The 72,089-nt window shown below is 46.8% G+C and overlaps 1 long non-coding RNA gene across 1 annotated transcript; it reads right to left on the bottom strand.

The window, feature by feature from the left end:
• Positions 1-25,589: 25,589 nt before the first annotated feature.
• Positions 25,590-38,983, bottom strand: LOC124109211 (uncharacterized). Its single transcript, XR_006856889.2, has 3 exons — positions 38,773-38,983; positions 36,119-36,212; positions 25,590-25,712 (listed from the first exon to the last, which is right to left on the bottom strand). It is a non-coding gene; the product is annotated as an uncharacterized LOC124109211 (long non-coding RNA).
• Between the last annotated feature and the right edge of the window lie 33,106 nt (positions 38,984-72,089).

Here is a 72,089-nt window from a genome sequence, read left to right as displayed (position 1 = left end):
GGCATTCCCTCTCGCTAAGAGATAGTAGCCCAGTTCCTACTTTAGAAGAGAGGGAAAGGAGGGCCACACCTAAGACACTGCAGAGGCTGAAGAACTGTCATCAGACATCCCATGGAAGTGTGCTGCTGTACCCCACCCTGTGGCAACCTCCTGTGGTAACAGAAATGCTGGCTGAAGTCCAAGGCTCAGGATGGCAGTGGGAGTAACTCTCCAGCCTGTCCACTACTGACACTCACCCATGTCCAGGGCCACTCGAATGCCTGGCCACACCTGCTCCAATCCACCCACAGGGACACAGAGTGGAGGCTGGATCAGTCCTGGTTCCCAACTCAGTGCATGTTGACCTGGAGAGACCCCCACACGCTGGCTTTAACAGGCAGCTCCTGAGGACCTAGCAAATGGCCTTCTAAAATAGCTGCTGCGTGACTTCTAGGTAAATAGCACCCCTCCAAAGCAGCAGAAGGATGCTACGAGTAAACGCAATGGTGGGAGGCAGTGGGTTAAGGAAGGCCTCAGGAAAACCAGTAAGTTCGGGCAGGTTGCTCTCAGTGGGTGGAAGCCGGCAGCCTCCTTCACCCTCCGCCTCACGGCAGGAACGCATGGTGGAGTTTCAGCACCAGCTATTTATCACCTTCTGCACATGTCGGCTTGTAACATGTAACAATTAATTTGATGATCCCAAACTGGGCCTGACAGGACGCCTTGATGGTTCCCTGGGCCTAGATTTAGCAGAGATACACACCCTCGCTGATTTCTCCCGCAGAGGATGCTGGCATCAGCCCAGGACAGCTTTCCCTCATCGCCAGTCCTCTCGCCTGGGGACCGCCTCCTATCGACCTGCTCCCTGTTCCTAATCGCATGGCCAGTGTCAGGACACATGGGCTGTCACGGGCATCTACTGACCACTTAACAGTTTAGAGGCAAAGAGGACATGAGGGGAAGAAACAGAAATTGAGTGCTGTCAATGGAGAATCAGAGGGAAACAGGCTCAAACTGTGGTTTGCAAGGAGCAAAGCAAACCTTCTCTGAGATCTAGATACCCGTAGGCAGCAAGAAAAAATGATATTATCCAGCCCTTCTCCCCAAACTAACTCTAAACTGTTGACAGCTGCATGGTGGCTGGCCATTGTCTGCCATACCTCACCTGGACCCAGATGCCATGGGAATGCCACCCTAATGAAAACCACTGGGGTTGGTCCTCAGTTCCTTCCTCGCGAATCCTTTAAGACCATCCTGGGGAGGATGACACAGCAGCCACCATCAGCAATGCCCTCCCCAAACCCGCCACCCAGTGACTGATGGCGCATGCCAATTTTTTCCTGAAATTACTATTCCCCAGCATGCTTTAGGGAGTGCAGTTAGGAAGGAGCACACAGAAATGGGTATCAATCACAGGAGCCACTGAACCAGGCGCTCAGTGCTCCATGTACCGAGAAATCCTCTTTACACGTCTTTATGCTTCTGGCCATTGCGGCCGCAAATTCCCAGGCATTAGAAGGGACAGCCATCTTTCAGAGCCGTGTTCCCTGGTGAAATGAAATGTCAAAGCCAAGGAAATCCAGACAGACACGCCTTGCTTATTTGCTCTCTCTCTTCCCTCTTGCCATCATGTTCTCCTCCAAGAGAGTAAAGTTATTAAAGATAAAAAGCCAAATATTTAGTTCCTCTAAAACAGCATTTGTGACAGACTTATGCTGACAGAGGGGGACAGATATGGTATTAATAGTCCACCAGATTAAAAAAAAAAACTAGGAGAATGATAATAATCAGAGAAACTAATTCAACTCTCTCTCTACATATTTCTTTTTCTATCCTATAAATATAGTTTGATTCATGCAAGGTCACTGGCCAGTGGTGGGACTGCCCACCTCAGGTCTTTCATCAGGAGTTTTATGGGGGTCTTGCACTTCATTCACCCCATGCCTCATAAGAAAAATGCAGCCTACAGAACTTTGCAAATAATGCCGGCTGCTCTGGTCAGTAAGTAGAGACCAGGACTCTGTTTACTGTGAGTGAGCACCTGGGGGAAGGCATGGCAGAGAGGTGGAGAAACAAGCAGTAAGAGGACCAGGCAGGAGATCAAACAAAAGAGTCCTGAGCATTTTTAGTAAAGAAAAAGACAGCAGGCTCTAGTCACTAATTAACACATAGCACTCTCCAAGGAGAGGCTCCAGCCCAGGCTGCAGGCCAGAAAGCAAGAGAATAAAAGTGTGAAATCCAGATCCCCTCTCATTAAACGCCCTCCGTCTGCCTTGGCTATACATTTCATTATGGTCCTTATCTCCGCCCTCAGCAGTTCCCACAGACAGCCCCGAGTTGGCAGAGCTCCCCAGGCTTCTGAGAACAGGCTGGTCCATCTCGCTGTGCATCACGGGGCTGTTTGTCATCCCTTACATTTGCCAGGTGTCTATTTGGATGGTTATGGAAGCAAAGGTCAAAACACAAATGACGCATTGTTTGGGTGCGGAAGAGAAAGAAAACATACAGCACAAAAGTGAACCGTGAGGCTGGTTCAGTGCTTCCTGTGCTGCCCTACAATTGTTTCACAATCATCTCTGGTAAAAACCTTAAATTAAAAACATTTAAAGCACAGCACCTCTAATCCTGCATGACTGAAATAATTTTTGAACACCTACCCAGGACCTACCCTCCCACCAAAGCCGCGCAGGACCAGCCAATCTCAGTGAGGACTAGCCAGCTCTGGGGGTTTCTTGCAGACTAACTTCTCTTTTCTTATCTCCTTCAGCGTCTAGTGAGGTTCACCCTCATTAACAGAAAACACACAAGAATGAGGCTGTTATTGATTCATGCTGTGCTTTTAATTCTTTTCATAACTTTCAGATTCTCATTTTTATCTCATCTTGTTTTTATCATAAAAGTCCTCAAAGAGGAGCAGACACATGCATAAATCGGCTACAGCCATGAAAACAGGTGCCACAGCCAGTGATTTACCTGAGCCCCCCCCCCCCCCAACTGCCTCCAGGCTTGTCCCAGGACCCTGGGGAGCCCAGGGCTCCTCCCCTAAGCTCAGGATGCTCCCAGACAAAAAGTGTGAAATGCACATTTCAGGAGGATAAGCAGGCTGACTTTTAGGGACTGTGTGCACCTAATTTGCTTAATTCAGGGTCATTACCAAGGTCTCTGATTAAAAAAAGAAGTTAGAAAGACCAACAGAGGAAAGGGCAGGGCTGTCTGGGTTGCTTCAAGGTCATGCCCCTGGTAAACACTTTCCTTTTCTGGTTCCATTCCCTCAGGGATGTGGGGAGCTCAGGGACTCTAAGGAGGCAGGGCCCTTCTGCTCCCTGGGACCTGGGTTTCAGTGCCTGTCACCCAGGAAGTGGGCACAGCCAAGCTCTGTAGGGCTGGTTTCCTCCCTCTTCCAGGAGAAGAAGGGTCCCACAGAGCTCGTAGGACCTGCCTTTCTCCTGTCCCAAGGGGGGTCCCTCCACCCAGCACCTGGCTCTGCCTTGCCACAGCTGGTCTGGTTCCTTTCTATCCACCCCCACATTTGGACCCCTGCAAAAGGAAAGACACTCTTCTAATTCCTTAGCAGCTCTTGTCGGGGCCCAAAGGTGCTACCCTTTCCATTTAAGGGTAGGGCCCCGCCCCCCACTAAATGTCATCTTGAATTCAGTAGCAGGGACTCATCAGGTTTTACTGACTCCAATTTCCTTTTTGTGCTTTCCCCTCCGGATCTCCTTTCTTGGAAGCTTCCTTGGGGAACCCCACTTTCTGGCCTTGAAATCGAGGTGGGGGTGTCACTGTGCCCTCAGGCAGGGCCAGGCGTTCCCCTGGGATGGTCCTTTTGCTGGTTCTGGGACTCCTGGTGTGGCGGGTGCTGGGGAGGAGGCAGTTCCACAGAAGCAATGCTCCTGCACAGCATCCTGCACTGTCCTGGTACCTTGTAAAACCACAAGCCCAAGCTGATGATCAGAGATGGAAAATAACAGAAACTCCTGCATCTTAACTGAGCTTGGGTGGAAGCCGGTGCCTAGTAGTGTACTCTACTAGCAAAAAGACCTCTGAATTTAAAATAGCAGGTAGAATTGCAGGTGTTCTTCTTAACAACCACACCCCCCAGTGCTTTAGAAAAGGACCACCAGCTGCTAGAAGAGAGATGGTGGGCAGGGGAGTGGCCAGAGCCTCTGCAGTCCACACATTCAGACTTAAATATTATTTCTGACAGTTTGCTGGATGACAATGGGCACTTCCTCAGCTTTCCACAGCAGATCTCCTTGACCATCCAGTGGGGTTGCGTCCACACCCCTATAGGATGTGAAGACAAAGGAAGGCTAAGGATGAAAGCATTTGCCATTATTTGGCTTCTAGACTTTCAGAATAATGCTGAATTGCTTGTTTAACACCCAGGACAATATTCTAACCTTCTCATTCCCCAAGGTGACACGAAGATGAGACCTAAGCATAAATTCAACAGGCTGAATGTCACACATTTCCAAAATACAAAAAGTCCCATGGGGAAAAAAAAATCCAGTTCTGCTCTACGAGCAGCTCTCACTCACACTGTCTCCCAGTTCCCTTCCAGAGCACCTGTAAACTCGGTGGCCGATCAGAAGTGTAATTTCTCAGCCACAACTAACAGGTAAGTTATTCACAAAGCATTTCTTCCTTCTACAGAGACTGGGGTGCAGGCCTTAAAGCTTTGCTGCTAGTGTGGGTGGGGGGAGGCCCAGGCAACACCACCATGGCCAGGCTGGAGAGAAGTAGCCCCAGGCCCTGCCCAGACCTGCTAGTGCAGAGCCTGAGTTTTGACCTGGTTCCCAAGTGATTTGCAATGAGAAGCTCTGCTCACTCCTCAGTCACACAGAGGAGGCAGGTCATGCAGAGGTCAAGGTGCTGGCCAGGGACTCAGGAGACCAGGATTCTGATTGTTCAGCCTCTGAACTTGCCACAGTGTGTGTGTATGTGTGTGTGTGTGAGAGAGAGGTGGGGGGGGGGAGTCAGAGAAAAGGAACATTTATCACTCACAGCAAAAACAGACAAACCAAACCGCTGGATACGAGTGGTGGACTAGCATTTGTTCCTGGAGCATTGGTTCCTACAGTGACAGAGACAGGGGGTCACCTGTGCATACAGGACACCCTCACAGGAGAGGGATCTGAAATTAGGGAACCCTCATCTTACCCAGGGCTCTGCTGGAGAGACAGGGATGAGACGGGGCAGAAAATATGCAGTTGTCCTGGGAGGTGGCGGTGGGAGGGTTACTGCTCTGGGTCATCTCTGGGGAGGGAAGGCTCTCTGAGCTTCCCTGATCTGAAATGTCCCCTTACAGGAACACTATTAACCGGCTGCGTCTCTCTTTGCTCAGAGAATCCGAAGTGCAGGAACAAGAGATGTCTGTGGAGAACTGACACCTGGTGTGTCTGTGTCCAGATGACAGGCGGCTGGAACACAGCAGGGGACAACGGCAGCTCTGCCCCAGGAGCTAGTAGCAGAGGGTGCCACAATCAAGTGGTCCTGCTGGGAGAGGGGAAGTCCCAGGTGTCCTTGGGAACACCAGGCCACCAAAGCCTGCCTCCCCACCCTCAGCCCAGGGAGGTGGGGGAGATGCTGTTTGGGAAGGGTCCCCAGGGCTGCTGACTCCCAGCTGAGCTCAGTGTTCAGAATGGCAGGACAGACGGGTGTGAGAGGCCCATGGGAGGGGGCTGCAGCCTCGTTCTTGATGCCCAAGGACCTGGTTTATTCTGAGGTTCTGGTCATGGGGGACTGGAGAGAAGGAGAAATAAACACCAATTTCCTGATCCTGGTGTAGTTAACTAAGAAATGAGAGCCCAACAAGGGTCTGAAAAGCCAGGAGGAGAGAGAAGGGAGAGGGAGAAATGGCAGGGCTTATAGACTGAGAGCAGATCCGACTATGATTAGTAGGAATGAGATACAACATCAAGGAGGTAAGCTCTTTTTCTAGATGCCAGGGAGAGTGAAGTTTTATTTATTTTTTGTTTATTCACTAATAGTATTTATTTACAAATATTTACTCTTGTGAATCGTTTGTGTTCTTTTTAATCTGTTGGGAGTTTGATGTATTTATTATTCATTTATATGAACTTCCCATTCATTCGGACAGTCTGTACTGGGTTTTAATTATCATGCTTACTTTTAAGAAGATAAGTATGGAGCTATTTAAAACCCTGGGGGAAGACTTAGACTTACCCAGGTACAGTGGGGACCCTGGTGGCCCACAACCACAGTCTTCTGCCCTACTCTTCAGAGCTTCAGGGAAAGGAGATACAGATAGATGTACAGAGCCGCAGATCCTGGGGTTAAGGAGGTAAAGCAGTGATACAGATTTATGATCTTACCCATTCTGAGTGTTCTTTAGAAACTTGGCCTGCCAGTAAGTCTAGGTGTGGAGAGTCACCAAACTCCTACGTTCCAATTCATGGCAAACCAGGAAAACCTATCTTGTCCCAAAATGCAAGTTTGATTGTGGCCCACACAGCACTTGGGCCAGGGGCCCCTATCAGACACTGAAGCCTTGGGGAGAAATATGCCCCCATGATACCCTTATGAGAGAGGGGGAGGGAGAGAGAGGGAGGGGGAGAAATAGAGGAGGGAGGGAGGGAGAGAGGGAGGAAGGGAGGGAGGGAGAAAGAGAGGAGGGAGAGAGAGAGGGAGAAAGGGAGGGAAGGAGGAAGAGGGAGAAAAGGAGTGAGGGAGAGAGGGAGGGAGGGGGAGGGAGAAAAAGAGAGAAAGAGAGAGAGGGAAGGAGAGAGAAAGAGGGAGGAGAAAGGGAGGAGAGAGAAAGAGAAAGAGAGGAGGGAGGGAGGGAGAGAGAGGTAGGGGCAGAGAGGGAGAAAGAGAGGGAGAGAGAGAGGGAGGAGGAAGAGAGGGAGGGGAGGAGAGAGGGAGAAAGGGAGGGAAGGAGGGAGGGGAGAGAGAGAAAGAGATGAGAGGGGAAGGGAAGGAGGCAGCCCGGTCCTCTCTCCAGCATCAGCACCAAAGATTCTGCCTTTTTCAAAAAGTCCATGGATGCGCTGCCTCCTGACTAGCACAGACTGCCTGTGTAGCAACTTATCAAAATTCTACGTGTGCTTCTAGGTTCAGAGAGAATAACTTTTAACATATAAGTTAAACCGCTTATTAGTTAGTGACTAATGTTAATTGTCTGAGTTTTTCTCTCATCACACAGAACTTACTTAATATTCCAGGTGCTGTGGTTGCAAATGGTTGGCGTGTGTCTCCAAGGGGTCACGTGTTGAACTTTAGTTGCCACCTTGAGGTTTTAGAGGGTCAAGACTTCATCACACCACGGTGGTGCCTCTGGGAGCTTAGAGTTAGATAAGGTCAGTGGGGTGGGGGTCCCATGACTGAATGAATCCTGGTGGCTTTATAAAGAGAGGGGCAGAGACCAGAAGAGGCACACACACGAGCACACTCCTTGTTCTTGCCATGTGATTCCACGCACAGCCTTGGAATTCTGCTTGCAGGAAGGATAACACCGGATATGGCCCCTTGGCCTTGGATCTTTGGAACCAAGAGACAGAATAAACCTTTTTTCTTGATAAATTTATCCAACCCCAGGTAATTAGTGAAAGTCATGCAAAACGGCTTAATACAGCAGGATTTCAACAGTGCTTTTCCCACAAAGAATATAGATTTCAAAACTGTCAAAACAATCCCCTCATGTCTGCTTTCTGCTGAATCCCTGTGTAGCTGCAAGTTAATCTTCCCTACAGAGGTCATGCTGTTGCTAATCCATAGGTGGAATGCTAGATGAAAAGAATGAGTTAGTGCTTGTAAGTGAAATAAACTTTATCCTGGACCATCATCTTTCAAAATAGGCCCCTGCCTCAGAATGTGTGATTTCTGCCGCATCGTCTTGGCATTTCTTCCTCTCCCTTCTCTCCCCTTCCTCTCCTTTCTTGCTGTCCTGACTCTCAATGAGTGAGCAGCATTACTTTTCTCAGTTAGTCAGGCTGCCTGAAGTTGCCTGAATGCCTTCATCATCGCTCTGGGAGGAACAGCTACAAAGGAACACCTAGCGGATGTCACTCACAATCTTCTTATTCTCAGCATAAATAAATTCCAAGTTATCTAGTTAGTGGTGGGAGTCCAGGTTTTTTGACAAATTCTTGGCACTCTGAAGATGGTGCTCTTTCTCTGGTGCTCTGTGGTTTTCCACTTGGGGATCTGTTTTGTAGAATATCAGGGAGGCAGCAGCCAACCAAACTCGGACCAGAGCACCAAACAACTCTGATGTGACTGTGTGTTATTGGCAAAATCCTTAGCCTCCGACCTGCCATCGGTCTGGCCACACCCATAAGATTGAATTCTGGCTTTATCAGCAGAAAACTCGTCGTTGTGGTGTGCAAGTCAACAGCAGGGTGGAAGCGTGCTGTCATCCTGGCACGCAGCAAGAGCATGGCTCAGAGCTCCCGCCGGCTCCTGGGCCCACAGACACTGCCTGCCGGGCCACATCTGGGACATCTGCTCAGCATCCGTCTTCATTCTCTCTTCCCACATGCGTTCTGCACAGGCCTTGGCTGTCATCATGTGGTTAAGAGCACTCCATCAGGCCATCTTCCCGTGCAGATTTCTTAGGAGTTGAAGCACCCAGTGCCCTCTGCCTGCTCTGGTTTCTTTGCAGCACCAATAACTTAACTTGCCATGGCACAAATTCGATCATCTGTGTGCGTATCACCCCCACTGGACTGTAAGGTCTGGGAAAAGAGGGATGGGTTTTGTTTTGTCTACAAACATGTCCCCACTGTGTAGAAGAGTGCCTAGTGGATAGCAGGTGTGTGCAGGGGCCGGGGGATAAGCGAATGGTCAAGGACCGCAGAGTGGGCCACATGGATGTGTGCACCCTTGGAAATAGGTAACGGCTGCTGCTGAGAAATTAGTGACCTGACCTCTCTGTCCCATGCCTGTCTACTGGACAGTGGGGGACAGAGGATTCTAGGAACGCACCCAGGCATCTCTAGTCTGTGCCGATGGTGCAGGCAGGGACTGAACTTTAAAATGATTTGGCTTTCCTCAGAAGCCCCGGTTTTCCACTCTGTGTGCCTGGGCACTGCTGTGTCGACCTCTGGGTTCAAGTGTGTGCATTCTGGGGACAGGTCTGACTTTCTTTGGGGCTCTACTGGGGGCACTGGGAGGGGAATCTTTCTGCAGTTTTTGCTGGAAGCCAGTTGTTCCCAGGGCCTGGGCTGGGATGCTGTCCTCCTGCTGCCAGCCACACAGGGTGGGATCCTGAGCCCTGGTCTGGAACCCTGTTCCCACGTTCTTGTTCTAGGCTCTGATGCACGGCTCAGCTGCCCTCCCTGGACTTCACTCCTTGTCTGCTTATCTGGAGCACCTGCTCATCCCACAGGTCCACGTGACGTTCCTGGCCTGGCCTCTGCCTGATGCCTGGCCGGTGGGACTGGTCTTTGTGTCTAAATTCCTCCCATGCTCTCCACTGCACACCGTGGGCCTAAGCCTGTCAGCCACGTTGGACTTAGGGAGTCACGTGACCCAATCGTGGCCGATGGCTTTGCCAGGGGGCTTCCAGCAAAACTTGTCTTGCTCCTAAACAGAGATGCAAGAGATGCCTGTTTTGTCTTTTGGATCCCACTTGTCTGGGTGTGAGCCTGGACTGGCTGTGGCAAGCCCCCTGTAGCTGGGAAGCAACTCGAGGAGGAGCCCAGGGACCCCACCTCTGCTGCAGCCAAGGCCAGGCTGGCCCTTCTTCACAGAACCCGGCATGCCCGCACTACCTGAGCATCCGCCCTTGCTTCCCACCTCCCCCAGGAGCGCCCTGGTGTCCTGGGGACTGTGGCCATGGCCCCCAGAAAGCCATGTCCCCCAGAAGTGAGCTTCCACTTTCCCAGCTAAAAAACTTGGGCTAGACCAAAGACTCTTTATACATAAAGCCTTTTGTTTTGGGAGGAAACATTCATAGGACATGGAATTCACCATTTTAACCATCTTAAATTTTGCATTCACTATTAGATAGTGACTGGTCATCACTATCTGATCCTGGACACTTTCTCTACTCTCAGAAGGAGCTATATACAGGCACTGCCCAGCCACTGGCAACTACTGATCTGCTTTCTGTTTTTATAGATTTGCTTCTTCTGGACATTTAACATAAGTGGAATCAAATAACCTGTGAGCAGTTGGGTCTACCTTCTTTTACTTAGCCTAATGTTTTTCAAGGTCCATCTGGTGCTGTGACAGCAGTCAGCACTTCATTCCTTTTTATGGCTGAATAATATTCCACTACATGGATAGACCTTTTGTTTACCCATTCATCAGTTGATGGATGTGTGGCTTGTTTCCATTTTCTGGCTATTGTCAATAGTAAGATGATAAACATTCAAGAATACATTTGTTTTGAACACTTATTTTCAATCCTCTTGGGTAAACACCTAGAGGTAGAATTGTTGCTCATATGTGAATGCTCTTTAGCTCTTTTAGGAGCCATTTACAATAGCAGCCAGTGCTTTTTGTTGTCTTTTAAAATTACTTTTTAAATAATTTAAAATTATTTTTAAAGTGGTAAAAATACATAATAAAACTTATCATCTTAAACACTTTTAAAGTGTACACTTCTGTAGTGCCAGGTCTATTGACATGGTTATGAAACCAAGCACCAAAACTTCTCTGTCTTGTGAATCTGGAACTCCAGATATATGAAATGCTAACTCCCCACCCCTCGCCCAGCCCTCGGTAGCCACTGCCCTCCTTCCTAATCTATGATGTGGCCACTTTAGATGTCTCATAAGGGGAATTATACAGTATTTGTCCCTTGGTGACTGGCTTCTCTCAATCAACTCCACATCCTCGTGGCTCACCCATGCCACAGCCTGTGGCAGGATTTCCTTTGTTTACCCCCATCTGTCAATGGACATCGGGCTGCTCCCTGCTCTTGGCTATGCACACAGTGCATCTGTGAATGTAGGAGACCCTGCATTAGGATACCTACTCAGAAGTGGGTGGGGGTTTGCTTTTAGCATGAAAGAACTCTGTGGGTCCTTACTGTTATGGCTTAGATGTGGTGTCCCCCAAAAACATATGTGTGAGACAATGCAAGGTTTAGAGGAGAAACAATTGGATTATAAGAACCTTAATCCAATCAGTGGATTAATCTCCTGATGGGGATTGACTGAGTGGTAGCTGAAGGCAGGTGTGGCTGGAGGAAGCGGGTCCCTAGAGGTGTGATTTATTTTTTATCTGTTGAATGGAGTGTCTCTGCTTACTGATCATTATCTGAGCTGCTTTCCTCTGTCACACTCTGCTGCCATGATGTCCTGCCTCATCTTGAGCCCCGAGGAATGGAGTCTGCTGTCTATGGACTGAGACCTCTGAAATTGTGAACCCCCAAAGAAACTTTTCCTCTTCCACAATTGTGCTGGTTGGGTCTTTTAGTTGCAGCCATGAAGAAAGCTGATAAGACACTTATCTGGCACATGTTTTACTTTTGGTGTCTGAATCCTTCTGGATCTTCAGCAAAGTCTTGGATTTTGCCCCTTGGGGGTCCCCTTTGAGAGTGCTAGGTCTGGGGATCCCTCAGGTGGGTCCAGCTTTGAATCTGACGAATCTACGAGCAGTCTCTGGGTACAGCTCCACCTGCAGCCCTCCACATTACCGCCTTCAGTCCACATCATTTCTATATTCATGACTGTAGCCCAGTCTGATGTACACAACCAAAAATCAAGTAAACACACTGCCTAGAGATAGCGGAGAGCCTGCAAAATGTGGCTACAAAGACTAAGAATTTTCTTCCCCAACATTGACACTGCCCCATTCACCCATTTTCATCAGCTGGAAAGTAAGAAGTAATTATGCTACTAAGTTACATAACTGTCAAAGAATCAAAGCCTAAGCTAATTTCAGTGATGTGCCAAGCATTTTCAGAGTGCTGTGTGTTCCTACACAGTTGAAGTCAATGGGGTTTGCTTAGATGCTTAAGTTTCAGGCAAAGTAATTTGATGTAATAAGTTCAATAGAGGGCTCTTGTTTCTATGTAGTTATTATGTATTCATCCCATAAAATCCAGTTGCTAGACCGATGATTTGAATCTGGCTCACACATTTACATAGAACACTCCAATAGCCGCCACACAACAGAAGCACAGAGCATCACTTGTTGGGCGAGGCCGACTCCAGCACAGATGTGCAGAGCAGGGTCTGGGAGGGAAAGCCCCGGCTGCACCTCCTAACTGTCTCTTCCCATCTGACAAGAAGGGCTCTCCTGGTGTGAGGCGGCTCAGAAGCTAGTAAATCACACCTGGTTTCCACACCTGTCACGCAACCAGATGTTGTACAAACACTGCCACGAAGCCTCTCGCCAGCACCAGGGTGGGAAAGAAGCCAGCCTGCTGGGCTTTCCTTCCCCCAGACGCGAGGAGTCCAGCCCAGATCCTGGGACATATGGGCGCCCATATGCTCCACGGCTGCAGAGCACTGGAACCTGCCAGACCTGGGCCTTCCTCTGCTGCCCATCCAGAGAGAGGAGGAATCAGAGACGGAGATCCTGCCAGCACAGAAGCCGTGACTTCTACTACATGGTGACATGTTAGAGGAGAAATAAGTGTCTGCATCCCGCACATCCTGATCTGCACTCACAGGCGACACTGGGCAAAGCTTCTTAAAACACACATATCACACTCCTGTTGATTGTGCTAAAACACACGTGCCTGCAGGTTTTGGAATGAAATGTTTAATTTCTACCATGCACAACAATGAAACTGTTTTGGGATCACCAGGAGGCAAGCAATGGCTAAGGCAATTCCTTCTGCTTAAGAAGGCTATGATTAGATGGGAAACTGAGATCAACATGAAAATCTGTTCTGTTCACATTTTTTTTTAATCCAAAGAAACAAAACAAATTGTGTTTTGTCACTGTTTACTATGTGCACTGTAAAAATTGTCCACAGGCAAACTGTCCCTCAGCTGGCCCCATGGTCCTAAGGGCTCCTGAGGAAGGTCTGGGGTCACCACCCTCAGGCTCTGTGTCCCAACACTTGCTCTCAGTGTCTTAAAACTCACACGGGACCGTGTCTGAGGGACAGGGTGATTGAATTCTCTGGTTCTATCTTCAATGTATCCCAAGTATGAGAATTATGCCCAAATGTTACATTATGAATGAATTTAAACTAACTTTTACAAAATGGACAAGTGGATTAAGAAAATAAAGCCAGGTGTGGTGGCACACGCTGGTGATCCCAGCAGCTTCAGAGGCTGAGGCAGGAGGATTGCGAGTTCCAAGCCAGCCTCAGCAACTTAGTGAGGACCTAAGCCACTTAGTGAACCCTGCCTCTAAATAAAATATACAAAAGAACTGGGGATGTTGCTCAGTGGTTAAGCACCCTTGGGTTCATTCCCTGGTAAAAAAAAAAAAGAAAAGAAAAGAAAAGAAAAAAGAAAAAAAGAAAGGAAAATTCCTGCAAAAAGACACTCTGGATGCTGGATGCTGACGTTGATCTGTATACAGCACAGCGAACAATACCAGAGGAATGAGCTCACACCTCCCCTCATCAACAGCAGCACAGATATCAGGGATCTAATCAGACCTGACAAGGAGCACCCTCCCCCACAAAACCCCGGAATTACCTGAAGGTCGTTAGAAATTCAGATTCACATCCTGAATCATTAATGAGAAACTTCACCTCAAGGCTATTTGGACTTTGTGATATTAGCTAACGAGAGTATGAAGTCACAGTGCTTAGCAACACATTTAAAATACTGCTTATTTCTCCTCTAACATGTCACCATCCATTTTTGTATACATGTTACAACCTACACATGTGTAATTTACATATGCATGTATGTTGGAGATGAATGCGGAGCACATTCCTTTTAACTTGACAGGCAGGCTAATGGATCGGCAGAGTGTCCGCCTGATTTGGAAGGCAGGCTGCCGCAGTGCTCAACCGGAAGTGCTGGCCCAGGAGGAAGAGGGACTCGTTTGCCATGTAGACCTCAGTTAAAAAATTATTGTGCAGCCATTCATTCATCCCCCGGATGTCAAAGGACCGGGGGAGCGGGGCACTGCCAACCAATGCCTACAGCAGGATTGTGCCCTAAAGAAAAAAAAGTAAGTCAGAAGTCCTAACCCCCAGAACCTCAAAATGTGACCGTATTTGGAAATAAGGTTGTTGCAGATGTAGTTAGGAGGAGAGGATTCTGAAGTAGGGTATGTGCCATAGGCCAGTTCTCCTTCTAAGAAGGGGCATTTGAACAGACATGTGCACAGGGAGAAATGGAAGACTAGAGTTCTGTGGCCACATTCAAGGAACTAAGGAGGCTAAGAGAGGGCCCCAGGGCAGACCCTTCCCAGCACCTCCAGGGGAGCGCAGTCCTGCTGTTACCTTCAAACATCAGGCCTCCGGAACTGCGAATCAACAAATTTCAGTTAAACCACCCAGTTTGTGGCACGTTACTAGGGTAGCCCCAGGAAGCCAATAGTCTGTGCCAGAGGAAAGGCAGCCTGCTAGGCAGTTCTGCCCGCTGCGGCCTGCTGGCAATGAGAGCGAGTCAGCCTGAGCCTCTGCAGGGCAATGGACAGATGTGGCCTTTAGGGCAGACTGTAGGGATAAGGCAGGCATCACCAAACCTCCCTCGATGGCCTCTGGTGATGCCACCTCAGAGGTACGTAGTGTGCAGTTGATGCTCCCAGCGGACCTGGCTCTGGCGAGGGATGCGGGGCCTGAGCTGGCTCTGCCCACCTTTCACTGCCCAGGTTACCACAGGCAAATGATGACCTGCACTGCTCCCTGGCTGGTATGAAAACTGCTCACTTCAGCAATGCCCCCTTTGCCTACAGAGTTAGAGCATTAATTCTGAGGCTCATGTGGACAGCCCCAATGGAAGAGCCACCTAATAGCCACTACTCTTCCCATTTTTCTTACCAGGGCAGACTGGATATTTATTACCATTTTGTGCTGCCATAAAATTTACCTTTCAAGTGCTTTGGATCTGAGCATCTCGCTGTGCCTTCTGAGAGCTTCATTACTGAGGCATGTCAGTCCACAATCAGGGGACAACCAATTAGCTACCTCATAAGGACATGGTATGTCACACAAGGCACTGAATACATGGAAAGGCTGCCTTTGGCAGGACAGGGCTCTGTGGCCCCTACACACCACACCTGGGCTGGCTGTTGCTGCCTTGTTGTAGGGGATCCAAAGCAACACTGGACTTGGTGCTGGCTGGTGCTCAGTATCTTTGCTCAACTGGCATCTCTGCAGATACCACGGGGAGAAGGAGGTACTCTTTTAAAAGGCAGCCGACAACCAGCCTGTATACAAAATACGACATTGGGACTTGTGGGGGGTATGGACATTGGTTCGCCACAAGGAGCCATTAAAGTCACACCTGAAGACCACAGCTCTCAGCTCAAAGACAGACATTCTCAGGCAGGTAGGTCATGAGATCCCAGCTGGCTCACAGCTGTGCCACTTTTCAGTTTCAGAGATCTTAATATTTTATTTCTTAACAATGAATTTTATCGAGAGAACCTTTAAAAACAGCCATGGATCACAATATGGCATCTGTTTGGGTTCACTTATATCTTCCAAAAAGAATGTGTTGAAGTCCTAAACCTCCAGGCCATCAAAATATGACCTTACTTGGAAATAGGGACTTCTCGGATGTAATCAGTTAAAATGAAGTCATCAGAGTGGCCCTGATCCAATAAAACGGGGAAATTTGGACACAGAGACAGACACATAGAGGGAAAATGCTGAGAAAGACCGAGGGAGAGCACCAGGTACAGGCAGAGGATCCTAGAGATGCATCTGCAGGCCAAGCAATGCCGGACAGCCAGTAAGTCCCCAGAAGCCAGGGAGAGGCCGGGAATGGGTTCCCTCAAGCCTTCAGATGATACCTGGATTTCAGACTTCCAGCCCGAAGAACCTTCCACTGCATGTCAGCATCACACAAGGGGCCTGCTGATGTCTGAGACCTGGACACTATCTGGTTTAAGGTACTTTGTTAAGGCAGCCCCAAAAATCTAAAAAGCATACCCTGATAATAATAATTGTCAGGCAAAAATCATCAGTAAATGCTAACACAGCAGGTCAAAGTTTGATGAGAATCAGAACATTTAGATAGCCTCAAAGTTATTTCCCCACAAGACAAATACTGATAACCAAGGGAAAAATAGAAAGTTTACAGAGGAGAATCTTGGCAGAGACCATCTTACTCAGGTTGATGAAGTGGACACTGCCAGGAGAGGGACATGAAGACATCATGTGCCTTCTGATTTGATGCATCCTATAGGTGTGGTATCCCTGCCCAACACGACCTGGACACCATCATGGAGAAACATCAGAGAAGTCAAGTTAAGGGACATTCTACAAAATAAATGACTTGTACTCTTTAAACACAATGAGGCTATGGAAGGTTGAAAAAAGGCTGGAGGACCACTCTAGATTAGAAAAGACTAAACAGACATAAGTAAATGAAGTTTTTATCCTGGATAGAAATCTGAGCCGGGGACACTGATCAAATCTTAAAAAGTCTGCAGATTAGATAATTACTGTTTTGATGCTAATTTCCTGATTTTAATGCTCATGGGATACTTGTTTTAAGTAAGGCAGCTGAAGCATTCAAAAGTAAAAGGCTTTATATCTGGAACTCATTCTGAAATGATTCAGGAGAGAGTTCATGTAGACAGATGAAGATTTGATGTATACAATAGTAAGAAACAGAAGCAAACAAGGTAAAAATCTTATCATGCAGGAAGTGTGGTGAGGGGTAGATGAGATTTTTTTGATACTTTTTTTTTGCAACTTTTCTGTAGGTCTAAAATTATTTCAAAATACAGTTTTAAAAAATAATGATTATCCTTTGTTGAATACCTGAAATGGTTTGAGGCATTAATATATATTTCAAATATAATTCCTGCCAGCACTCCAAACCTCACCCAGAGTACCATGGAGAGGCCTGGCAAGGTAGGAGAGGCAGGGGAGCAGAGAACCTTCCACTGCATGTCAGCATCACACAAGGGGCCTGCTGATGTCTGAGACCAGGACAGGAAAACAGAGACAAATCTCAGCACTCAAAATCTAGACCATAAGTAGTGGGAAGGTTATGATCCCACCTTCAAATCTTAACTTGAAATTTGTGGCCACTTGAATCCAAATAGAGGAATGACACAGCCCTGGCCCAGTAGAGACACTAGATTGGCTCAGTGCGCGCGCGCGCACACACACACACACAAATGAGCTTGATCAGAAAGGCATACTATTTTCTGGACTAGAGTAAAAATCATTTATATCAGTCTCCAGTGTTCTTACTTCTGCCACTGCCATTCTTTCACATATGAGTTATTACTTCAACTAAAAGTTATTGGACACATTAAAAGATGATGTGATCCACTGAAAAGAAATAAACAGTAAGTAGAACTAGAAAAACAGACCTGAAAACAGAACCAGAAAACATGGCCCAGATGTTGGATTCATCAGGTATAAATCTAAAAATAACTATGATAAAAGTTTGAAAAGATAGGAAATTTCAGCAGAGAAATGGAAATGATATAATTTTAAAATTAAATTTTTAAATTTTAATTTTAAGATTTTTTTAAAATTTAGTATACAACCAGAGATATGAAAAATTGTGCTCTATATGTGTAATAAGAATTGTAATGCATTCTGCTGTCATATATAAATAAAAAAAGAATAATGAAAAAGGAAAAAAATTAAGTTAACTCTGAATTTTTAACTCTGAATTTTTTTTAAAATTTTTTTTAAAATTTAAATGTTAGAAATGAAAAAACAGGATATCAGAAATGAAGAATCTTTTTGAGGGACTTAGAATGAGACTGGGTACAACAGAGGAGGGAATTGGTGGTCATGAATACAGGCTAATGGAAATTAATCAGAAATACAAATATGAAAAAGAGTCGGGGCACAGGAGAAGGACAGAGTATCTGAGACCTGAGGGCACACCATTGGTTTAATGAAGCAACTGGAGTCTTAGAAAAGGAGAGTGAAGCAGAAGCAATTTTTACAAAGTTAATGGCTAACAATTTTTCTAAATGGATAATATTAAACCATAAACCCAAGAAGCTCAGAGAACCTTAAATAAGACAAATACAAAGAAAATCATGCTTCTTGTATCACAAACTATTGAAAAACAAAAACAAAGAGAAAATCTTGAAAGGTACCAAAGGTAAGCAGAATTATTACACAAAGGAACAATGATAAGAAATACCACTGATTTCTCACTGTATACAATGGGGACCAGAAGACAATGGAAAGTCACATTTAAAGTATTAGAAGAAAAAACATAATTAGGAATTCAATAGTGAAAACATCTTTTCAAAGTTAAAGCAAAACAAATTCATTTTCAGACAGAGACAAGCAGAAAGAATTCATCCCTATCAGATGAGTACCTTCTTACTGTATTGGTACATTTTCTGTTACTATAATGCAATCTAAGGCAGAATAACTTTAACAGAAAGAGGTTTCATTTTGGCTCATGGTTCTATCCAAGGTCCTGGGTCTGCATCCAATAAAGACGTTCCTGCTGGCAGAGTTCCAAGGTGGTGCAGGCATCAAATGGCAAGAACAGAGTGCAGATGTATGGGGGTCTCCTCTGGTCTCCCTCCCCCTTCTTAAAAAACCACCAGAATCAATCATGGAGGCTCCACCCTCATGACCTTATCTACTCCTAATTGCCTCCTAGAAGCCTCACCTCTAAACACCATAGTCATATTAACTTTTCACCCTCCTAAGACCTCACACTGGAAATTAAATCTCAACACCTGAACCCTTGGGAGACACACTCAAGCCACAGCCAAATCAGAGTTCTACACTATGAGATGTTTTTGTGGAAATACATAATGGACCTTTATAAATACCTCACATCTTTCTTTAAATCTCTTTAAAAGATAATTGATCTTTAAAACAAAAAATAATAACTGGTTGTAGCCACTAGTGTGCCAGAGTTGACTGGAAGCATGTCTTCACAAGTTCATGTTTAGTAACGTCATGTTGCTCACTTAAAACTGGCCATGGTGGGAGGTTTTACACCATAAAGATAGTAACTGCCACAGATCAGGGCTTTTGTGCTGCTATAGAGTGAGTGGTGAAGTAGTTATCTGCATTTATTCCTTGGAGTATAGATAGAAGTAAAGAATCTGACAACAGCACAAAGTGGGGAAGAGGAAATTAGAAGTATACAGTTGTAAGGTTCTTAATTGTTTATGAAGTAGAACATTTTTTGAAGGTAGACTAAATTAAAATAGGGGCTGGCAAACTTTTCTAAAAGGGACACATAGTAAGTGAGTAGTCCATCTTCTCTGCTCACAGACCCCTGTTGCTATGCACTTGCCTACTTGCAAACCCTGGAGGTGTTCACAGGGTCACTCACAGATGTTCACACAAGCAGCAGAAACTCAGTCATCAATACGCACTTCCCCAGCTGGGGTCCCGCAGGTAACCCTTGCCTTCTTCATCCCATAAACACATGTCCTTTTCATGGTTTCTACTGTAAAGACACTCTCTCTGTGTTATCTTATAACTAATAAATATATTGAAGAAAATACTTTGAGACTATGCAAATATTCTGGTTATTCTCAAATTTACACCCACAAACCTAATTTCTACTGGTGAATTTTGCTTATAAAAATTACTATACTGGGCTGGGGTTGTGGCTCAGTGGTAGAGCACTTGCTTAGCATGTGTGAGGCACTGGGTTCGATCCTTGGCACCATATAAAAATAAATAAATAAAATAAAAATACTGTGTCCATCTACAACTACAAAATTATTTTTAAAAATTACTGTAATTTTTGCCTACTGGTGATATTCTACTTCCCTCCTTCTTTTTATTTATTAATTGGAATTATTCAGTAAAGAAGAGCTGTATTATCCCTTCCTTCTTTGTTCATGTCAGTGTGGACTTGTGGATATCAATTTTGCTGTGGCGGCTGTATATTTTGTGGCAGACTGTTTCAACTTTGGCATTAAGAGACCCTGTGAGTGGGCCTCTGTGTGTTCTGCCATGCCTGGGCCTTTCTGAAGCACTTCCTTATGTTCTGGCATTACAAATGTTCCGGGCTAATCTAGTCCTTTCCTTGCTGTGGTCCTGGAATCCACAACTTCTTCAAGGGACCTGTTCCCATGACTGGGAATACTGTGTAGAAACCAAGATGTCAGCCCTAGGTGCTTATGGCTGCATGGGTGTTAGTTTTTAGGTCCCCTCAGTGAAGAGAGGCAGGGCATAGAAGCAGGAAATACTCGTATGTGTACTAACCCCTCATCTTCATTTATATTGGCGCCTATGTATGTATATAATGCATCTTCCATCCACCCACCCATCTAAAACCATCAGTTCTGACAGTTATCTCCTCCCCCATCCATCAGCACAAAGTCCATTTCAGTCCTCTCTCTGTTTGTGACCTCTTGTTCTGGCAGTGAGAAACTTGATCTACAACATATTTACCAACTTGTTCAATTCTAGTATATACTTAGAGCTACCCCAACCCCCTGTGGGAAAACAGTTTACTAACTGTAGTACGACATTGGGGTGTGATGCTTTTTTATCTTCAGCCTTACAGTATCCAACCAAAATGTTGTTTTACAAAGTTACTTAGGCAACCTCTTACTCCCTTCCATGTGGTCATATTAATCAATTGTAGTGCAGTCAGCCTCATCTGTTACTGTTTGTATGCAGGTTGGATCCCCCACTCCTGCATTTGGTTGATGTCAATGGTTTGCTTATTTCTTGGATGTGTGGAACAATACCATGGTTCTAGCTGAGAGGGACACAAAAATCCAAGCTCAGTGAGGAGCTGCTTGCTCCCTCCCGATCCTGACTGCTCATTCCATCCAATCATTCTTACTACTCTTTATCCTCCCAATCCTGGTGGCAACAAAATGCATTCATTTGCTGCACATGGTGGCCCACACCTATAATCCCAGTGACTGGGAGGATCACAAGTTTAAAGCCAAACTCAGCAACTTAGAGAGGCCCTAAGCAACTTAGTGAGAAAAAATAAAAAAGGGCTGGGGATGTGGCTCAGTGGTAAAGTGGTCCTGGGTTCAGTCTCTGAACCCAAACCCAAAACAACAACAAATTAAACAGCTCATTCATTTCTGGTTTACTCTTTCTGACACTCATTGCTTTTTAATGTCTTGTATTAAGCCTGGTTCATGGCAGGTCCTCCATAATACTCAACATTAATCATTTCCTTCAGTGAAGCCTGACTCTTGGAGCCCATCCCACACCTGCAGTTTCTCCTGTTCACAGTGAAGCTGGGCACATCATTTTATTATGCCCAACAAAAGGCTCTGAGGACAACCTCTGCTTTTCTCAATTGGGTCACTTATGAGATGGAATCTAGCAGCCACTAAGGAGAGCACAAGGAACCTTGTACTCTCCTTGGATGTCAAGACTCATAGATGACTAGAACGCAGCCTGATGGGAATTCTTGGGCAACATTTTCACATTCCGGCCACTTTCTTCTCCTTTTTTTAAAAAGGTACCATCTCAAAACAACTTAGCAGCATGAGATTATTTTTAAATTCCTGGAAAATTACAAGATTAAAGGGAGCAAGAATTACACAAATATTTGCAAAACAAAAGTAATCACTAGTAAAGGTTTTGGGATTTCTATTGGTCACATAATAACCTTTTCAATGATCCAAGTTTTCATTTTCTCTGTAATCAGTGTATGATTTCTCAATGAGTGGGGAAGGAAGCCACCAGAAATGAGTTGGTAAATTAAGAACAGTTGTAAATATTTGGGAAATAAAAACAAAGAGTTTGTAAATGTAGATCTATGTTGAAAGAGGAAACTGGCATCCAACACAATGCACTTATCATCATATCTGAAGAACTTTGCATCAAAACACAAAACTTTAGGATTGGGATATGATGAGTCATAGGCCATATGACATTTCCAAGAGGATCATTTCATGTTTTACAAATTCTGCAAATAAAAAGATCTTCCCATATGTAAAATAAAACCAGCCCCCTGAAACCTTGTTGTAAGCTGACAATTAGACCATCTCTGGATGGGGAGGCTGAAGATGGGTAGGATTATGGGTGTGAGAAGCACAGACAATGTCCTAGGCAACCCCAGAATGATGAGGTTGAGAAAGGATCCAGACTGCAGGCTACGTTGATCAGGGGCTTCCGTAACAACTTGAGATTTGGGCTTCTGTTACAGTTTAGTTCTGGAGCCCAAAGGCTCATGTGTTAAAGGCTGGGTCCCTAGTGCAGCAGTGTTCAGAGCAGGGCCTTTGGGAAGTGATTAATCTATGTGCTCGTAATTTAATGGCATTGGGGGGTGGTTGATGGGGTGGGAGGTGGGGCCCTCTTGACCTGGCCCCTTCCTCACAATGCCCCCCACCCTCCGCCTGCTTCCTGGCTGTCATGAGGTGAGCATCTTCCTTCTGCGGTGCTCTTCTGCCACGGTGTTCTGCCTCACCTTAGGCCCAGAGCAACGGAACCAGCTGCCCATGTATTAAAACCTCGGAAATTATGAGCCAAATAAGTCTTTCCTCCTTTGAGTTGTCTCTCTCAGGTATTTTTTCACAGTGAAAAGTTGACTAACAAAGCTTCTAAGTCAAGACCGACTCAGGGATCAATCCTGGCCAGGCCACTGACTGGCTACCTATCATGGGGTTGGATAACCACCCTAAGCCTTCTTTCTTCATCTCTACAGGGGGCACATTAACACCAAGGTGTAAGTGGCATTAAACCTGATGTGAAATGGGAATCGGCAGGCGCAGTTTCATGGCTAAGAGTGAAGAATCTGGACCCAGCTGCCAGCACTCTGCCACTTACTTGCTGTGTGACCTTAGAAAACTCACCTAACTCTGAGCCACCAAAAAGAGATTAGAATCTGAAATGAAGATAATAATCACTAGTCAACTTTGAAATAGTGAAAATAACAGAGCAGTTATGAGAATTCAATGAATTAAGGGGGACAGAGCACTTAGAACAGGCAGATTCCCTGCTCTCCGTAAGAGCTAGCAATGATTACCAATTATTCAACTACCAACAGGAAAATGGGGTGGGCATTGTGGTACAAGTAAACGGTTATACAGGTCCACGGCCTGATGCGAGGTTTTAGAGCTGTGTTGGCGACACAGGTCAGAAGCTGAAGAGCACAGCTCCCTGCACTCCACGTGTTCTGTCACTGGTTTAACCCATGCTGAACAGGAGCCAGCCAGGGTGAAGAGGACAAGAGTGACACACTGCAGCTCAGCTGCAGAGACTGACAAGCAAAGCCCCTGACTGTGTCTGCAGACCCCACACAGCTGCTAAGTCAAGACAGACCCGGGGAGCGGTCCTGGCCAGGACACTGACGGGCCACCTGTCACTGGGTTGGATAACCAGCAGTCAGCTGTGGCCTGTACTCTGTAGTCAGCTTGCTTTAAAACCTCAGGTCTACACAGAGAGAGAGAGAGTGATCTTTCTGGTGAAGGAGGGATCTGAAGCGCTGGGGAGAGCCACCTTTTCCGTTTCCACTGTTCATCCTCTGGCACGGTTATTTAAACTGCTCATCTTCCATAAATGCTGTATTTGATTTCAGGGACAAATCAGTAGAAAGAAAACTGACAAACTGTTCTGCCCTTATTTCTAAGCATGCGACTTAGGCTTCTCAGCACTTGACTGGGCAGGGGACAAGCCATGGGTCCCTGCCCCAGTGACATTCAGAAAGGCACCTTCCCTACCCATGCAGGACCTCACTCCAGCAGCGCCTTCCCTCTCTTATCCTCTTCCTGCATCTTGAGGAAGGACGGCGGCAGCAGGTGTCCTGGAGGAGGACACCCCTGTAGGCCAGATCCTCTTGCCCTCTATTCTTGAATGTTCTGAAATTATGAGTTTCCCTATGTCCCCTATGGAGGCAAAACTTCACCTGCACTATTTACAGGTCCCTACAGGTGAGCATTCAGCCCACCTGGCTGGAGGGCAGTGAGCAGCTTGTGACAGGTGCCTGTGCCCTGGCAGCTGGATGGTGTCTGCATGACTGCATCACATGTGCATCACTCTCTAAAATCCCAACCTTTATGAAGCCTGAGACAACCTGGGCCCCAGGGTGTGGACCTGGAGGAGTTACTGCTGCCCTTGCAACCCATATGCAGCTCTGGAAAACAGTCAGTGAGAAATAATCGTGGAATTTTCTTTAAACTGCTTTCTTCTTTTAAAACCAGAATTTGAGTATATGCTTATCATGTGCAGGGCTCAGAGTTCAACCCCAGCATCAAACAAATGGACAAAAAAAGAGTTTAAAAAAAAATAAAATCATGACTTAGGCTGAACTTTCTTTGACACTGCTGACTCAATTCAAAATGGGAAATGATTGCACAGAAACTTCATGCAGATGTCTTCCCCTTAAGTAGTGCTTGACTGGGTCTGTACTCTGTGATCAGCTTGCTTCAAAACCTTGGGTCTATACAGAGAGAGAGCAATCTTTTGGGTGAAGGAGAGGCTAGAAACTGAAGCACCCATACAAGGCTTATGGAAAATGCCCAGTGGGGGATACCTGCCACCAGACACATGGTACCAAGTACACCTGCCTTCCTGTTGGTGTGCACTCCCAGGAGTTCCCTTTTGGAAACCTGGCCTTCTCTGAACCCCACTAGACTGCATTTAAATGACTGCTCTATTAACTGGGAAGGAGCGTGATGTGGGATCCCATTTCCTTGTTTGTAATTTGGGGAGAATACTACCTGCTGCTCAACACTACAGGAGTGAAATGAAGTCAGATCATGTTCCTGGCCCACAGGAGCAAGAGCTCACTGCTGTCCACACCCTCCTTCCATCCCATCCTTTGTTTCCTCCTCTGCTGTCTGGAGACAAGTTATAAGCAGAAAACTGGATGTTCACATTCTTCCTCGTGGACACCTAGAAAGGTGCATGTGTCTGTGGTGCCTGCTTATACATAGCAAGGTCAAGCACAGCAAAGGACGAGGCCCTTGAGCCAAGCTTGAACTCAGAACCTCCAAGGAGAAGAGGTGCCCAACAGAAGGGTAAGCAGAGAGGTTCCAAGACCCAAAGGGAGCAGAAATGTCACATAAGGTTTTCCCATAAACATTTCTTAAACCAGAAGTTCTCCATCCCACTGCACAGATGGCCAAGATTCAACTAGTGTAGTATCTCAGGGTTCCCAGGGGTTTCAGAACGTAGCCCCAGTGGAGAACTGCAGTCCACAGACTGTTAGTGCACACTTCTCTGGAATAGTAAACGGAAACCTAGAGTGTACAGGACCTGCAGTCCCAAGAATTAACCTATTTCCTCCACTCGGGCCTGGAGGGAAATGATGGTGGCTTTGTGTCCCCCCGGAGACCCAGGGGCCAGTAAGCTTCTCCAGGGTCTCCTGCTCCTGCTGGCACAGCCCCTCAGCTTGCAGGAAGAGAGGGGCCCTGACCTACCCAGGGCACAGAGAGGCTGCCTGTGCCTGCCAACACCAGTGCAGTCCCTGCACCTGCCTGGGCTTGTGGGTTGTCGACAGAGAAAATGGTGTACTTTACATGCCCTGTCTCCTGCCCAAGTGACACAGAACTCTACCTCATTGACAGGGAAAGCAAGAATACACAGCCCAGGTCCAGCTGCCCAGGAGTTATCAGAACAGAGGAAGGACAAACATTAATGTTTAACCGAACGATCGTTATTTGCAAAGTTTGTTAAGAGTCACCAGACGTCTCCCACCTGGGACTTTCCCATTCCTGGTCATCCTTGTCTTTTTCTTCCTTGGTGTCTCCAGCATGTGGGTGTTTCTGCACAATCCGCATTCCACCAGCTTTCACTGAAATGAAAACCAAGGGCAAGTATGATTAGTACAGACGGGGAACTGCCTCAGAGTTTTGCCCAGTGGCCACAAGTCAGTTTGGAGACCCTGGCAGTGACAATCATTAACTGGGGGTAGGGGGTAGTGTGGTTTGGAGGAGATTCAATGTGTTACCTGTGCAATGCTATCTCTTATCATTATCAGATGTTAGAAACTTTCCAAGACTCTGGGGTCCCTTTTTGGTTACCTCTCACGTATTTTATAAGAACAGTCACATAACCAAAATGTGAAGCATGCGGAGCAGTGGCTGCTTAGTTCTGCACATCTTCTTGATACAGGGGCTCCCTAAACCCTGCCCTACCCTGTGAACATTATTTTCTCAAATACCAGTGATGCTTTTGATAGGTGACATAGTTACAGGTGACACAGAACAGCTACTGTGTTAGTCACAGAACCTAGTCGGGAGTGGCAAAGATGTCCAGAGCAGCCCTTCCCAGGCTGTGCTGTGAAACCCTCCTATTGGTAGATGTTCATTCTGTTTTTAGAAAAACAGCCTCATTGCAGTTGGGTATGGTGGCACACGTGTGTAATCCAGCAGCTCGGGAAGCTGAGGCAGGAGGATTGTGAGTTCAAGCCAGCCTCAGGAACTCGGAGAGGCCCTAAGCAACTTAGTGAGACTCTGTCTCTAAATAAAACATAAAAAATGGTTAGGGATGTGGCTCTGTGGTTAAGTGCCCTTGGGTTCAATCTCCCCCACCAAAAGCTTCATCAAGATCTAATTTATGTACAATTCACCCATGTAAATTATATAATACAGTGGTTTGAGTATATTCAAAGTTATGCAACCATCACTACAATAAATTTCTGTCACCCAAGCAGAAAATCCCATACCCACAAACAGTTGTTCCCTGTTCACCTGTCCCCCAGCAACCAGTTACAACAGTTACTTGGGCTGGTCTCTTCTGGACACTTGGAATAGAAATGGAATCATAAAACACATGGGTTTGGGTGGCTGCCTCCTTTCAGACAGCACGTGTTCAGGTTCGCCTGTGTTGCAGTGTGAGGGCTCGATCCTTCTCAAGGACAAAACACTCCATCACACAGAATCACCGCGTTCCATTCCTCCGTTCATCACATGGTGGATATATGGGTTGTTTCCACTTTTCAGCTGTTATGGATAATAAGCTTTGAACACATTTATGTGACTTTTTCTGTGTACATATTTTCATTTTCTTAGGTTTGTACCTAGGAACGAATGGCTGGGTCACATATTGACTCTGCATTACACTGGTGAGGAACCAGGATTGCTTTTCAGTTGTGCGCCATTTTCCATTCTCACTGGTGTGAGGATTTCTGCACATGTGTCCATGCTTGTCATTGTCTATTTAATTATTGCTGTCCTAGTGGGTGTGATGTGCTATTTCATAGTAGTTTGATTCACATTTGCCAAACACTAACATCTTAATACTATCTTACAAGGAGGACGAGAGTGGGACATGGGACACCAGGATCTAATGGGTGTAGGAAATACTAGGTTAAACAAAAACAAATGGGCTTCTTCTAGAGAGATTTTGGGGCCCTTTAGCATGCTAATGTGCATCATGAAGCTTTATGAGGGGCATGGAGCATGCAGTCTCCCCCAGATGTTTCTTTTTCTTTTTTTTCTGTGTGTGTGTGTGTGTGTGTGTGTGTGTGTGTGTGTGCATGGACGCAATGGGGATTGAACCCAGGGGAACTTTACATTGAGCAACATCCCCAACCCTTTTTTAGTTTTTTTTCTTTATCTAGAAGTGTTTATTTTTTATTAGTGCATAATAGTTATACATAATAGTGGGGTTCATTTTGACATATTCATAAATGCATAAAACATAGTTTCCTCATTTCAGTCTCCTGCCTTTTTAAAATTTTGAGACAGGATCTCAGTAAATTGTCCAGGCAGGCCTCAAACTTGTGATCCTCCTGCCTCAGCCTACCAGGTTGCTAGGATTACTGGTATGCCTGGCCCCAGATGCATTTGACTCAGTTTTTGTTTTGATCTATTTTTGGTTTTGCAGTAATGCTGTTATCATCTTTTAGCACCACAGTGTCCCATGGAATAGAGTTTGGAAATACTAGCCATATATCCAAAAAGATGACCTCACATAGTGGTGTGGAGCTGAGGTTCTTTGAAGAAGCTGCACCCATATAGAAGATCTTGCAGACTGCTTGACTGGCTGAGCAAGAGGACTGCGATTGTGGAGAGATGGAAGATTTCAGATCGGGATCCCAGGCATCTTGGTATTTCTTAGGCTCTTTAGTAGCCACTTAATTTCAACTCCTATATCTGCCATTATAACTTCAAATAAAACTCAGAATAAACCACTAAACTTTGCAGACCTATAAGCATCCACCAAGCTAAGCATGTTTAAGGTAATGGCTAAACCTACAGGAAAGATTTTTCTCCCTCTGCTATAGCCAGCCTACCTGATGACCCACCAAATGTTTGCTAAATGTATTGATTAGGACTTCCCTTGTTTTGTGGCTGTAAAAGTTGCATGGTGGAGTATGTCATGTAGTGCCACTTCCCAGACCACAGCCACTCCTGTTTGGCTTAGGATAAACTATTTTCTTGTTTCCTTTAAAGCACAGTTGTTATTTTACATGGACAGTGGTTGCTTAATCTGCATAAAGGGGAGAAAACTCCAAGATGGAGACATTCAAAGGAGGGAACAGCAATCTACACCACGGGCCTCCTTTACCAATTCTCAAGGAGGGGAGTGCTTTTTTTTTTTGCATTTACCCCAGGTTCTTGATGCAGGCCTCAGGGAGTCCCACCCTTGCCCTACTCAGGGCAGCTACTGGGTCTTTGGCCACGAAGCAGCCACATCCCACAGTACCGTCCATTTGTCACTACAGCTCCTCCGGGGTCCCAAATCTGGGTGGACCTTGCTGGTTCACAAAAGTCCAGGGCAAGTTGATAATGCTGATGAACAGGAAGAGACTGTGAAGTCACCTCAGCCTCACATGCTCCAAGTTGATTAGTCTTCAATTTCTCAGACTTCAGGAAGACGATGACGCTTGCTTCTCAGGGACAATGGTATCCTAGCAGCTGTCCCTCAGATGAGGGCAAAACAGGCATCAAGTAAAATAAATGGTTGTGTTTAAACAGTGCCCATGCCGGTCTGGGATTGGAACTACAATCTCCCTGTGCCCCACCACTTCTTTCATGGAGCGGGGGCATTCTACTTTGGAAAGAAAGAAATAGGATCCTGTTCAGTGATCCACTTTTTATCTTAGGAATTCATTTCTAACCATTTTGCGTCTGACTGCGAGAGCTTATGCCTTGTGGTCTCCAACTCATCAGGTCTTTACTTGATAGGCTCTGCTTCTTTTCTCATGTTTCCCATTATAATAAACTTAACCATTTGGGCATACATGTATGTGCACTTAGAGTTGTATAGGCAGATATTTTGTCACCTGGGCCCTAGGAGTCAGTGCTCCTGTTGGTTTCTGTCTGCTCCTTCTTGCTCTCATGCAGGCGACTATGGATCACACACTTGTCTTCACCGGGCCTGTCAGGAAGATCTTATGGGGCCCGTGGTGTAGACAGCAATTCTTTCAAGAAATGCTGCTTGTGATCTACTAGATCAAGAGGAAGGTGCCTGAAAGTCCTTACCAAGGATTTCTTAGGATGGAACAGCCAGACCAGACAGTGTAATCAGAACCCCACTCATGGAAGCCGGCCTCATTTACCAATTCTCAAGGAGATTTGTGCTTCCATTCAGAGCCCATGCTGACATCCAAGGCTGCGGGGACCCTTCCTTGCCATTCCACTGTGTTGCTGGGGAGGGTCCCCTCTGCCATGTCTCCCCCAGGGTTTGGCTTCTGAGCATGAAGCATTATGCTACAGTCTGGGGTCTGTGGGCCAACTCTCATGCTGTCTGAATTTCAGTTCCTTGTTTTTGGTTTCTAAGGATTTTCCTCACTTTAAACTCAGATTAAAAAAAAAAAATAAAAGATAGCTGAGTACAGGAGGCTGAGGAAAGAGGATAACAAGTTCAAAGCCAGCCTCAGCAACTTAGTGAGATGCTAAGCAACTCAGTGAGATCCTGTCTCAAAATAAAATACAATAAAAGGGCTGGGAATGTGGCTCAGGGGTTAAGTTCCCCTGAGTTCAATATCTGGGAGAGAGAGAGAGAGAGAAATCTACTATTAGTGGACAGCTTTTAAATCTAAGATTTCCCAGCCTGTGTAGTACCCCATTAGAAATGGAGTTTGAAAATAAAATTCTGCAGTACAGTAAATGACTTTCCACTCTCTTGAAATGTGGAATTTGAGAATTATGTTTTTGACCAAAAGAAGAGCCTAGAATCGTCCCATGAATTTTTTTTCTTTTTAAAATTCTTTTCATAGTTGTACACAGACAGCATGCCTTTTATTTTATTTACTTATTTTTATGTGGTGCTGAAGATTGAACCCAGTGCCTCACACAAGCTAGGCAAGTGCTCTGCCACTGAGCTATAGCCCCAGCCTCCATGAAATGTTTTTCACAATACATTTTCCTTTTCTCACACCTTGATCCCATGCCCTTCAGAAATTGATTAGAGATGCTGTTATGTTCCACCAAAATGCAAAGTCTTAACACCTTAGATAGTGTGTGTCTTTAAAGAGGTAATTAAGTTAAAACTAGGTCAGACCCTGATCCAATAAGATTATGTCCTTATAAGAAGCGGGTACAGTGGTGCACGCCTATAATCCCAGTAGGAGGCTGAGGCAGGAGGATTGTGAGTTCAGAGCCAGCCTCAGCAACTTAATGAAGCCCTAAGCAACCCAGCAAGACTTTGTCTCTAAATAAAAACATAAAAAAGGCTAGGGATGTGGCTCCTAATCCCCAGTACCCCTCTCCCAAAAAGGAAGAGATGCAGCGAATGCACGTGCACAGAAAAAAGGCAGAGAGAAGAGCCAACTGCCAGCCAAAGAGAGGCCTCAGGAGAAACCACACCTGCCCACACCTTGATCCTGGACTTGCAACCTCCAGAACTGTGAGAAAGAAAGGTCTTAGTATTCTGTTATGGCATCCCTAGCAAACTCATTCAGGTGCCCATTTAAAAATAATCTCTGAATCATTTTTACTTGGCAGACATAAAACCTTTGAACTGTAACTCACAGATGTATTCCATAAACTAACTAAAAGTAAAAAGGGCTGTGAAACCACTACAAAGAAAACTGATACTGAGCATCAAGGTGACATTTGAAATAATCAAGTCTCTGAAAGCTCTGTGGAAAGGCCTGTCCATACTTCCATTGAAATAAGGGCTCAGTGGCAGGGCTAGTCACCCAGCATTAGCACTTGCATTTAATTCTGTTTCTAAAAACAATTAACTTCATTAATCTCTCTCAGTATGTTTGGTGATTAATGCAGCAATAAGAAGTGACAATAATAATAATTCAAGGCTGAGACAGATTAATTTTAACTTGCAATACTGCCCCAAAATATGACAACTAAATTTATTGTGATTGTTGTATCCATGTCTCAAAAACTTTCCATTGGTAAAACTATAACGGCAGAATTATTTTCTCGGAAATCTTTGCAGAATTATTTGCCAATCTAGATATTTTTGTGAGACATCAGGAAAAAAACTCGAATTTTTGTACTGGTGGTTGTTATTCAAACAAAAGCTTCAAATTTAAGGAAGAACTACATACCTTTCAGCATAAGTGCTATGCAGAGGAGAAGTGCATGATCCTGGGGCCAGACCCTCAGGCTCACTTCCACCCCTGCCTGCGTGTTTGTGTGCATGTGTGTGCACGTGTGTGCCCAGGCATCTGTACATGTGTGAATGTGCCTAGCAAGCTGTCAAAGCTCTCTGTGCCTCAAGATCCCCCTCTGTGAAGAGAGTGACAGTATTTCTCCTCCCACAGACAGCTGAGGACTATGTGAACTGGCACCCTGGAAATCCCTCCAGCGGGCCTGGTACATAGGAGGTGCATAGCTGTTAGCTAGTCTCACCACGCGGGGTCTCAGTCAGCTTTTCACTCCTGTGACCAAAGCACCTCACAAGAACAAGTTTAGAAAAGGAAAAGTTTATTTGAGGCTCACAGTTTTAGAGGTCTCAGTCCCTAGATGGCCAACTCCATTCCTCACTGCCGTCAGGGCCCAGGGCAAGGCAGCAGACCATGGCAGATGGGTGTTGTGGAAGGGAGCAGGTCAGGACATGACCAGCAAGGAGGAGAGGAGGGGGGAGACGGGGGGTGGAGAGAGAGAGAGTGAACACGTGCACTCCCCCCTCATGGACAAAATATAGTCCCCAAAGGCACACCCTCCAGCCACCCACCTCCTCCAGCCATACCCTACCTGCCTGCAGTCAACACCTAGTTAATCCCTATCAGGGGGTTGATGACTTGTCATTTTACCTCTAAACTTTCTTGCATTACCTCACATGAGCTTTTGGGGGACACCTCCCAACTAAACCATGACAGGCAGGTTTTATAAATTAGAATTGCGTGCTTAGAGACCTCTACAGTGCTCAAATCCTTGGTGCCTGAATGTCTCCTCCCTGTGGTGACAGCATCAACCTATGACCTCCGGGTCATTGAGGAATGAAGGAGAGGCCTGCAAAGTGCTTGGCCACTGTGCTGCTGCTGATCATGTGGCCAGCTGACCATCACCAGGTAGTTACCACTACCTCACCACCTAAGCAGGGAAGCTTCCAGAGACTCTGGGATCCTGGACAATCCTCCCACTTTCTGCTTTCTTTGCTGTCACTGTGCGGGTACTGCCCTGGGCACTCCTATGCATGGTCCCACTTCATCAGCTCCCCATGGGGCAGGGCCTGAAGCAGCAGCCACCATGCACAGGCAGCCAGCAGCACAGCAGGATGAGATCCAAGATCTGCTCCCCAGTCACACCCACATCTTCCTATGCTGGGGATCCTTCCAAGATGCAGAGCATGGAGGCTCTTCAGTGTAGGGTGGGGCCTACAGGTAGGTCCAGAGTACTCTGTCCCCTCCAGGAGGGAACTGTGAGAGGAAGTCACTAGCAGCTAGCTATTGGTAATGCTCAATAGCTGGCTAGAAAAATCTATAACATGCAGATGGAGGGGGAAAGAGAAGGGTCTTTCCAGGGTCACTCAGTACCTGAGGAGCCCTGTGAGCCCCAGTGTAGTGCCCAGCAGGGAAGAGGAAGGGTGTGGATGCACACAAAAGTCCCCAAAGCACTGAATGTGGAGACTGGAGCGTGACTTAGAAGTGTTGCTGCCTTTGTTCTTGCCTGAGAAGGGCTATTGAAACGTTATTCAAAGGGACGCTAATCCACTACAAGAAATGAAGATTCCGAGGATCATTGTGGTAGGAAAAACAAAAGAAAACAAAACAGAAAACAAGCAGAGTGTGTAGGTTAGGATTAAACCTGATGGCTAGGGCATTGTGGTAGCAGATAAGCACATGGAATCGGACCTCCCCTCCCCTCCCCTCCAATGTGAGATTGGAGGGTGAGCCTCCTGAGAGGCACAGGGCAAGGGCTGCCATCTATTTTAGTCAAGAGAAATGGCTCTACTAGGAGAGAACCACTTGGCAAGAACCCCCTTCGATGGAAGCTCATTACCCCAGGGCAGAGCCCTGTCAAGACAAAGTGGAAAGAATAAGAGGCCAGAGGCAGAGAGAAGCTGTGGGGCACTGGGTTCTGACATCTGGACTGAAAGCACACCAGCTGTGGGGGACCCCAGACTGTGGGGACAGACAGGGGCTTTCTGGTACGTACACATACACAGGTGGAAGTGCTAAAACTTGAGCCCCCAATACGCTGCTGAACTTGCACCCCAGATGGAAGGAAGGGAAGTGCATCTGAGCACTGAGAATGACTGTGAAGGTGCTAAGGCACTCAGGCCTTACCATATCACTTTCCAGGACATGGTAAGGCCCACAGGCCCTGAGGGCTTTGACTCAGCTAGAAGGGCTGGGTGTGTCTTCCATAGCTGTTTACTCCATTCAGGACACAGCTTTGACCTCAAGGACAAACTGGGTGGGGAAATGGAGGGGGACCCTGGTGGGCAGATAACCATGTCCCCTTCAAGCTGAGAAAGTGTGGGGGTCAGCAGTGTAGGGAACCTTGAATTTAGGGAAAGAAATTAGTTCTAAAAATGCCAGGGGAAAGTAGGATCCATTGCCTGGAGGTGCTCAGGAGAAGCCCGGCAGTGAGGATTGTTGGCTGAGGCAGGGACTCTCAGGTATTTGCCTATCCTACTCCCAGCGTCCCTTGCAGTTGGTTTGGGGCCATTTAAGTGGGTCCTAGACAAAGGAATGGGAAAAGTGACTGGTGGGCAGCATAGTGTTGCTCATCCCAGGACCTTAGATGTGCTATGTGGCAAGGGGGAATCAAGGCTGGGAGTAAGAGGCTGATCAGCTGATCTGAACATGAGGAGACTGCCTGCATTATCCTCATGGCCCATGTGATCACAGGGTCTTCAAACACGCAAGAGTAGAGAAAGAGTCAGGGTTGGGGGCTGTGATGGAAGAAGGATGTAAGCAGCCACTGTGGCCTCTGCAGAAGGAGCAGGGGCCACAAGGCAAGTGGATGCCTCTGGACTCTGGGAATGGCAGGGGAACCGTTCTCCCCCAAAGCCTCCAGAAGGAACAGCCCGGCTGACACCTTGACTCATTTTGGACTTCTCACCTCCAGAATCATAAGATAATAAAGAACTGAATTATTTTTCAGTTACTAAAACAAACACAGTGGCCTGTTTCCCATTTGACTTTAAATAAATACACTCATGTGTAATGATTTTAAGTTTACAGTGGTTTTAAACTACCAAGGTTATTGTGTTTTGCTATACTAGTCATAAAAACTAACCCAGTGAAGCATGCCGCTTGCGGGCCCCAAGCATGCTGACCCACACTTATCCCCCTCTGTAGTGGCTTTGCCTTGAAACAGCAGTGTCCTGCAGCAGGAGGAGTCTGGGCCTCTGTACTGTTTCTTGTAGAGGGTCGCCCAGGAAACAAATAAACCTTAATTTGTTCAGCTCACTTACTGTACTTTTTACAAAAGTGAATATCCTTTATATAAATACAAAGACTTCTGAGGTTGAGAAGGGGAAACTATTCATAAAACCAAGTCAGAACGCACAGAGCATTGGCTGAAATGAAAAGGACACACATAGAAGATGTTAGAAGGGGAAAATAACCAAAGGTGGCTAGGGAACAACAGTAAAACCTAGAAAGGCTGTGATCCAGCCTGACCAGAAGCTTCTTAAAAAAACAAAAACAAAACAACAACAACAAAACAACCACACAATAACTGAAGGATATTTTCCCCTTGGCATGCTGGAACCAAAAGCACACCTCTGACCTGCATCTAGCAGAGAACATGAGGATGCTGTTGGGCCGTCTGTGACTATATGATTAATACAATAAAAGACAACGGAGCTTCGCATTTCTAGCAGTAGAATGGTCTGGATAACTTGAAAACCCTCCTACAGGAAGATAATTCAGGGAGAAATGTTACCCACAACCTTATAAATTCTCCCTTAACTCATGACTGACCGACTGGTTCATGTTCATATTTTTACTTGACTTAGTTCTATGGGGGGGGGGGTGCCACCTACTTTTTGAAGAAAACTATATAACATTAGTAACATTCAATGCTATCATATCAGACTTATGAGACTTCACTGACACATGGTTTTGGCTCCTCTGAAAAATGGGGGCAGGGGAATGTGGCCAGCAACATGTATTTATTCACATCACTGCCAAAACCCACAGAGACTGGCAGAGATGAGTAACAGTATGGCTTGTAATCATGTCCTCCTTTCTGCTGTGGAAGGCTATTGCTGCTGTTGGGGGAAATAGCAAGGAATCTCACTACTTTTAACTTTGCTAATCCAGTTTTGCAAAACTTCTCATAAAATAAGCATTCTTCACCCCATTTCTCTGCAAATATTTTGTAGTGGAAAACAGTGGTGGGGTCTCCAGTCACTAAATGGATTTCTTCTGCAAAGAGTTGGCAGAATGTGGTGTAGGTCATCCATCACTCTCAAGTGACGATACTTTGTATCTGCACAGAACCTTCCTTTCACACTAACCAGAAGCCTTTACAAACTGCCCCAATGATATCACACCTTCAGAGGCAGCACCTGGCAAGTGACAGGGTCCCCTGTCTGGCTGTAAGCAGCAAAGGCCCTTCAGGCTGGTCCCCTGGTCACTGGCTCAGAGGAGTCAGCAAGACATACTCCTAACAGTTTGGACAGTTTTTTAAATGGCACTGTCCTCAGGGTCCCAATGTTAAGGTGACTACTAATTTAATGACAGTGCCAAGTGCTTAGAACTGTGCTGGCACAGTATTACACTCAGTCCGCCATTTCCTGCATTCCTCAACCTAAATGAGAAAAGGGGACAGCTTGCACCATTAGCACACAATGGAGAGGTCTCACACAGGGAAGTTGGAAGCTTACCATGCTTTGGGGAATAGAAGGTGAGAAAGGGCCTGAAGTAACTCCCAGGAGAAAGCTGTTTGTAGAGTATCTCATGCCAGGCACAGTGAGACCCCTGGGATTTAAAGATATTTCAATAAGACCCAGCCCTGGAAGCCAGGAGAAGAGAGGCAGACAGGGAGAGGTAAGTGCAATAAAGAAAATGGGACTACTGTGGGGAGAGGGAAGAGGAGACCTGATCCAGACAGCAATAAAGAGAAAACACAAAAGAACAGCAAGACAGTCACTGTAAGAGAATTTTATTATTTCTGATTAAGGATTTAAGCACAAGTCTGTTATCCAATTTAAGCACTTAATAAAAGTGTTCCCAAAGTTTTTAAGGCAATTATTTTAATTTATGAATTATGCTCTTGGCTATCTTTGATGATTATTATAGTGGCTGGCAGAATGGCTTACTCTCTGGCAATACCAGACTGAAGAACATTGGGAGCTTCCTGGGAAAAGAGGCTTGCACACAGGTCCTCTGTAAACTGGGGAAAGCATGCCTCCCAGGAGCACTGCAGAGCCAATACTGCAATTTCCAAGTACTGTACCTTCCAAGTACCTGTCTACCTAGGCTTCTGGGCTCAGAGCCCAGGGCCTTTCCTTCAATTCTGGCCAAGTCTTATTGGCCTTGAAAATGCTGTGTGACAGAGACAGCTACCCAAAGCACTCCTGCTAGACTTGGGCCCCTCAGTTAAGAGGTGTGCCCTGAAATCCCTGGAGTTTACTGTGGTTAACTGACCTGGGGGCTTTGATCCTGAGGGGGGCAGGTGAGAGCTTGGAAGAGTCACAGCAGCAAAGGCTGTATACTGGGACTTATCCAGAGGAAGATCTCCATGCCATCCTGGGATTTCACAGATGAGGAAATCTGAGTCCCACAGAAATGGAGTGGCCTGTCTCCAAACTTGTAACCCAAGTTCACTGATATATAGGTGCAAATAAATTGCCTCTTCTCTTGTTAGGCATAAATAAATCATTAATTTTTTTAATTCAAAAGCCTTGTAGTTTACAATTCAAGCAAAATTAGAATTCTGCATGAAAATTTCTCCCAGAGAGTTAACATGTACAGTTGATAATTCTGATCTTAAAAATCTCCATATGGATATGTCTATATATGCAATTTAATTACTGCTACTTTAATTTGGTATCATTCCAGCAAATATACTTGAATGAATTCATTACTGTGGGGGAGTGGACAGTCTCAGGAAGACTGCTGCTGCAAGGTTCTGGGGTGTCAACCCTGCCATGAGGGTAAATAAAGGAGTTCCTCCCAACACAGAAGCACAGAGCTACAGGCAGCTGGGCAGGGACACCTTGCTGTAGGAATTAAAGATCAGAGCTATCCTTAAAGGAAATCCCTTCGAGGGTGGTTTTGCTTGTGTTTTGTATTTTGTTTTTTCTGTGCTACCGATAGCACTCAGGGCACCAGGTACTCTATCACTTAGCAACACCTCCAGGCCTTGGGGGGCTCTTTGTTTTTGTTGTTATGAGCAAAAGCTCCCAAAGCCATTTCCATTACAGTGGGACACTTTTCTAACACAGGTCCTGATAAGTCCTCTTGGAACAGCCAGCCATTTTTTTTCACTCTTAGTGCAAGTTGTTGCTGTTGGGAGGCTGTCACTAGTGAAGTATATTCCTCCTCTGCAGTGTAACATATTTAAAGATTGTCCCTATTCCCTGTAATGAGGCAGAGAATTTGTGTCCCACAGTGGGAGACAGATTACGAATTCTTCACTATTAGATGGCATAGATGTGCCACAAAAAGAAGCCTCAGTCCTCTGAGGATTTGTGAGCGAAAGACTGAGTTCTAGTCCTGACGTTTGCAATTAAGACCCTAAAAGAACCCCAAACCTCAATGTGACCTGTCTTCTGTCACCTAAGTACTTTGATCTGCTCACCAAGTGTCTTTCCATATGGATCCACTGTCCCTTGAAAGGGCAGCAGAAATGGAAATCGACCAGTCTGGTCAACATCAGAGAAAACAGCACTGTGAGCAGAGAGAGAAGGCCCCAGTGAACCCAAAGGCTGCTTAAATTCCTACATTCTAAGAAAGATGGCTCTTTCCTGGGTTTAGCTTGTTTGGCTCAGAAATTTAGCATTTTCTTTCTTTTTTTTAAAGCACCTTTGAAAAAAAGCTGGACGTGAAAGAAAGTGGGGTAAGAGAAGTCATATTGAGTGATTAATGATGAAAATGATTTCCGCCCCTTTGGTTCTTTTATCAGTACCCAATGCTGTCGGGCTACAATTAATCATTCCGATATTGAAAACACAGACTCCTGTTACTCTTTTAAAAAGAAAAAAAAACAAAAAACTCTGTACATTCTTAGTAAACAATAACAGCTCAAACTTTCTTTTGTAAAGTTGTGCAACTGGGCTTAGGCCGTTGTCATTAGCAAGCAACGGCCACAGGTAGGCTACGTGTCGCACTCGTCATGACAGCGGGTCTCGGCGGGCGCGGGCCCGGGTCTGCCAACCGCAGCGGGTGGCAGCGGTGGAATCCCGCACAGGCCGGCGGACCGCGAGCCCGGGCGCCCGCACTCCCCTGCGCCCCGCGCTCGGGCATCGGGGCGCGCGGTCCCTCGGGGGCCTCCCCCGCCCGGCGCCCCCGAGAGTAAGCGGAAACGAGTCAGTACCGGCGGGCGGGTGTCCAGCTTTAGTCTCTAGTTTCCCTTCGGGAGGCGAAGACATGGTGCCACCGGAGTTCCGCGGGGCTGGGCGGCGGCGGCGGCGGCGCGGCTGGCGGACCTGAAGGGAGTGCGCGTGCGAGAGCGAGAGTACGCGCAGGGGGCGAGGCAGCCAGGGGGGCGCGCCGCCGCCCGGCGGGGGGCGTGGCCGATGAGCTTCGACGTGGCACGCTCCGCCCTCCGGCACCGGGCGCGCCGACGTCACTGCGGCCGCCCCGCCCCACCCCGCCCCGGCGGCCTCCTGCGCGCGCGTACAGAGCATGCGCAGCGGGCCGTGCCACGTTGGGGATCGTGGGGAGGAGCGAACGGGAAGGAGGGCGTGGCGTTCGGTTTTAGGGGAAGTAGGGGGTCGGGGCTGGCTGAGGACGGGGAGAGTAGCTGGTGACTAAAAAGGGCCCAGCTTGAGAACACTCCCCCCTCCACGAAACCGCTCCGCCTGCCAGTGTCCCCACGTGGACGGCCACGCGGTGGGGAGCTGAGGTCTCGACCTGAAGTCCTCAGCTAGACTTGAGACCCCCGATGGGGCCGGGGGTCGGATTTTGTAAAGAGACGACGCAAAGGAACAGCCTGCTCCCCGGGACAGAAAGGCAGCTCCGGAAACGGCGAGTTCCCGAGCAGCCGCGTGGGTGCGGCCTCGGAGCCGTGGTCTCCCTGCTGCGCGGGCTCGCGGGTCTCCCCAGCGCCCTGCAGCCCCAGGGACTTCAGGGCCGCCGTCTCCGTGGCTGGATTAGCATTCAGACATGCCCAAGACCTTGGAAGGAAACACCGTCACCTCTCTTGGCTGTAGGTTTGTCTGTGATGACAGAACTGTTCAAAGTGGTCGGGAACCTCGCCCCTTCTTAGCAGCAGTCAACCTGGTTTTCAGTCAGCTCCCCTGCGGCTTCCCCCAATTACGGGGAAATCCCTTAGTCAAGTCTCACATGACCTCCATGCTGCCAAATCCAGTGGTCACTCTTCCACTGATTCTACTTGACCTCTTAGCAGTACTTTGAAGAAGCCATCCATCCTCCTGTTCAGCTTCAGGGATGCCATGTTAGTGCCTCGTCTTGCAGTTTTGGGGCCACCCTGGCTGCACAGTCTATATTTCTAAATATTTGTCCCAAACCTCAACATTGCCTCCCGCCCCTGCCGCCCCTTTCCCTAGGCTTAGATGGTGTCTTTGTCTGTGTTCTGCTGCTACAACAAAATCTGAGAAGGGGTTAAAGAGCAGAGATTTCTTTGGCTACTGGTTCTGGAAGCTGAGAAGTTCAAAGGCACAATGATGGCATATTGGTGAGGCCTTGGTGCAGCAACACCTCAGAGTGAAAAGTGAAAGGGTGAAGAAGAGGGCTGAACTCTCCTAATGAATTCACTGTAAGGGTGACCCTGTAAAAGCAAACTTGATTCATGGGGGCAGAACTCTCATGACTTAATCACTTCCTACTAAGCCCCCATCTCCTGCATTGTTGCATTCAGGATTTAAGTTCAACACTTGAACCTTGGAGGGACGTGTCAAACCATAGAACATCTTGGATGCCTTCTATCACAGGCAAGCCCACGAGTATGTCTTTCATCCACATGCTTACAGATCCCAGGCCTGCAAACCAATTTCCGTATCCTTGATCTCTTGACTGATACATTCCATTGGCTCTGAAACTCCATCAAAGAAGATGCCTCCTTCAGGGCTGCCCAGTTCTTTGTGTCAGGCCACACACACTGATAGTGGCCATACGCTGATCTTGCACTCACCCTCCATGTTTCACTATCACTAATGGCTGTGGGCCACCTGATGGTTGTGATACAGTTGTCATTGTCTTGCGTTCACATCAGAAGTTGCAAACCAGTAAGAACAGCTTAGAAGGAAATCCTGGAATAACAGTGAAGCACTTTTCTCCTCTGTAGTATTGGGGATCGAATCCAAGGCCTCGCACATACTAGACAGGCATTCTACCAACCCAGCCCCAAAGTGCTCTTTTCACTAACACTCTTGAAGGAACAGAGAGAATCCGAAGACAGTGCTTTGGATTTTGAACTGAGAAGCTTTAAGAATACCTAACCAATTAATTTTATGAATATTTTCCTTTTTCTGTATATGACTAAAAATTCAAGTCTTAACAACTGTAAAATAATTATTTCTAAGAAATACAAAATAAAAACTTTAGTTTGAAAGAAAACATTGTATTAAAGTTTAATTGGCCATGTTTTCCCCTTTTCGGCACATAAAGTAGCAGGCATAAGCTATGGCATCTCAGACTCAATAACGAACAGGATTGTTAGGGAATGCTGGGGTAAAAGGAGGAGCTTTCTGAGGAAAGAGCGGAGTGACTCTGGGGGCCACAGACACCAATGGGATGGCCTGAGGTCTGAGAGGACTAGACTGATGGGGCCCTCTAGTGTAACAGCATGTACAGTGCCACATGTTCAGAGCAGAGTTCCTGGTCACCTACTTACCCACCAATAGCTTCCTCTCTGGAGCAGAGGCCAAGCTACTCTATCAGTGTGCCAACTGGGCAGCATTCCTGCCGAAGAAGACACTGTCATTTAAGGAGGAATTGAACTTAGCTTTAAAAACACAGATTTTCAACGTCCCTTGCAGGGGGTGGTGAGAGATCGCATTTCTGACCACTGAAATGTACTTGGAATATGTGGGGGGAAAGCAGAGGGCAGTGTCCTGGTTTGGATCTGGAATGCCTTCCAGGATTTAAGAGATGAGGCTTTTGGGAAGTGACCTCATCAGAGCCATTGAAGCCAAGTGGACCATAGGGAGGTGGGACCTTATTGGAGGAAGAAGGTCACTGAGGTCTTTCCTGGAGTGGTCTTTCTTCCCTCCTGACCCATCCCCTCTCTTCACTGTGGCCATGAGCTGAGTAGTTTTCCTCCCTCACACCCTTCTGCCACGGCGTTCTGCCTCACCTCCTGCCCAAGGCCGTGGAGACTTTGGACCACTGACCACTGACTGAGAGCTCTGAAGCCATGAACCAAAATAAATCTTTCCCATCAGTTATATTGATAACATAACAAATGAGTTATCACCTTGAGGCAGCCAAAGGCTTGAAAACCACACCTGGACGATGGCAGGGCACAAGGCCAAAGCACATGGGACTTGAAAACAAGTCCCTGTTATATGGAGACCTTGTGCTTGGAGGCTGTGTGGATGGCCAGAGGCAAGCTAGAGCCCTTGCAGCCCACCAGGCATAGCACGATGGGGCCCTGCCCAGCTGTCAGCTCATCTGTCCTGGCTCCAGTGGCCACACTGTCCCAAGTGATGCTCCTTTAGTGGGACAAGCTGATTCTTCCCTTCAGGCCTTAACATCAACCATTTCCACCACTAAGAACCATCTCTCCAGATCCTGTGTGATCGACTCCTTCCTGTTTTGTAATCAGCTTCCCGAGGCCTTGTCTTGAACCATTTCCTGTAAAGAAGCCACCCAGAAGCTCAACTGATACCACTTTTACTGAGTTGAATAGCTTTTCATCCTTGTCTTAAATCCCCCGTGTAACTGTCTGCTCACCCACTGTCTTTCTCCATTGATGACAAGGTCATCTCCATGAAGGGAGAGACCTTGTCCATCTGGCCTGCTCCTGTGTCCCAGCTCCCAAAGGCATGGTGGGCACCACAGCAGTGTTCAGTAGTATCTTCTCCTCATAATTCCGGAGCACAAACACAGGATTTCTTCTAACTGTTTACCTGAATGAAGGGAGCACAGGAGGACTGCATAGGGAATGAGGAGGTTGCCAAGAATCAGAAGGCAAATGCCTCTAATCTTTCCTGATATTTACCTTCGCTGTAAACAAGCGAAGCGTGTGCCTGCCTGCCTTGCTTTGCTTTTCTCTTCTCTCCCTTCCTCTCTTTCTTTCCCTCCCTCTCTCCCTTCCTTCATATCTCTCTCTCTCTCTCTCTCTCTCTTTTTTCTATGTGCTACTGCAGATTATACCCAGGGACTTGCCAGTGTGCTGCACTGAGTTACATTCCCAGCAGTTTTTAGAAAATTTGAGACAGGGCCTCACTAAGTTGCTACGATTGGCCTCACACTTGTGCTCTTCCTCCCTCAGCCTCCTGAGTGTCTGGGATTACTCAGATGTGTGCATCACTGTCCTAACTTCTAAGTAGATTTTTCTCTGGTCTTATGTTGTTTTGAAACAATGGCATCCAATCTGATACTCCTTAATGGGAGTACTGTAAGCACTGGGAAGAGTGTTTGAAGAAGAAACATAATTACAGATTCTCTTTTCCATGGGTATACTTTGTAACCTTGGTGATATCAAGACATGAACTTGAATATCTCTTGTGCTAGTCAGCTTTCCACCACTACAACAAACACTGTGATAAATTAATTTATACATATATAAAAAAGGTTGGGCTTTGGGAGAGAGCACTTACCAGCATGCCTGAGGCCTTGAGTTTGATTTCCAGCATTGTAAAAATCTATCAATCAATAATAAAAAGCTTAAAAAATAGAGAAAAATCTTCATTTTGGCTCATATTTTTGGAGGTTCTAGTTCATGAGGGATTGACTTCATTTCTTTAGGGTCAGTGGTAGGCAGCACATCATGGTGGGGGTGCATGGTGGAGTGAAACCATTCACACTGTGTTCTGGGGTTCCCTCATCCCCATGGATATGCCCCCAGTGGCCTGAAAGCCTCTCACCAGAACTTACCTCTTAAAGTTTTGATCACCTCCCAATAGCCCCCCAACTGGGCACCAAGCCTTTACCACATGGGCTTTTGGGGACATTCCAGATGAAACTGTAGCACCTCCCCGGGAATGGAGAGTTCAGGGCTTTGGATCAATGCACCTATCTCTGTGTTATCCCATTACTGCCCATGGGATCCTGAGGCATGGCGACATCTCTGGCCTTGTTAATGGAGAAAATGAGCCTGTGAAGGGCAGTATTGGTACCTTAGTGGGAAGGCCCTAGAGAGTCTGCTTTTGCCACCATTCCCACCTCATGCTGCAAACCATACTGTCCTAGAGAACGTCCTGTTAGTACTGCAGTGGGAGTTTTTCACCAGCCTTCATAAAACACATGAATTGTCACATGTCATACTATAATGACCCCATGCATCAATCAGTTCCATGAACCTTGCATTCTTATTCCAGGTTAGCCCCACTTTCTGTCTTCTAGTGCTGCTGTCTGGTGGATGAGAACTTTTACAGTGTTAGTTCTTACACAGAATCTCTTCCATTATTGATTTTTCTCATAAAGCGAAGGCAACAGTCATTTTCGACTTTGCTTTGTAACATCCAGAATGAATCTACCTAATTTATTTTTCTTTCTTTCTTTCCTCCTCCTCCTCCTCCTTTTATTTTTTTTTCCAGTGATGGGGATTGAACCCAGGGCCTTGTGCATATTAGGCAAGTGCTTTACCACTGAGCAACATTTCAGTCTGACGGGCAGGATATTTTTTTTTATAATATATTACAGAGGCTTTAAATAAAATCAATTTAAATATAATGTATTTTGCATATGCACATCTATACTAGAATACTTGAAGAGGATACACACCTTCTGTCCCAAAGCCAAATAAAAACAATAGAGCATCACATATTACATATCTTGCCCCACCTCCCCCACATGAGGAATTTCTGGAGGTTTCATTGTCATTTAGTCACAGGGTAATTGAGAAACACTTTGGGGAACTTTTCAAAAGAAGTTCATCAGCTAATAAAGAACACAGAGATCAACTTTAGTCATATATGAAGTTTTACATTAGTAAAAGATATTTGAAGGAAAAAATATCCAATCTGAACCTTGGCAAAATATCTCTCTTATCTTTATTTGGAAGTTAGAAAATAGAAACTGAAAAAAGATGACAGTAATGCAACCATGAATACTGATTTCCCACCGAATTTCCAAACGCTTGAGAGTTATTTATGAAAAATGTGTCTTAGTGAGAAACTAGGGAAGGGGAGGGATAAATTGTATTTCTGGCTCTTCCTCTGAGTCATTCTTTGACCTTGTGCAAGCTCCTTACATATTCTGTGATTATAATTCTGCACTGGAGGCAATAATACTTATCTTACTTAGGGATTCAAATAGTTATTCAATATTATGTCTTAGCATTTATCTCCTTGTATGAAATTTCTTACAAGGGTATATGAATTGCTATAAGTTAAAAAATAAACATGACAAAGACATCAAAAATAAAGAGGCTTTCAGCAAGACAAAATAATCTCCAGGGAGCCTGAATTTTGAAATGGAAGAATAACATGTTTTATTACCTTCTCCCCTTTTTAAAAAGATTCTATCTAGGAGGCAGCAGCATGGGGACATTTTTTTTTCCTAATCCCTCCTTCCTTAAACAAAACAAAACATGAAACGTTTCAAAAGGCTCTTGAGGGGTCAGTGTGTCATATCCGGGGGCACCGTAGAAACAGCAGAAGGGCCGCTTATGTGCCTTCTCAAGCCCGAGAGGCTCTGCTCAGACTTTTCTCATGGGCTCCGTCTGGAAGGAGAGCCTGCAAGTGACTGAACGCTGGTGTCTGGACCTAGGGCTGAGACTCAGCCTTCCAGAATGCTCCATCCTCTCCGAGTCTCAGAGCTGCTGCCTCCACACAGGGAGACTAAGCCCCTCTAGGATGTTTACAAGAGGCATAGGTGATAGTGCTCAGAATTCTTTGTCAAACTGAAGGAAATAAACGAATCTGCTAGAAGCACATTGCTTGTTGGTGAGAGATTTTAGAGAAACAGCAAAGTGAAATAGACTTAGAATAGGAGGCAGAATGTGATGGTATTCTAGGAAGGGTCTCACTGGTGCTGTGTGGGGAGGAAGGGTGAGGATGAGCTGATGTCACGGCAGGAGATGGACCTGAGACTTTCCCCTTGGCAGGAGATGGGGGCATTCAGACAGAGGAGAGCAGAGGGGAGGCGTGGAGGTGGGGACGGAGCCTGGCCCCAGCAGACCTGCAGGCAGCAGAGCTCCTGCCCGGGTCAGGCTGAAGGGAAGGCAGCTGCCCCTCACCCGTGTGGCCTTCATTCTCTTGCCCGGAACCACAGGAAAATTCCACTGCACACTGGAGAGAGAAGAAGAGTGGGAAGCAACAAATAATATCCAAAAACATAATTTCAACTTCAGTTTGGTGCAGCCACTCTGGAAAGCAGTATGGAGATGCCTCAGAAAACTTGAAATGGAGCCACCGTTTGACCCAGCTATCCCACTCCTTGGTTTATACCCAAAGGACTTAAAATCAGCACAGTACAGTGATGCAGCCACATCAGTGTTTATCGAAGCTCAATTCATAAGAGCTAAACTATGGAACCAACCTAGGTGCCCTTCAACAGATGAATGGGATAAAAAGAAATGTGGTTTATATATACAATGGCACATTGCTCAGCCTTAAAGAAGAATGAAATTATGGCATTCGCTGGTAAATGGATGGAACTGGAGACAATCATGCTAAGTAAAATAAGCCAATACCCCAAGACCAAAGGCTGAAGGTTTCTCTGATATGCAGATGCTAACTTACAATAAGGGGGGCAGCTAGGGAAGAATAGAGGTACTTTGTATTAGGCAGAGGGGAGTGAAGGAAGGGGAAGGGGTATGGGGTATGGAAGGATAGTGGAATCAAGCAGACATTATTACCCTATGAGCATATATGATTACATGACTGGTGTGATTCTACACCAGGTACAATCAGAAAAATGAGAAGTTATACTGCATTTATGCATGATGTGTCAAAGTGCATTCTACTGTCATGCATAACTATTACAACAACAACAGGACAAAAAAATCCACATAATTTGAACCTCCCAGATCCCCTGAATGGGCTTAGGGAACCTCCAGTGTTCCTCCTAACACACTTTGAGAACCACTGTTCCAGACATTCCTTAGATACTTATTGATAGAAGACACAAAATTTAAAAGAAATCTGGATTAGTAATGTGACCACCACAGTGGAGGGGGTGGGGTCATCAGCACCATGACAGCATGACAGGCTGGGCCTGCAGCGTGAGCTGGTGCAGCCCCAGTGGCCCGGTCAGCAGGTGGGGCTTGGGGCTCCCCTCTCCTGGACACCCACAGATGCTGGGAGGCACCTGGGCCTTGTCCCCCAGGAAAAGGCTTCCCTACACCACAGCGTCTCTGGACCCACGGGGCCCCCACTCTGTGCTGTTCTGCCTCAGGGACAGTGGCCTGGGCAACCTCAGGGTCCACAGTGTCGAGGGCTCCGTTTCCCCCAGGGCTGTTTGCACAGGACCCTGAGTGTGGGATGGAGTCCGCTGGGCGTGTGTCCTCCATAGCGCCCTCTTGTGCTTTCTCGTGGCGGGACACATGGTGTTTGGGCTAAGGAAGAGCTTTTTATGAGCATACTTTCACAGAAAAATGCAAAAGCAATGCCCTTTTGTTGGCCACTTTCCATGGCTGTGAACCAACACCGGAGACAAACCCCTCAAAAGGAGGGAGACTGATTTCCACTCACAGTTTCAGAGGCGTCAGTCTGTGATTGCTTGGCCCAGCGGCTCTTGGGCCCAGAGTGAGGCCACTCATGGTGGAAGAAGCCTTGGCCAAGGAAAGGTGTCCAGGAAGAAGAGAGAGATGGGGGGAGGAAGGGACCAGGGACACAATATACCCTTCATTGCCATGTCTCCAATGACCTACTTCCTCAGGTCGGCCCAGTGTCCCGGTTCCCACCACCAGCTGGGGACAAGCCTTCACCCCGCGAGCTCTTGGGGCACATCCCAGATCTAGACCAAGACAACTTTCAAAAACCCGAATAACAGTAATGCCAAGGGGAAAAAGCCCGGCGGCATCGCCCACAGCCTGCCCACGTGCGGAATGGGCCACTGACCACGTCCTGTGGCACGTCGCTCGGCTTCCAGGAAGCCAGACAAAGACCCTTCTCAGCTGTCTGTCTCTGTGGACTGTCCCCGGGATCCTGGCAGGTGTGTTTCCCAGGGTTCAGCAGCAGCTGGGGTGTGGGAGTCCCCTGTGCCACTTGCATCACCGTGTGTGGCGGGTTTGGGGGGAGTGCTGTTGGCACCGCTGGTCACCGAGGTCATCGGCCTGGTGATCGCCTTGCTGGTGGAGGGTTGTGGTCGCTGTACAAGACTTAAGCTCGCGTGTCGGTGAGTTCAGCTCTTTATTGGGAATCAGTGTGAACATTGTATTGGGAGATGGTATGAGTGTCCCCCAAGACTTCATGTGTTGAAATGGAATCTCACTGTGAGGTGTTGAGAAGGTGGAAACTTAATCCAGCCATAGTGTGTAGAGGTGGGGTTTGGGGAAGGGATTAAAGTCTTTAGCGTGGAGCCCCCATCATTGATCCCGATGGCTTTGTAAGAAGAGGGAGAGAGACCGGAAAGGCACACATTCAATGTGTGCTCCCTTTCTTGCCATGTGTTGCTCTGAGGCTGTGCCAGCAAGAAGGCCATCATGGGATGAGGCCTCTAGATCTTACACCTCCAGAACTGAGGGCCAAAATAAACCTTTTATCTTTATAAATTAGCCTACTCCAGGTATTTTGTTGTGGCAATGCAAATGGACTAAATCAGTAAACTTAGAGTTTCTTAATAATTCCTAAGAGTCTATATTAACAAGCATATATCTGGGCATAATTCTGGAAGATACTTGTAGGCTCTTCCCCTCTTTCCTTTATTCTTTCTGTCTTTTCTGTGTTAGAGATGGCTGGTAATATCCCTAAAACATTTAAAGGCTATTTTTCCAGCTGAAATTACTTGGGTTTCTTTTTAAACCATTTTTTTCTTCTCAGCAAGGACTTTTCCATCATTGCTTAATTATTCCAATCAGGCTGAAGTATCTGCGTGTGACTTTGCGGGCTAGAGAAGGTTGTAAATAATGACTTCTGTCAAATCGCAGTCCTCAGTGTTTGCAAAAAAAAATCAGTTGTGTTCTTGTTCAATATTAGAAAAGGTCCAAACTTGGGAAATATGATTGCTATTAAATCCAGAGAAGAACAAATCTCAAACCCATCCTTTAAGTTTTAAGGGGCCCTCTGGGGCACCCTCCAGGAGCTTCTCACTGGTGTGAATTAATAAACTACCTTTGACCATGGGGGAAAAAAAGAAAGAAAATACACAATTTCAGCAGCTCACAGGAGACTTACAACATGACCATTCTTCACCTTCAGCAAGAGCCATGGGATATCTGGGAAAAGGCGGCTACACTGGAGCCCTGCGTCCCAGGCTGTGGGAGAGGAACCCTGGGCATGGTGCCCCTCAGCCGCAGCACCAAGGACTGGCCGTGAGCAGGCCGGGCTTGGGCTTCTTTACGGTTCCTTTGTCCCTAAAGGCTGCTTGATGTCATTCCCCCTTTCTCTTTCCCTCTCTTCTCTCTCCCCCCATCCCTTTCCCAGGAGAAATCCACTCTGAGTTTCTAATTGGGATATCTGTGGAATTCTGGAGGAGCTCATGGGATCCAGGAGGGGACCCTTGCCAGGTCAGGAAGGAGGAAAACCAGGGAATCTCTAGAAATACCAGCAACAACCTTCTCTCTCCAGGACGTTGCCAGGATGACTCAGGTGATGGTTCATTTTGCGTGTGAACTTGGCTGGACCAGGGGACCCAGGTATTTGGTCAAACATTATTCTAGATGTTTCTATGAAGCTATTTTTTTTTAAAAGATGGGATTTAAAATTGGTTAATTTTGAGTAAAGTAGACGACCCTCTGTAATGTGAGTGGGCTTCACTTGATCAGTTGAGGGCCTTTAAAAATATAAATACCAACTATAGCTTCCACAATCCCACGAAACCAATTCCTTACAACCAATCATTCTGTCCCTCTGTCGATCTGTGTCCCCATCTCTGCCTCTCCTTACCCACAAACACCCACAGCAGTTGTTTCTCTGGAGAACCCTGGCTACTGCACTCTGCTGTGCCTGTCCCCCTCTCCGGGTGACCATTCTGATTCAGAGAACGTGTCATGTGCTGGTCTCGACTGCTGGAGCGCAGAGGCCGTGCTGTGTAGGACCTTGCCGGGTGCTGATTGACAAGCCAACGTGGGTACGACACTTAGAACCCAGGGATCAGAAACAGGAGCCCCTCTGCCTGGAAGTCTCAAGCCACACTGAATCCTCCCAGATGCACCTACGTCATGGATCCTGCCTATTAGGTTTTCCTGGGTCTGGTGTCAAGGACTCTCCTGTTCTCCAACCCTGTCTTACTGGTCAGGAAGGGAACCCTTCGCCTCCATTTGTGCAACTCCACGCCTTCCCAGCCCCTGGCCACCAGCTCCTTGCTCCCTGTAAAATGTCGAGTTGATAAGATCTCAGCTTTCTTGTTGGAGGCCCACACTGTGCATGGTGACAAGTGACAGAGGCAGGCTCTGTTATTCTCCCGTTAGACAAGCTGCACAGCTGAATAGCGCCCCGGTTTCTGAGGCTCTGCAATGTTAACATGCTGTGTTCTTTCTGGACAAATATCGGCTCCCGTTCCTGAGACACATTTTCAAAGCCAAGCGGGACATCATGGCACTTCTGCTTCAGGCAGGGTGGCGGGGGCTGCGGGGGCTGGCTCGCACGCCCCTCATCCCTTCCAGTTGCTCAAGCCAGGGCGAGCCTTTTGAAGAGACTCCTTCATCCTCTCTAGAGGAGTCAGTAAACCGTGGCTCAAGACCGAATCCAGCCGGCTGCCTGTGTTTGTCCCTCGCCCCTGGAGCACTGCCACACGCTCTGCACGTGGCGGGATGCTGCTCTCCCTAGCAGGAGCAAGGCTGGAGCTTGCAGCGAGGTGGTGCGGCTGCGCAGCCAGGCTGTCCATCTGGCTTTTTACAGGAGGTGTGCGGACTCCTCTGTGGAGCAGTGGTTTCCAGAGTGTGGTCCCTAGAGCAGTAGTATCAGCTTCACTGAAGGCTAGTAAAGAAATCCAAGTTCTCACTCCACCCCGGCACACTAATCAGAATCTCGGGTGGTGGGCCCTGCTGGTGAATCTGACCACACTGAAGGTTGAGAACCACCGGGTATCATGTGACCCTAGTTTCAAGGCAACACTAGCCTACCAGGAAGTTAGGAACCTGTAGCAGTTTTTAATTCCTAGTATGGCCTTATTTTTTCACAATTGCTTAGGAAAATGAATATTGTGTGTTGTGACATGTTGGCTGAGGAATTTCAAGAGGCTGTTTGTAGTGGTGTCTATGATTAAGAATTGTGCTTCCTGCAGAAGGGATCATTAGCTGACTTCATAACACTTACGAGGGCTGATTTATGCACATTGCATCGATGTCCCTTTTTAAAGTTAAATCTCTTTAAATTAATTTTTGATCACACTTGAGCATGAGACACTGACTGACGATGTGCATTAGTGGGCTGTGATAGTGAACAGCTCCCACGCTGTCCCGGGGGCTGCGGATGAGCCTGATTCAAGACGTCCATGAAAGGCACGGAAAGGCATGACTATGGGGGTGTCCCTCTGTTGGGGGTGTCGCGATGCTGCCTCCGATTGCCCTTGTCTGTTTTGTGCTCTGTGATGGAATGCCACAGACTGGGTGGTTCATGAAGAACAGTTACTCTTCACCGTTTCAGAGACTGGAAAGACAAGGTGGTTTGACTTTGACCTTTGTTTCCAGTTTTGCTTTATTCTCCTGCCTGTGTCTGGGGAGTGCCCCCTCCCTGTGTGACCTGGCAGAAGGTGCCACGTGGTGATGGGGAGGGAGGCCCACACAGGGGGAGGGCCACAAATCCACTCCTGAGTGACACCCGCTCTCCAGGAGCTCAGGCCTGGTGACCCAGCTGCCTCTTACGGGTCCTGCCTCTTACGGGTCCCGCCTCTCACCCTCTTGCTTGGAGGTCAGTAGTGACCCATGGACTTTGAGGGAGGCCTTCAAACCCACGGCAAGCTTCTTCTCCGCTGGGGAGAGTGCGGCACCAGGGTCACACACTGAACTGCGTTTCAAGGTTTGGGACATCTGAGAAGCAAAGGGAAGGGTGATGTGGGAGGGTGAGCCCTGGGCGCCAGCTGCTGTCATCTCCATCTGTGGCTGGACCAGGAGCGAGGAGATTCCACCAGGCTTCTCTGGACTGTGGCCTCCTGACTCTTGTTTCTAGGCACTCAGACTTGAAAAGGCTTCACCAAGCCTCTTCCTTTGCCTGCATTTCGGGCTTAGTAATTATCAACACCAGGATTTTCTTTCACTCACCTGTCTTCCTCACGCAGATGGGATTTTCATGGGCCACCCAGTAATTTTGTTGTCATAAAATCAGCCAAAAGAAATGAACAGCACCCGCATTCCAGGTGCTTAGGTAGAGATTCACCGTTAGGACGACAGGGAGAGATTTCAACTCTGACCACACTCACCTCACTGGTTTCACAGCTTCACACAACTTTTAAGAATTATTATAGACAGCAGGAGGGTTCACAGATCACAGTTTCCATACTTGGATAGTGATGGCTGTTACAGCCTCCGAACAAAACCTGCATATTTACGCTAAAGCGTTGTGCACACGTCACCCTAATGTTTGTCTGAAATAGTAGCACACTGGTTTGACTTTAACCTTCATTTCCAGTTTTGCTTTATTCTCCAGTAGAAGGATTCAGGCTCTTCTGTACTGTGGAGCTGGTAAACTACAACCTGTGGGCAAGTCCTGCCTGTTTGTGCAAATAAAGTTTTATTGGAACTCAGCCATGCCCACTGGTTGACATATTGTTTATGACTATTTTTTTTGTGCCTCAATAGCTGTGTTGAGTTACTATGACTGAGGCCATATGGCCTTCAAAGAAAACTACCTTAAATGTCCCTTATGAAAAGATTGACAGCCTCTGCTCTTCTGTGTCACCAGCCAAGGCAGCATTTCAGGGCTAGAGATGGATTTATTGGTAGACAGTAAATCAGGTGGAGGATGTGTTCCTCTCAGTGTCGGCTTTGCCTTAGGTATCAGTGCAGAAGCAGAAGCAGAGCACTTTGTACTCAGTGTTTAGAATAACGGACCACGGTGGGGTTTTCCATGATTTATTTTTAACCCTTATTCCTATTCAAACGTGATAGAAAAGGATCCTTCCAGAGAGTGCTATCTTTCCTATTTGTGATAGGACCCTGAGTGCAAACTCCTTATGAGAGAATGTCCTGGCGAAAGGGCTCATGCTGTGTGGAAGCTCCTTTGACCAGAATGTGGGAGGCAGCCTCTAAGATAAGCCCCATCGGCCCTGCTCCTGTGTTCACATCATCACATAATCTCCCGCCTGTGGGCTGGATCTGGAATCTGGCTTCTAATAAACAGAGTAAAGTAAAAGTGGTGCAGCATCGCAGCTGAGAGTGGGCTGTGAAAGACTCTCTCTCCCTGTTTGCTCACCTTGGGGGATGCCGGGGCAGTCACAAAGCAACCCTGCTGCTATGGTTTGGGTCTGTCTCCTGCCAGGAGCCCAATGACAGGTGTCCAGGCCACAAGGGTAGAGAGAATGGATCAATGACATCATCACAGGACTGGGCTCATTAGCAAGGAATGGATTTCATGTGGAAGGATGAGTTTAGTAGTTTCCTACCCACTTTCTCGCCTTCTCTTTGTCTTTCAGCATTGGATGGTGCAACAAAACGGCCCTTGCCAGACGTGGCCCTTCCTTCCTGGACTTCCCAGCTTCCAGAGCTTGGAGCTGATACATTTTTGTTCATTACAATTGCCCAGTCTGTAGTAGTCTGTTACAGCAGCACAAACAGACTGAGACACTGTGAAAAGGCCCATGTGGCAAGAGACCAAGCCATGCCAATGACCACACAAGTGGCCTTGGAAGCAAATCCACACCCACCACTCTAGGCTGAGCCTCAGATGAGACCACAGCCTTGGTTGACAGCTGACTGAAACCTCACAAGACCCGGCCCAGCCATGCCTGCACCCCTTACCCAGAGACTGTGAGATTAAAAATGTTTGTTGTTTTAAGCCACCAAATTTTAGGGTCCTTTGTTCCCCAAGAGGGAAAAACTCAGCTGAACTAGGGAATGATGCCATTTTCAGGCAATGTAACTTACTCAGTCCACTTTATTAGTTAATAGTAATTGACAAGGGCAAGTCAGCACCCTCTTGAAGTGCAATTGTTCCTTGGTATCCAGGGAAATACAAAAATCCCAGGTTCTAGATCACTTGTATAAAATGGCACAGAGCTGGGCAGGTGGCTCTGGACACTGAGGCAAGAGGATCCTGAGTTCAAAGCCAGCCTCAGCAACTGAGCAAGGCCTAAGCAACCTAGAGAGACCCTGCCTCTTAAAAAAAAAAGGCTGGGGATGTGGCTCAAGTGCTCCTGGGTCAAGTGCTCCTGGGTCAATCCCGGGTACCAAAACAAACAAATAAATAACAGTGTTTTCAGATGGCCTATGCATGTCCTCCCTGCACTGCACTTTTAATTATCTCAAGATTACTTATAACACTGAATATAATTATAAATGCTATGTAAGTAGTTGTTATGTTTTAAAATTTATATTTTTTTATTTAAAATAGTTTTAAATATTTTATATCTGTGGTTGCTTGAGCCCATGGAAGTGGAGCTCACAGATAGAGAGGCAGAGTGATCTGTTATTCCATGGGATCCACTTGTCCCCAACTACTGTCAACACGCCCAAGGCCTCGCTCCCGTCTCCAGGGTTGCACACTACTCTGAGGATTGGCAGATACCGTGGTGGGTCTCCACTCCTCTTTATGCACAATCATTATGTCTTAGCTCACATGGCTAGCTGTGATATATATATATATATATATATATATATATATATATATATATATATATATATATATATATGAGTGGCTAATTTTATGGGAAATGAAAGACCAGAAATTGCCCACTTTGAAGAGCTATCTATTCTTTTGAAAGTGAAGCCAAGGCACGTTACAGGTGTCAACATCTGTACTTTGTAAGATTCAAGCTTTGACCTATCTCCACTGTAGGGCCAGCCTCGTGCTCCGGCAGCCCCCAGCTCCTGCAGCTGCCTGGCAGAGGAGCTGTGAACAGCCAGGCCTGAGCAGCTGCAGCTGTCCCAGAGTCCCCCAGCCCATGTCCTACTGGCCTTTGCTGCTCATCAGACCCCTGACAGCTGTCAGGTGGCCAGCATAGGCGGGGGAAGCTCTGTGGCCATCAAGAGAGTGGTGAGGGCAGGACAAGCAAAGCTCGCCAGCTGCCGGCCCAGCCTGGAGGCTGATTTGGTGAAGACAAACCAGTTCAGTTTATTCTTTTCCTTTCTTCTCTCATGTACATCCGTGGGATCTCGAGGCTCCTCTCTGCATATAGACATGTACTTAGGGGCATGCGCAGACCATAGCGGCAGGGCGGCTTCCTCTGAGGGAGAATCTGCCCCAGATCTCTCCATGGCTTGACAGGGGCCATCTTCTTTTTGTGCTTATTCTTGTTGACTTCCTTCAATGCATGTCTGTGTCCAATTTTCCTGTTTTATGAGGACGCCAGTCGTATTGAATGGGGCCTCTGCCTCAGTGACCCACTTTCAGGCTTAATTACCTCTGTAAGGATTCTATTTACAAATAAGCTCACATTATGAGGCACCAGGAGTCAGGACTCCAACAGACTCTTTTAGAGGGGGACACAGTTCTACTTCTACATCAGTGCCTTCACCCAAAAGCTATTAAAGTATTCCATAATTATTAAATGGCCATAGCTATGATTTGTGGGGTGCTTACTAGTCAAGATAAGTGTTTTATGCAGGACAGCTCATGGAATGTTAATGAAGTCCCGAAAAGGCCCTAGGCCAAAGTCCACCTCAAAGAAATGTTAATGAACAGCCCCCAGCAAAAAGGTGCTGACTCAGAAGTCCTTCCTGACCAGATTACTTCTTTGGCCCACCTGTGTCCCACCCCTGGGGCCTTCCCACCTACATTGCATCACTGAAAGAACTATAAAAAGGGGAGACAACATCCCTTCCACGGATTCCACCTCTTGGGTCCCCTTCTTCCTCCGGGAGAAGTCTTTTCTGCTGTCCTTTAATAAACTTCTAATTTCTACTCTGAAAAAAAAAAAAGGTAAGTGTTTTATGTGCATTTTAAAATTTTAACCTTTACAGCAACCTTGGAAAAAGTTGTGTTATTATTATTTCCAATTTAGAGATGATGAAAGTGAGGATTGAAGAGATTATATAACTTGTCCAAGACCTCACAACCTGGGGATGGCAGGGTGGGACTCTAGTCCAGGTTGGAATGATTGCAGAGACCACAATTTTCATATCATAAGTTCAATTATCAGAGTGTTCTGCTTGTTAGGCAAGCACCCACTGTGATTAGTCAACGTCTTTCTTCCCTATGTTATCGAGCTAACCTTTCTTCCTTGTTTTGCAGCCAGATTGACCGCATTCCCTGGTCAAAGTCAGGTGTGTGTGAAAAGTTCCCGGGCCCTTTGAAAGCTTCACTCTTCCAGGAAGCAATGCCTGACTTCCCCTCAGATGATATAACCCTGCATCCTCTGATCACAGGGCCCATCTATCCAGAGCCTTCCTGTTTGCTGATGAACATCTTGAAGAGTGTCCCCAGAGCAGATGGGAGCTGCTCCAAACACACTGGCTTGTTGTGTTCCTGGTAAATGAAACCTCCCTGTCCCTTTAAGCCAGACCACAGGCAGCTCCTTCTCCTTCCCCAGAAGTGTATCAGAATGTAGGCCAAGCAAATGCCATACACTGAAACTCTACGCACCTTTGAATTAAGCCTGAAGAACACTTTCTCTCTGCCTCATTGAAGGCCAAGTCATCAGCTGAGGCCAGCAGGCAGGCCCTAGGGCTTCAGGAAGAGTGAGGACCCTGTTGTTAGGACCCTGCCCCAGTCAACAGCAAAGGGCTGCCTTTGTGGGCATCTCACAGCAAACTTGTGCACATGCTGCTAGGCTTTGTCACTGGTGTTTGTTGTTGGTCTCTTCCCTTGGTGTCTGTTATGGTTTGGATATGAGGTGTCCCCCAGAGCCCCTGTGTTGATGCAGGAATGTCTGGAGATGAAATGACTGGATCATGAGAGTCCATCCTAGTCTGAATGGCCTGGCTTGGAGGAACCCGCAGCAGGTAGGGGGTAGCTGTGGACGTGGGTCTCTAGGGGTGTTTCCTGGAAGGCGCATCTTCCCCGTGGCTCCTTCCCCCTTCCCCCTCTCTGCTACCACGAGCTGAGCCGCTGCCTTCCCCACGCCCTTCCACTGCCACGTTCCCCACGCCCTTCCACTGCCACGTTCTGCCTCCCCTTGGCCCGAGCAGTGGAGTCACTGAACCCACAAACACATGAGCCAACATAACCTTTTGCTCCTCTCAGTTGTTCTTGTTGGGTATTTTGGTCATGGAGGTAAAAGGCTGACTGGCGTGGTCCTCCGTGAGGCTCTAGCGTGTCTGGAGGCAGGAAGGACTTTCCCTTTCTCCAGTTGCCTGTGTCTTCCTTTGTTTTTTTAAAATTACCCGTTAGGTGGTTTTGTAAGTGAAGAGATTATCATTCTCCCAAACCCTAGGTTTTAAACTCGCCTGCTAAACTACCGAGGAGATTGACACTCATCTGAAGGTGCACAGCCAGAGTGTCCTGGGTGGTCTCAACACCTGTGATGGGGCAAGGACCCAGCTGCCAAGCCCTCCCTCCTGCCTCCCCAAATGGCACTGGGATTGAATAAGACAGACAAGGTTGCTGCTCTTAGAGGCATTCTGCCTGGAGGTTGATAGGGGTGTGTGTGATAGAGTGTGTGTGTGTGCACGCGTGCCCAGGTGTGCCTCACTGGGCTCCTCTAGAGCTAGTTCCTGGATTCTGCTTCATGCCTTACTGGCTGTAAAGACTCGGGTGCATCTTGGTATCCACCATATCCCTGTCTCAGTCATCTTTTCTTCACTGTGAACAAAAGACTTGATGAGAACAACTTGAAGAAGGAATAGTGTATTTTGGCTCATGATTTAGAGAATTAGTCAGGGGTTGGTCAGCTCCATAGCTCTGGGCCTGAAGAATATCATGGCAGAAGAGTGTGGTGGAGGCCAGCAGCTCAGGACACAAAATCCATGAAGCAGAGAGAGCGTCGCTCACCAGCAACAAAATATAAAACCCTAAGCCATGCCCCTTCCTCCAGTCACACCCTACCTGCCTGTGGTTAGTTACCTCCCAGTTAATCCAGATCAGTGGATTAACCCACCGATTAAGTTACAGCTCTCATAACCTCATCATTTCACCTCTGAACATCCCTGCATTGTCTTACACACGAGCTTTGGGTGGACACCTCATATCTAAACCATAACAATCCCCCTTTATTTGCCAGGTGAAGTTCTGCAAAGGAGACTTTGAACTTACCATAGTTGTGAAATTTAAAGTATCACACACACACTGAACCAGCTTGAAGCAGGAAGCTCTTCTAGACAGCATTTCTAGACATCTCTGAACCATGCACAGTTCTGGACATCTGCCATGAAATGACGTGCAGAACCTCTGCGTTGTGAGAGCTGAGAGAAGCAAGCAGAGCCCTGGGGAACCGTGGAGTTGGGCAAGATGGCCTTGCCTTGCTGCCCTTCTGGCCTTTCATGTCCCTAGTACTAACCTCTCCAAGCCCTCTGCAGGCTCTGCAGCTTCTGTCTTTCCCACTTATCAAAAACAAGAAGAGAGTTTCTGTATCTATATGTGATTAGAAGGAAGACCAGGAGCAGGAGTGATGGCCTACGAGCCCAGACCCATTTTTCTGCAGCCTCAACAGTTTGCATCCTCTAGAACCTTGAGCCTGGCCACCCGAGTGGCAGGTCTGGGATCCTGACAGGTCATCCCCATGAGGAAAGGGGAGCTTCCAGGCCAGCCCCCCAACCTCAGTGAGGCATGGAGGCAGCCAAGGGCGCGGTACACAACACAGTATGTGCTGTCACACTGGGAAAGTCCTTCTGTGGGGAACAGAGGGCCCTCAAGCCCTGGGAAAGAAAGGAGGCTCTAAGCAGGTCCCTGTTTTCCTGAGGCTCAGCTGGACAGATGTCCCCAGAGTCTTCCAGATACCTGTCCTAAGCCAAAATGGAGGTAAAAATTCTAGCAAGCTGTTGTTTTGGTTTGTAGGTAATTTATACTGTGGAATAGAAGGCTCTGGACTCTAAACATGATCTCTCTTTCTGTTGTTTCTTTTTATTCACATGTATTAGTTGTACATAATAGTGGGGCTCAATGTGACACCTCACACATGCACTCGGTATGCACTGGTCAAATCCAGTCTTCCTTTGTCTGCCCTTCCCCTCCCCAAGACACGTCCCAACCTCTGTCAATCACTGTTTTATATGCAGGGTGACTTTTTCAGCTTCTACATATGAGACAGAGCATGCAGTGCTCGTCTCCCTGTGTCTGGCTTATTTCACTTAAATGTCCTTTAGCTTCATTCATCCTGCTGAAAACGATGGGATTCTACTTTTTCTTATGTGTATATGGACATGCAGGCTGATTCCCAGTCTTAACTAATTCAAATTGTGATGGGATAGATACATTTTGGTTGTGTGTATAAACCCAGCAGTGGGACTGTAGGGTATGGTAGTTCAGTTTTCAACTTCTTGAGGAACCTCCCCTTATGCTTTCATAGTGGTTGTACTAAGCCCACCCCACCGGCAGTTCACATGATCTTTCACACATCCAGCTAAACTGCCTAGTTTCTGAGCAGTCGGGTGTGGTGGGGGAGCTGCTCAGCCTGGCCTCTGGTCCACCCTGAAATGCTACTCAGGGTAGAGCAGTCCCCGAGGACTACTGCCAGCCTACTCCAGAGTGGCCAGGGGATAGGGAATTATAACAGGAAGTATGGGCCACAGAGGCCATGCCAGGCTACTGATCACATGGCCCCCAGCTCAGCTAGGCAGCCGAGGTCTCCCCGTGGCAGCTCCAGGACAGAGTACACCATGTCCTCAGAGTTCTGCCCTGCAAGGTGGCTGCTTCCTTCCCGTCTCTCCTCACCCTGGCTTTTCTCTGTTTTCTCCTCTAGTGCAATTCTCCAGCTTGGTAGAGCTCACTTCCTGGGTGCCTTGGCCTGTCATCTGGACCAAGCCACTGCCTGGCTTTCCCCTCTGTGTACTCTGACGCGAGACCCCACACCTCGGCCAGGAGCCCATCCCTTCCTGTTACTATGGACCCTCAGAGCCAGAAGCTAGAAGCAGGAAGCAGGAAACCACACAGCTATCAGTGCTTCTTCAGGAGTCCTTCCTCCGGGCCCTGGTCTGTGAGACTATGCAATCCTGACCTTGGGGTTTGCCGTAGTTTGGATCTGGACCGTCTCCCAAAGGTACGCGGAGTAAAGGCTTGGTTCCCAGTGAGGTCTCTGGACACGGGAAACCTTTAAGGATGGACCACTGGGATGTGCTGAGGGCACTGAGGGTGTGTCCTTGAGGCAGATACTGGGGCCGCTGACTTTCTTCTTCCTTTCTTTCACTTCCTGGCTATGGTCGAGCAGTTCTACTTCCACTCATTTCTGCCATCTGTGCTGCTTTGCCACAGGCCCCAAACAGGGCTGATTGATCATGGACTGAAACCTCCAACACTGTGAGCCAGAAAGAAACCTTAAATAAGTTGGTTTATCTCAGGTATCTGTTAGAGTGATGGAAAAGTCACCGACATAGGGTAAAACCATACAGAATACTTGAGGAGATTATTGATTGGGATGTTGATTTCAGCTACTAGGAAGATAACAATGTGAGAAAAAAATATTGGAGAGACATTGGAGAAATAATAATGTTAATAATGATTATTTGAATGCACTATTGGAGAAACCTGTGACACACATTAAAAAAGTGTCCAAAATTTTCTTCGATTACAGAAATTAATCCTGGCTTAGATGTGTCCCATTTTCCTGGTGTATGACTCTGATAGTATGGTATAAAAATAACAAGACAGAATTACACTGTAACAAACATGAGTTTGGACACCTCACTGAGACATATCATATCAAATACCATATTTGTGCAACTTCCTATTCATGGCTAGTTTTTCATGGAAACATTGAGTACAAATTAAAGTGTCTTGAGTCACATAGAATTTTAAATATCCTTTAAAATCTGTGTCTATTGCACACATTCTCAAAGGAGAGACATTGCACATGGGGTGAAAATTTGAGGGGATGCATGTGTGCAAAACATAATATTCTTTTTTAAAATTTTTACAAAAATTTATGTATGACAGCAGAATGCATTACAATTTTTATTACACATATAGAGTACAATTTTTTATATCTCTGGTTGTATACAAAGTATATTCACACCAATTTGTGTCTTCATACATGTGCTTTGGATAATAATGTCCATCACATTCCACTATCATTTCTAACCCCATGCCCCTTCCCTTTCCCTCCAATCCCTCTGCCGTATGTAGAGTTCGTCTATTCCTCCCATGCTCCCTCTCCCTATAACACTATGAATCAACCTCCTATATCATAGAAAACATTTGGCATTTTTGGGGGGGATTGGCTAACTTCACTTGGCATTATCTTCTCCAGCTCCATCCATTTACCTCCAAATGCCATGATTTTATTCTCTTTTATTGCTGAGTAATTCCATTGTGTATATATGCCACATTTTTTTGTCCATTCATCTGCTGAAGGGCATATAGGTTGGTTCCACAGTTCAGCTATTGTGAATTGTGCTGCTATAAACATTGATGTGGCTGTGTCCCTGTAGTATGCTGTTTTTAAGTCTTTTGGATATAGACTGAGGAGAGAGATAGCTGGGTCAAATGTTGGTTCCATTTCCAATTTTCCAAGAAATCTCCATACTGTTTTCCATATTGGCTGCACCAATTTGCAGTCCCACTAGCAGTGTAGGAGTGTATCTTTCCCCCCACATCCTCGTCAACACTTATTGTTGTTTGTATGCATAATAGTTGCCATTCTGATTGGAGTGAGATAAAATCTTAGAGTGGTTTTGATTTGCAATTCTCTAATTGCTAGTGATAATGAACATTTTTTTCATATATTTGTTAATTGACTGTATATCATCTTCTGAGAAGTGTCTGTTCAGGTCCTTTTATTGATTGGGTTATTTGTTTTTTTGGTGCTTAGCTTTTGAGTTCTTTATATACCCTAGAGATTAGTGCTCTATGTGATGGGTGAGGGGTAAAGATTTGTTCCCAAGATGTAGGCTCTCTATTCACATCACAGATTGTTTCTTTTGCTGAGAAGAAACTTTTTAGTTTGAGACCATCCAATTTATTGATTCTTGATTTTAGTTCTTGTGCCACAGGACTCTTATTAAGGAAGTTGGGGCCTAATCTCACATGATGAAGATTTGGGTCTAGTTTTTTTTTTTTTCTATTAGATGCAGGGTCTCTGGTTTTATTCCTAAGTCCTTGATCCATTTTGAGTTGAGTTCTGTACCATTGGTTTACCACTCTGTTTTGGTGCCAATACCAAGCTGTTTTTGTTACTATGCTCTTTAGTTTAGTTTAAGATCTGGTATAGTGATGCCACCTGCTTCACTCTTTCTGCTAAGGATTGCTTTAGCTATTCTGGGGATCCACATAGAAGAAGAACTCAAATTTTCATTATTTGCTGATGATATGATTCTATACCTAGAAGACCCTAAAAGTTCCACCAGAAAAGTTCTAAAACTAGTAAATGAATTCAGAAAGTAGCAAGATATAAAATAAACACCCATAAATCAAAGGCATTTCTGTATATCAGTGACAAATCCTCAGGAAGGGAAACAAGGAAAGCTACCCCATTTACAATAGCCTCAATAAAATTAAATACTTGGGAATCAACTTAATGCAAGAGGTGAAAGATCTATATAATGAAAATTACAGAGCCCTAGAGAAAGAAATCAAAGAAGACCTTAGAAGATGGAAAGATCTCCTTGTTCTTGGATAGGCAGAATTAATATTATCAAAATGACCCTTCTTCCAAAAGCACTATACAGATTTAATGCAATTCTGATCAAAATTCCAATGACATTCCTCATAGAAATAGAAAAAGCAATCATGAAATTCATCTGGAAAAATAAGAGACTCAAAATAGGGGCAGTATTCTTTTTTTTTCTGCAGTTTTGGTACTGGAGATTTTATCCAGGGGCACTTTACCACCAAGCTACATCCTTTTATTTTTATTTTGAGACAGGGTCTCACCAAGTTGCTTAGGGCCTTGCTGAGTTGTTGAGGCTGGCCTCGTACTTGCAATCCTATTGTTCCAACTTCCCGAGTCACTGGGAGTACAGGTGCGTGCCACCCAGGTCTAGCATAGAACTCTTTCATGCATCTCTTCATGTATAAAGCAGAGATATAGAAATAATGCATAAATCGATATCCCATATGTCTTTAACATTAAAATTTCATTGACCAGGACCAAATTGCCTAGAGAGGCTTGTTGCAGGGTCTGAGGGACAATGAAACATATTGAGAAATTCTGCTTTGGATACTTTTGTAGTGCTCTTCTCTTTTGAAGTGTCACCTAGTCATTAATTTTCAAACAGGAACCCTGGGTTTGCCTAAAATAAGACAGATCTACAGAAAGTTTGCAGGACCACGGAGTGATGTTCATCCCCCTCAGCCATGGTACAGAGGCTCCTGGGGGAGTCTCCCAGTTGGGAAAATCTGTGCCAAGCTATTATTAGATAAGAAAGCTACTTGCTGTCCACAGCTCATGGGAGCAGTCTCTATTATTTTATGATCATATCTCTTTAGTGGTAATTTAGTGGTAATTACAATACTGTATGTCACCAGAATCATGGTTCCATTGATTGTAAGATGCACCATCAAAATTTGACACAATACTAGGATATCAAAGATGGCCATATGTACAAACAATACAGCAGAAAAAGATAAGTATCTTAGGATTAATGAAATACAGAAATGGCTCAAACCGCTGACTTCACTAGGTACCTGGTTATTTCATCAAACACTGGCCACAGTGACGCCTGTTAGGTGTGGGGATTCCTATCATCAACTCTAGCCTACACACGAGGGCCACTGGGATACAGAGAGTTTAAGAAATTCGCCCTCCATGGTAGAAGAAGGAAGCAGTAGGAGGGCCCCGGGAACCTCATCTCCCTGTGCATTCTGGGGCACAGGCTGCACCTTCCGGTACCTGCTCTCCTTCCCTTTGCACTATCTCCACTGCTACCTGAACAAGCAGATTCATCTCATTTCTTTCAATGCATGGGTTTCTAGAAGGTGCACAAAGTGGAATGCTGGTATTTTTCAAATTCAAAAGGGGGACGTTCTTTGTCTGTTATGGAAGGAGTGCTTTGGACAGCACGGCATTGGTTCATGCTCCTGATGTGGAGAGAGAATTCAACTTAGAGCTGGGACAACCTGCGCTTGGTCCTGACCGCTCTGCCCTCCAGCTCTGGGAGGAGTCAAACTCACCTTCCCCAGTCTTGGTTTCCTCACTTGGGAGCCCCTTGGGGTTGGGCTGGGGTGGAGTAACCAGTCCTTTGCTGTCCCTTTGCAGTGTCTGCATGTGTCTATGACTGAGCCTGGGGGTGTGGCACCCACCTAGAGTGGCCTCACCCAGAGCCTGCATTCTTTTTTTCTAAGAAGCTGGAGTTCAACATCGATCCGAGGTTGGAAGGAAGATGATGCTTCCCGAACCCAGGCTCTGATGGTCCCACAGCTTCAGGATGGCCCCAATCCATGAACTCTGGCTTCTCAGGGGCACTGGCATTCTTGCCTGAGGGCCAGCGCAGGGGGGTGCTCTAGTTCCAGCCTCTTCCTGCCTTTGTGGATTGCCTTTCTGTAAAGGAACTTGGCTATCCAGAGTGTACTTAGTTCCTTCAGCTGAGCACTTCCTTAATGGTGCAGAGATCACCAATTGTGTATTTTATATTAGAATGGAGGATTTTGCCTCCCTCAAGAATATTATAATCTTAACATATTGTTGGAGGCTCCGTTGCTTTTGCATAAACACAGACTGTGTTTTCCCTTCCCTATGGTGGGCAGTTTTTCAAATGGACTGTAACTGGAGCTTCTCCGTTTGCATTGGGAGTCCTCTCAGGTTCACATCCAGAAAACCTAATAAAAATGTGAGCCGCAAACAACTGGGTGGACGGAATGAAAAGAAGTTGTTTGGTGAGAGTTTTGCAGCACAGTTTATGAGACTGCCCCGGGCAGAAGGCCTTACGATTGCTCAGACGGCAGTTTGCTTCTGCTCCCCTGACCAGCCATTCCCGAGGGTTCAATGACCATTAATCCCTCGTGCAAAAGTATCCTATGTGCGAGTCAGAACATCCTTCCATGTTGGCCTCACGGAGGTTAGGGTGCATTTCTATAAGATCCCCTTTTATCTGAACTTGGTGTGATATGAAACTATTTAAAGTTACAATAAACAGAACCCAAACAAAGCAAGCCAAAGAGTGGATGTCTCCCTGAGTGCACACTGTAAATCTGTCATTTTGCCAACATCTGGACAGAAAAAAATTCCACATTTGTTAACTAAAATATGTGCGAGAAGTCAGGGGGAATTTTTCCTTCCTATGATTTTCCATTGTTCTAGTTTATTGGATGAATATTTTCAATTGAATAAATGGGTCTGGGCTGGGGGATGAGACATGTGTCGTCTCCGTTCCTGTTGGCGTTGGGCATCCCTGTGTCTTGACTGATTCACACGGCTTGGGAGGCCTGGTCCCGGAGCTGTTTATGAGAGCTGCCCGTCAGTGTCTCTTCCTACCTCACTTGCAGTGGCCTCACGCTGGTCGCTAGAAATTGGCCGTGAAGGAGCATTTGCATATAGAAATTGGCAGATCCTGCGACTCAAGTTTCCTCTCCCCACTCCCAGCGCTGAGTGCGGAATGTTTGCAGCTCCCTAGTGCTGGTGCCTGTCAGTTCTCAGCACCTCAAATTCTAGGCGACAGGTGACAACTGTTGGACACGGTCACTGTCCGGAAAGCTGATCTGGGGCTTCACAGACCGATGCGGATGATTGCCCAAAGCTGGCCGTGGCTACTGCCACAGCCCGTGCCACCACTCAGCTGAGATCGTAGCTGTTCCCATGTGTGAGTGTGCCTGTGTGTTTTTGTATGTAGGAGCTTGTGTGTGCCCATGCTTGAGTGTGCAGTCATGCAACGACCTGTGCATCTTTACATGTACATGTGTCTCTAAGCATGTATATATGTGTATACATGTCTATACATGCATGTCTCTGTGCATCTATCTGTAGGTCTCTGTGCATTCACATATGTTCCTTTGCACATATTTGTGCTCCTGCGTACCTGTGGGTATGCACATTTGCCTGTGTGTATCTGTGTGCAGGCACATATATGCATGGCTATGCGTATGTGCACGTGTGTACACCTACATGTGCATGGGTGTACACCTGTGCATGCATGCAGGTATGCCCTGCCTGTGGGTATAGATGTGTCTGTGAGTGCTGTGTGTGCCCATGTGTGTGCATGTATGTGTGGCCAGAGCCCAACATGCAGTGAGAGATGAGGAATGATGTTCTCTAGGATATGCAGATCTGGGGTAACTCCCCAGATCTCTTCCCTTGTCTATTATTCCTTCTTTACCACTCAAATTAATATGTAGGAACCTTCAATAAGGAAAACATGTCCAGTTGGGTGGCTGGTGGGAGTAAGGAAGGATGAGACGAATGTGGACGGTTTGCCTGGAAATGCCGGAGAGTCTGAGGACTGGCTGTGGTGTCAGATCCTCTGAGCTTCTGTAGGATCTTTCACGGGGCCTCTACCTTCTGACCAGTGAAAATGTAGTCTGACCTCAAGATCAGTTTGTCTGGCTTGTAGTTTTTGTCTAGCCTCTGCAGCCATTGCTCGACTCTTAGGGGTGGAGGCCTGAATCACCAAGCAAAGTTAAAATGTGGGCTGGAGCCCTGGCTTCCTCTTTGTGCCCTGAGGCTGGCCTGGGCTGGACCTGACACGTGCTCACAGTTTGCCTGCCCTGCTCACTGCTGCACAGGCTTTATACACAATGGCCCCTGTAAACCTCACAGGGACCTACCAAGCCAGGCCTCTTGGGAGTCTGAGGTCCCAAGAAGAAAACTAACTTGCCCCAAATCTCATGGCCAGCAAGTGGCAGAGACAGAGTGGGAGGCCTCAGTTCCAGGCTCACAGCTAAATTCTATTCAAGGACACAAGGGACTTTCCAGTTTACTTGGGAGTTTTTGTCCTCTTCAGCGTGGATCTCTCTTCAACCATCAATGAATCCAATTGGGCAGGCAGGAATCCTACCTCCCAGGAAAAGGCCAGGGTTGGCATGGAATGCATTACATGTGGGGCCTGCTCGCTCTGGGGCCTTTGACACCAGCCCCAGCTCCTGCCTGAACTTGTGGCACCCAGGAGCCGGTCCCTGGTGCAGACTCAACAGGTTAGCGGTGGAGGACAGTGTCCTTCTGCTGACCCAGGCCCTTGCTCCACTCTAGGGGAAGTAAAGCCACGAGGGTGAGAGGTGTGCCCAGGGTAGGGTGCTGGACTTCAGCTAAGCTGGGCCAGCTCAGGCCTGTCCTGTTCTCCTCCTGCCACCTGAGGGTGCAGACTGTGCTGTGCTGCTGGGTGGAGGTGGGTGCATGGGGGCCCTTCATAGGGGACAGGAGGTAATGGCCATGACCACCGGGAAACACTGCACCAAGAATCGAGGAACAGGTCAGAAAAGATCTAAAAATATCCTGCGGGCACATTAGGGCTGCAGATACCATGTAGGTGTGAAGGGATGAGGAGAAGGAAGGCAGGTAACCGCTGGGCCGGGCTCTTTGCACCACCAAGACCTTGACCTCACAGAACATCATGGAACTGGAGGAAGATTGTTTCTTAACCTCTGAGGTGATGCTGTGTGCAAAGCGGGTGCTCAAAGTGTATGCTAGTGGCTGAATAAATCAGCAGAGAGACGACACCAGCAGTGCCGAGGCCTCGCCTTTTGGGCTGTCTTGGTTGGCTTCTTTGTCCAGAGTGTGCATCTTGATCAGACAAGCCCGGAACGTTCTTCCACTGAGCCGCTTGCTGGTTCTAGTGAGACTGTCATCTCAGTGCATGTCAGTGAAAGGGAATGTGCTTGAATGCTACAAGTTTATGAATTTCATAGAGTTTGACTTTTAACAGGTGCCTAGGGCTAACTCCACACCTTCCTCCCGGTGAAAGGAGAAGTTCTGATTTAATCATAGAGAAAACCACTCTTCACAGTCAACAAAGGCACTCACATGATTAGATTGACTGAGGGATGTCCATTTCTTTCCCACTTATTTACTGTTGCTAAGGTATTCGATCAAGTCTGATCTTTAGCATTCCATCAAAGACCATTAAATATTTTTAATTAGATACTTAAAAATAAATTTGAATACTCTATTTCAAATTGTATGTGTTTTGCTGACAGTTGCTTTCAGTTTTGAATAGGAACATGTCAAACCTTTAAATATCCTATAGCTCAGAGGCACCTGGCTGGAAATGATGATGTTCCTTTTCTGCACCACAAAGTTTAGGGGATTTAAAAAAAAATTCTGTAGAAGAGATGTTCTTACAAAACACATGTCAGATGCACCTGAAATCTCCTTTATTTTTTTTCTTTTTTTGTCAGTGTACTAAAAAATATATTGAGCTGGGTGTGGTGGGGCATGCCTGTAACCTCAGCAGCTTGGGAGGCTGAGGCAGGAGGACTGCAAGTTCAAAGCCAGCCTCAGCACTGGCGAGGTGCTAAGCAACTCAGTGAGACCCTGTCTCTAAATAAAATACAAAAGAGGCCTGAGGACATGGCTTGAGTGCCCTGAGTTCAGTCTCTGATACTCCCCTCCCCCAAAATATGTTGAATAGAACTCAACAACAAATCCCAGCATATTCCATACTTTTAGGGATGGTGGAGACAGAACATTACACTGTGTGCAGGGCCCTCTTCACATGGAGGGAGCGGTGGTTAGTGGGGGTTGTCAGTTTAGCTGGATTAAGGGATGCCCAGGATTCAGAGACTTGTGGGTGTGTTGATAAGGAGGTTTCCAGAGGCGACTGGCACATGGGACAGCAAACTGAGTGGGACACCCACCCTGAATGTGGGTGACACCATCCAATGAGCTGGGGACCCTGATGGGAAGAAGGTGGCGGAAGGAGGAGCCCACACAGACACAAGCTCCGTTCTCCCTGAGCCAGTGCTTGGGTTGCTTCTGCAATCCACCAGAGGACGTGGGACTCCGGCTCCTTGATTCTTCCAAAGCAGACTGACCAGTGAGTCTTCAGGGAGTTTCTGGACTTCAGACTGGGGCTCCATCATCGATCTCCTTCCTTCTAGGACTGGGCAGCTACTGGTCCCTCTGTCTCTCCAGCCTGTTGTGGAGTATCTGTCTTGGGGTTTTGAAAGTCACTCTAATGAATCCCTTTTTCATAAACACACACACATATGATTATATCACACATATGTATACATACATAAACATACATATAATATATATAATATGTGTACATATATAACCTGTTGGTTCTGTTCCAAAGCATTGTCCAGGAGGTGCTCATAGCCTTGACCTTGATGGTCTATTATTTTTAGGTGTAAGGGCTGCTATATTCTCTTATGCAAAATTATTCCCTTGATCTCTTAATCATCAAAGAAGTCTCAACGGTGCTTTTCTAGAGGTCCTACTCAGTGCATATTAACAGGCTGTAGGAGGACCTATAGTTATTTCTCACAATCAGACCAGAGCAGTCTTACAGCTTTCTCTCAGGGCTCAAAATTCTACACAGGCAATGGGCAGCCATTCTCTACCCTTCCCTCTTTCCCTTGGGGACTCGGCAGCTCTGCTTATCAGAAAGTGGCATCTGGTTTCCTTGATCCTGGGTGTGGCCTGGCTTGTGACTTGCACTGGCTCTAAGAGCACAGCAGGTGTGCAGTGTAGCAGGCCTGGGCCTGAGCCTGCAGAGACCAGCAGATGTCTGTCACTCACGCTCCCCCACTTCACCACGGGGCCAGGATCAGGACAGCCTGTTGCAGGTGAGAGACCATGTGCACTAGAGCCGAACCGTCCCAGCCCAGGCCAGCGGAGACGGCCCGTCCCCAGCCACCCTGCCAGCGGACTGCAGGCTCCTGAGCCAGGCAAACTGAGAACACGGGGCCTGGCCCATCAGAGTGCCACCCGCCTAACAACTGACAAACGGGGTGTTGTTAAGGCGCTGGATTTGGGGCATTTTGTTATCAACAAAATGCTAATTGATGTAATACACATTTGGTAAATGTAGCTAATACTCTGTTGGATTTTCCATTCAGCTCACCAAGGAGGCTGGGCTTCTCCAGAGTGTGGCCCTGTCCCTTCCTGTGGGACTGTCCTCTCTAGTCCCTGCTGGGCCCTGCTCTCTGCTTAGCAAGGGCATCGATGGCTTCATAAGCACCGAACATCATCTGCTTTCTGCTCTTCATTACCAATACAGAAAAACAAACCTAAGGAGAGTCTTCCTAGTGCAAGAAAGAACGGAACATAGCAAGTTCCCAGGGCCACACCAACCCCACACAGCAGACACAACGCGAGAGGTGACTCCACCCGGGAACCCTGTGTGGCATGAACGTGAGTCCTCATCCTCACGGTTGTCCCGGGCAAGCCCTGAAGTGCAGAGCATAGGGGAGCACAGGCTAAATGTGTGGAATGGAGCCGGATTAGAAGAGGAGACGCTCCTGCTAATTCTGGACTTGCTTCCAACGCGTGCCAGCTCCCTGCTGTTGAACCTCGGCCCCGCCAGTCTTCCCCTCTGAACGTGTTTCTTCTTCTGTGAAATAGGAGTAATCATGTGCTCTTCTTACCTCATACATCATTGCAAGGATTAAACTAGATGGCACGTGTGAAAATGCTTGTACACTCCGAAGAACCACGTGAGGCATCGTAAGCGCTGTGAGGATTGCTACTATTTTGAGCCCACAGTGGGAGACTGGACCTGGGAGAAATGGCAGATGGCCCGGGGTTGTGGGGCAGGAGGCTGACTTGTTTGCTTATCAGTGGAAAACACACTCTGACTCATATCAGAAAAGAAGCCTGGCAAACATTAAAAAAGAAAAAATTTGGAGAAAGCCAATGAGCCCACAGTTGGAATTTTGGACTGGGGTTTAGAAACATGAGTACAGGAGGCTGACAACATTGGATGGAGTCCAGGAGAAGCAGCAGTCCCTCCAGAACAGAAGGTCCCATTCGCAAAGTAGTCAGCACGAAACATGTGGGTCTGGCTCCCAGGACGTTGCGCTTGTTGGCTAAAGTTCTTCTGTAACCAAATGCACGAGGTTCCCTCCTCATGAGCTTAAGGCTGAAGCACAACCAGGAGACCAGAGTGAAGGTAGGCTTACGGCTCGCAGAGGGTACTGCCCCTCAGAGGAAGCAAGAGGCTCTTCACTGGGGAGGTCATACATATTCATGTGTGACAACCCGTCACCACCTGTAGGGCAGGCACAGTCATGAGCATGCTCAGTGGAGATCACTTGTCACACGATCAAAAATAAATGGTGGGTGGAAGCAACGCTGTGTGGAGAGTTTTGTATTATAAAGAGCAAACTTTACTCTTGGTCACCTGAAGAGAGTGAGTCAGAGTGACGAGGCGAGTTTGGCTGGTTCCTTGGAATTCTCTCTGGAAGGCTTTAGTGGAAACACAACACAGCACAAATCAGAACAGCATTGATAATCATTTAAAAGGGCAGTAGCTTTCCACCCCACATGCGCAGAGGACTGTCCCTAAAGCACTTGCCTACCAGCCACCGTGTCCAAGAGGAAGATGCTTCAGGAATATGTGACATGCTCTGGTGGTAAAGTTCACAGGGCCCTGCACAGGACCCCCCAACTCTACCCCAAGTCTGGGTGAAGAAAATAGTAAGAAATACACCAGACAAAGAGGAGCCCAAGATTTTCATGTGAGCCAGTATTTCTAGCAGTTAGGATGCTTTGGGCTGCAAGTAACAGACAAGAAAACAAAGACCTCATCAGGGATGAGGCCATTCATTCTTCCCTTATGAGAAGTCCTGAGGCAGGTATGTACTAGGATTGCTAATTCATCAGTTTAACAAAATCATCTAGGTCCGAATCCATTCTGTCTCCCCTTTCTGTGGAGCTGGGTGGGTGATTTGGTTTATCCTTTTAGGCTGGCTACTGGCCTACATAGGTGGCTGCTACAATTCCAGGCAGACCGTGCAGATGACAATATCTATATAGATGACAATTCATCAGTACCTTTTTAAGATCAAGGGATAATTTCCCTGATGTTCCACAGTGGATTTCCTCCCCTTGTATTTATGCATGACTGCATCTCTTCCTAAGCTGGATTAGTCAGGATATATCAATCACAAAGAATTGGCTCACACAATTATGGAGGCTGAGATGTCCCAAGATCTGCAGTTCTAAGGCCTGGGATCTAGGAGAGTTAATGGTGTGATTTCTAGTGCAAGTGATTTCTAGGCAGGGAAGACCACTATCCCAGCTCAAAAACGTACTCTCTCTTGTTCAACCTGTTGTTCTAGCCAGGCATCAGCAGATTGCACGAGGTCCATCTGCATTGGGAGGGGCCGTCTGCTTCACTCA

This window comes from Marmota monax, unplaced genomic scaffold (assembly GCF_021218885.2).
Source record: "Marmota monax isolate L192 unplaced genomic scaffold, Marmota_monax_Labrador192_F-V1.1 WCK01_AAM20220418_F8-fsc01119, whole genome shotgun sequence".
Taxonomy (NCBI): domain Eukaryota; kingdom Metazoa; phylum Chordata; class Mammalia; order Rodentia; family Sciuridae; genus Marmota; species Marmota monax.
This window is presented reverse-complemented; position numbering and strand designations above follow the sequence as displayed.